This window comes from Magallana gigas, chromosome 10, assembly GCF_963853765.1.
Source record: "Magallana gigas chromosome 10, xbMagGiga1.1, whole genome shotgun sequence".
Taxonomy (NCBI): Eukaryota; Metazoa; Mollusca; class Bivalvia; order Ostreida; family Ostreidae; genus Magallana; species Magallana gigas.
The window spans coordinates 33,994,264-34,053,433 of record NC_088862.1 but is presented as its reverse complement, the minus strand read 5'-3'; the positions used below and the strand labels follow the sequence as shown (position 1 = coordinate 34,053,433).

The window sequence follows — 59,170 nt, the reverse complement described above, 5'->3', positions numbered from 1 at the left end:
GGAACTTTGTTGATTTTGATGAGGACTTTGTCTCCTAACTGAAAATCTGGAAGTTTCGTGTTGAGGTCGTGTCTTTCTTTGTTGCGAGCTTGATGCTTTTGGATGTTTGACTGGGCAATCTCATTGGTGACCTTCAGTTGTTGTAGTACCTCTTGAATATTCTCCTGGGCTTCTCTTGGTAGATTGTCTTTGGGCTGTAATGAGACATCAAAGGGTAGGCGCATCTCCTCACCAAACACTAACTGGTAAGATGAGTGTTCTGTCGAATGCATCGATGGAGACTTGCGGTAAGCCATTAACACTCCATGTAATGTTTTTGGCCATTCCTCTTGTGAAGTTCCTCCACAATAACTCCTGAGGGATGCGGCTATTGTACTATTTTGTCGTTCCACCATACTATCAAGAGCTTTGATTGATCTAGCAATCTAAGGGTTTACCCCACCTGTCAAAATATTGTCATTATATAGAGTTTGTTATCCTTATAAAATTGCAAAACTATGAAACAATTATATATGACAATATATATCTGTGAATACATGTATATTGTGTTCTAATGCCACAACACAGGGTGGTCATTTTACATTTCTTAAAAAAGCACATAATCCAGAACAAATGTAATCTTCTAAACAACTGCAGAATGAAAATAAAATTCACAACCAAAGTTCTGCGCATCCGACACAGGCAAAGTTCTGCCTTTTGTTTAAAGATAATGTATTAACATATACCAGGCTTACCTTTGCATACTTAGGCATATAATCTATAGTATCCATAATCAATGCATGACTTTTTACACATAAATTGTCAATGAAGAATACAAATACATGTACATGTACATGTATAATGACAAAGTTATAGATTATTAAATTCAAATACACATATGTCACAAAATGCAACTTTCCTTTGCATTGTATAAATTCTATTTGTATTGTATAATTTTCATTTGTCAAGTTCTTTAATTTTCTATTTGCATTCTATAAATTTTCATTTGCATGGTATAAATTTCTTTGCAATGTATAATTTTCCATTTGCATTGTATAAATTTCATTTGTATTGTTAAATGTTTTATTTTGTAAACTAATTCATTTGCAATTGTACTGCATAATTAGACGGAGGCTCTCTGAGCCTCCTCTATTGCTACCGGTCAGCTCACATGTGACGTCGATAGTGGATTTGACGGACACCACCTAGCGGCAAAAATTGCAATATTCGTTTGGGATTCACATTTCAATATTATTATTGAAATAAACATCTTATTTGCATTTACAACAAAAAGAACTATACATATTGCGATCAATAAACATAATTTCTCTCGAAAATTTTAGTTTACATGTCAAATTCCAAGTAAGTATGAATATGCATCAGTTTAAGAATAGCAATGGTGTGTAATCGTTTAGTGGCTATTTGTACTTTTTATACAGCTTCCTGTCCGTGACGTCAAATAATGAGGATTCCTCAAGAACCATCTTGTGTTGACCGAAATATTGAATAATTATGAGATTCAATGGATAAACACGGCGTGGTTCTTAGTCTGTATCGTATATTACTTGCGCACTATCAATTAATCTCCTGCGGAGATATATCTTTCTAAGTATTATAAAAGCTACACTCCCGCCCCCGGCATCGATCCAATAAAATGATTATTCAACAAGTTGAACCACTGCTATGCGATCTTGAGTATTCCCCCAATTAAGTACAGACAACCGTGATCGTAGCATGGCACATTTTAGTTTAGCTTTACTTGGCATGCATACTAAACCTACTATAAGGATAGTGAAACAAATAAATTAAACATCCAGATTACACCCTTTAACGCAACGCCACCCCCCCCCCCCCTACACACACACATTCAGTGTGTGCATAGGTATAGTACCCAGGCCACATGCTGTGAGTTTGATTAATCCTGCATTGTCTGGCCAGCGCTGTCCATTTCAAAGTAAGTTGGGAAGTCAGTGTGTTTTTGCAAGCTGATACGAGAATTTCGCTTGAAAAAAGTGTAAAAACATTTTACAGAATGTACATATTTTCTTTTAAAAGTGAAGTACGGGGTATTACAAGACCTACCGCGATATTTTATTTTAAATTTAGCTTTAAAAAGATATTACAGCGAATTCTCTTCATCTTGGATATTTCCCTTTTTTAACAATAGTTAGATAAAAGAATAAAGTCGTGCATATACTGAAAGATCTTTTTTACAGCAAAAAAGCTCGCAATTGCGTGTTAAATATTTTTCCGAAATTCTAAATTTATATCTCTTAAATTTTGTTTACCCCACAAGTAAAATCTGTATAAATTCGTAATATTTTCATCCCTTGCAGAAAGTCACGATGAAATGTTTACAGTTGATGCGCTAAGCTGTTGATCAAAAGGCTGAGCTAGCAATATTTTCTTTTTGGTCCGCCTGAAATGATTAAATTAACGCTTAGAAATATATATATCTGATCACTCTCTGCAATCGTATCGTTCATTCTGCAAAAGAAAAAGAACAACAGCTATGCGAGATTGAGATCATGCAAGTATTACCTACATGTTACATTAGGTGGTTAAGCATGAACGATTTTTTTTCATATATATAAAAAAAAATTCACTGTTCAGATGTTTTTATTGATTATTTATCATAAATTTTAGTATATATTGTGAATTATTAGGTTAAGTACTAACTAACAAAATATTTTTTGTTAGTAATTTGTTTTTGCATATTCCATAAAAGACCATGAATATATTAGCAAAGTAGTTTCTGTCCTGTAGTATTTAGAATTGCAAACTCTTAATTAATACCCTAAACCTTATATACCATAAAATTTGAAGAAGAAAAAACCATTATTATTTTTGGGAGTTGATTTTTATCAACTCTTCTATGCAGTTACTCTGGCAAACCGGAAGTGAAACTGTGTTTGGACCTAACCACAGATCATCGCCGCTGACAAGACCTTGTTCTCGAAAATAATCGATAAATTCGATGTAATGCATTCTGAAGCATTAAATATTATTATAGTTAAATATTGCTTGGATCCATATAATTTTCATGAAATATTTACGTTACTAATACATAGTTTGATGGAATTTATTCTATCTTAAAATATTACGCAACATGATTCATATTATGTTTTCCTAGAATTCTTAAAATTGTCGGAAAAGCCCGAAAATTCATTTTATGAAATTATGCGTTATTTGATTACGGATAAGAAACTACTTGGCATGCGAAATTACATATTGTTAATTTTAAGATAAATATCAATCGATGAAATCAACTCCCGTCGGTACTTCAATACTTCGAATTATTAGATTAATCTCCTCCGCAATGATGCCTCCGTCTCTCAGTACTTTGAGTACTTTGATTTTTCATTTGCTTTGCCCATATATCTTAAGGTACAATTAGAAAATTTTAGGATACAAATAAAGAATATTCAATGCAAATGGAAAATTATAGAATCCAATTGAAAGTCAACAATGCAAATTTAAAATCATGTAAGACAAATTAAAATTTATACAATACAAATGAAGAAGATCGAATATACATTGTACTGCGATGTTTGACATGCCATATTTTAAACTGTCATTTTATTCATATCTTTTATAATTATATAGCATATCTGGCGTTGATTGTGATTTCTTTTGGTGAAGTATTAGTTAATGATGTCTTGATGAAATTTTAAAAGTTTGTTTAATTTTTTTTTTACTCTTTATGAATCGAGATCGGTAGTTAAGAAATTATTTTTCGCGGGAAAACTTAGTTGGTTACGCAATAGTCGATTCTGCATGCTGTGATGTGATTTGAAGTATATATCGTAAACCGTTAAGTTTTGTTAAATATGGTGGAAGGACCAGGGTGTAAAATCAAAGGAGAGAAAATAAAATCCAAACTGATGAGACAGGCAGTAAAGTCGGTGTCAGGCAATGCTGTAGACAGGGTAAGAAAATTCGGACCAAAGGTTTGCCAGTACATCACTATATAGATTTAGCCACGTAGCTTGGTAAACCTACATAACTTTATTTACCTACCTAAAGTATATTTTTTGGGGTGTCTTTATGCAGTTTTGCATCTGTAAAACAGACAAAAAGTCGCAAGGAACTGTCAGCCTATTTTGTATTGAGGGACATCGCGTCGCTGCTCTTGAGTAGTTTCACTGTTTGAAGCAAAACATGCATTATTATTGTTTGAGTAACGGTGTGCGATGAGGCATCGATAAGCAGATACTGATAAGTGCGATTATTTCACATTTTGCTGAATTATTACCAATCAATCCACATGTTAATTATATAATTATAACCACTTACCCGAACTGTTCTTCTTTGTTATTCGGATTCCATTAAGAAGTGGATCTTTGGTAACACATCAACAGTGATACATACCGGTAGCCCCTTTGACTGCATGTTTGCTAAAAGAGCAACAGTGATTTTTTCTATGAATTGTTTTTAGATCAGTTCAAAGATCATGAAAATAATTGCTGCATCCGAGTGCGACTAAAATGCCCATTTAAGACAAAAGTATGATTGAGTAGCTAAATAGACCTATGAAGGTAAATCAAGCTACATAGCTTAATCTAGTGATTGTACGAATTTGATTTTATTGATATCAAAACATACATGAATAAAATAACATGCTAAAAAAAACCCTGATAATTGTATTTATACTAACTAGGTAATGTACACATCTTAATTATTTTTTCTAAATATGTCTAATTTGTTTTCATCATTATTTCATTCCCAAGTTAATTCCTCAAACACTTTTATTCAATAATGAGATGTTATATACCTATTTACTGGCTATGAGGACTATAGCAAGTTTATTGTTTCCCCCCCCCCCCCTAAGACAGCAACTACCGAAACATATATTTCACGAGGCAAAGCCAAGGGAAATAGTTGCTGTCGAGGGTAGCAATAGTGGTTAAAACTTGCTATCGTCTGAATAGTCAGTAAATAGGTATTTTAATATACCTGGAAAGTACTTTATCCTGCCATGGCTACATCAGTGTAGAGAAACACACGATACGTGGCATGTCTTAAAACCACAATAAACTGATATCAAGTGAATACATTAATAATATATTGGTTTAACTCTCTAAAATTGTCATATACAGTAAAACACTGCTATAGCAAACACACTTATATTGAATTGACACTTACAGTGAAGTGATTTTCATTCCCTGTGACTTTATTATATGTTGTAAATTTTTTTTTTTTTTTTAACCGGGTTTTCCAACGGAAAAATCCGGTTATTAAAATGGTGAAAATGGCGGGCGGGCGGGCGAGCGGATGGCGGGCGGGCGGGCGGCTGCCAAAAGGGTACCCTCATTGTACGGATAACTCCTCCTACAGTTTTCAAGATAGGAAGTTGTTCTTTTGCAGATCAATTGTACATATATCAGAGGTGTGCATATTGCTAGGATTTTGATTTCCGATAATTTATCGAAAAAATACCAGCTTTTGAACTTAGTCATTTTTTGGCAAAATATTGCATATAGGGTACCCTCATTGTACGGATAACTCCTCCTACAGTTCTCAAGATAGGAAGTTGTTCTTTTGCAGATCAATTGTACATATATCAGAGATGTGCATATTGGTAGAATTTTGATTTCCGATAATTTATCGAAAAAATACCAGCTTTTGAACTTAGTCATTTTTTGGCAAAATATTGCATATAGGGTACCCTCATTGTACGGATAACTCCTCCTACAGTTCTCAAGATAGGAAGTTGTTCTTTTGCAGATCAATTGTACATATATCAGAGGTGTGCATATTGCTAGGATTTTGATTTCCCATAATTTATCAAAAAAATACCAGCTTTTGAACTTAGTCATTTTTTGGCAAAATATTGCATATAGGGTACCCTCATTGTACGGATAACTCCTCCTACAGTTCTCAAGATAGGAAGTTGTTCTTTTGCAGATCAATTGTACATATATCAGAGGTGTGCATATTGCTAGAATTTTGATTTCCGATTATTTATCGAAAAAATACCAGCTTTTGAACTTAGTCATTTTTTGGCAAAATATTGCATATAGGGTACCCTCATTGTACGGATAACTCCTCCTACAGTTCTCAAGATAGGAAGTTGTTCTTTTGCAGATCAATTGTACATATATCAGAGATGTGCATATTGCTAGGATTTTGATTTCCGATAATTTATCGAAAAAATACCAGCTTTTGAACTTAGTCATTTTTTGGCAAAATATTGCATATACATGTAGGGTACTCCATTTCACTGGATAAGGGTTGACATGGATTATGGATACAGTTTACATAAAAGAAAACCCGGTTTGCTGTCACATTGACAGCTTTTCACTTGTTTTTAATTTAAATATTTTATTGTCCCAGACAACTTAAACATTTATTTGATGTCAGGGTTGGGAGGCCCTGAAGTCATCAAATTTACAATATCATTGTGAAAAAAGCATTACATAGGACATTTTTTGCATATACACACACATTCATCCAGTGTTTATGGTTGTGTACACAGAGTAACTATATATACTAGGATTGTTCAAATTTAAAAATAAGAAAAAAAGAAAGCGGAAGTTGGAAAAAATAGAGTATCCCAAGTGTAAATTAAAACAGAGGACACTTATTGAAGGGAAGAGAAAATATCCCATCGTTTATAAAAATTGTCTTCATTGTTATTTTTTTTATACATATAATGTTCTAAATTTCTATAATACAGTATTTCTCTCTTTAAGCCTTCGAAAGACGGTAACATTTTGTTATTTCTTTTCTTATAAATATGGCGTTTTACTAAGATGATCAAAAGATTGATTATATTTTTGTGCTTTGACAGTTTACCAAACAAAATATCAACAATATTGGCATCAATCATCATATTAGTTTGATCATTAATCCACTCAAAAAAAGAATTCCATAGTTCTTCAACATAAGTACACTCCCAGAATATATGGGACAAGTTTTCAGGATAAAGGTCACAAAAAGAGCATAAATCAGATTGCACAATTCCAATTCTTTTCAAAAATATATTTGTAGTTAAAATTCTGTGAACAATTCTGTATTGAAACCATTGAATTTGTACATCTGTGGATATCTTAAAAATTGCACGGTTATGTAATTTCCACCAAAATCTGTCTACATCAAGGTTAAGTTCATTTTCCCATTTAGTTTCATATTTTGGTTTTTCCCAGGATGTAGCTGTGATTATATCATATATCTCTTTTGAACCCTTTATGTTTTTGAGAATTGGCTTTAAGAAAACTGGATAATATGGATTGTTGAACATAATTGTATTTACATCGTAGGGCAGTTTTAACATTTTAATATTGTTGACAATACCATAATAGGTTGTAAATGGAATCAGTACATCAAATTTATCACAAAAATCTTCATATTGCAGTATTTGACCATTAGTACTAAAAAAATCATATACATACAGAACACCTTTTTGAGCCAAGCATTCATAAAAAAAAAAATTGTTATTAATTTTAAAATTTTCATTATACCAGATTGGCTGAACAACAGATTCAGTCATTTCGGTTTCAACAATTTTCCTAAATTTAAATAGAGCATCAAATACATCTCTCCAAAACAAGTTTGTACAGCAACTTGACAAAACTTTTGTAAACATATTTCCATACAAAAAAATGTTTTCAATTTTTGGCAACGTACTGAGTAATAGTGATTTCCAAGAGGAAGTATAATTTAGAAATCTACGAATCCATGTGATCTTTAAGCTTGTACATAAATTGTTTAGATCTATCATTCTAAGTCCACCATCTTCATTGTTTTGTGTGATACATTTTTTTGCCACTCTTGGAGGTTTATTATTCCATAGAAAATTGAAAAAAAGTTGTTCTAACTCCTTCATATAACAAGACGGAGGATTTGGAAGAGCAATAATTAAGTGGATAATTTTTGGCAAAATAATAGATTTTATTACAGTTATTTTTCCAGCTGGGCTTAACAGACGTTTCGACCAAGAAGCAACAAGTTTTTTCATTTCACATAGTTTAGGTAAAAAATTCAATTCATGCATGGCTATAGGGTTTAGGTCTATGCAGTAGGTTATACCAAGAACTGTAAACGGCTCCTGGGACCATCTTATATTAACCTCTGGGAGTACATTTTGCTTACAATTTGATAGTGAACCTATTTTAACACATAATGTTTTATCATAATTGGGTTTTAAACCTGAGTATTTTGCAAACTGATCAATAAGAGATAAGGCATTTTTTAATGATTTTTTTGAACCATCTAATAGTAAAACAGTATCATCTGCGTATTGTAGTAGTTTATATTCCTTCCCTGTTATAACTATACCTTTAATATTGAGATTATTTCGGATCAATATACCCATTATTTCGGCACATAGAATAAACAAGTATGGTGAAATTGGATCACCCTGCCTACATCCCCTTCCAATCTCAAAAAAGTCAGAAAAAAACCCATTTTGAATAACACAAAGACTTGCTTTTGAAAATAATATTTTGACCCATTTTATAAAGATTTCCCCAAAATGAAAAAAATGAAGTACTTTAAACATAAAACTCCATGAAACTGAATCAAAAGCTTTTTCAAAATCTATAAGAAGGACAAGTCCTGGGACCTTATTCTCGTTGCAATAATGAATAACATCATATAGGAGTCTTGAGTTTTCACCAATGTATCTCCCTTTCAAAAAACCTTTTTGATTTTCATGTATAAGAGAAGAAAGGAGAGGTTTCATTCTATTAGCTAGAACAGCAGATAAAATTTTATATGTTGTATTTAGTAGTGAAATTGGTCGCCAATTTTTTAATTGTTCTCTTGGTTTATTTCCTTTTGGAATAATAGAAATAATTCCTCGGGTTTGACTTATTGATAAATATCCTTTCTTAAAACTACATTGATAGGATTTTAATATATATTTATTCAGGTCTATCCAGAAGAATTTAAAAAATTCCGTCGTGAAACCATCAGTTCCAGGGGTTTTATCATTTTTCATGTTCTTAAGAGAACACAATATTTCAGATAAGGTAATGTTATTATCAAGGAGTTGTTGTTCCATTTCATTAACTTTTGGTATATGTATTTTATATTGTGTGAAAAGGTCATTAAGATCTATGTCTTCTATTTGATCATCATAGTTTTTGTATAGAACTTGATAGAACTTTTTAATTTCAGTCAAGATTTCATTTTGCTCAACAATACATTTTCCTTTACTATTGATTAATTTTGTAACATTTTTATTTACATAATTTCTTTTTTCAAGGGCACAAAAGTATTTTGTTGGCTTTTCACCATTCTCAATCCATTTACAATGAGTACGTAGTAAAAGTCCATCCAATTCATATTTTCTAATCTTTTCTAATTCATCTTGAAAATCAGAAAGGGCTTGGGCGTAGGAAATTAGGTGATATGTATTAAATAGATCCTGTGTAAATTTAATTTGTCTTTCAAGGAGCTCCTTTTGTTTTTTCCGTTCCTTATATGTTTTCCTTATATGTTGTAAATTTGATGGATATAATTAATTACCTTAAACTTTACAACAAAGCAAAATTGATCGTCCCTGTCGCTTCATTATAAGCGTGTTTTACTGTATACAATTTACAGGTAAATTTACATTCTCAGTAATAAATTAGTGCCCCCATAGAACAGAAAAGATAATTTAGTGCACTGAGATGATAGATGATAATATACAGTTATATCTTTTTATTATCAGAGGTCACTCTATATTTTGGAATAAACTCCAAATAGTTATTCTAAAAAGGATGAATTTTAGTAATTAGTAATTACTAAACACCAGCTTTATGAATAGGAAATCATCATTTTTTTTTTAAATGATAGAATTCAGTCTCCCCCCGACTGGTGACAGAATCTTTAAATATGTATAATCTAACAGTACAAAGTGTATATAGATGTTGTGTTCTAAATGTCTAAGTACTGTGTAGGAAATAAAGCCAAAGAAAGGACTGGTGACATCACAGTTTGACGTTCTGATTGGGCGACCGCTGACCGGCGTACAGACACTGGGAAAAGAGCTGTTTATGTATTTCGGAGATGTCTGTTTAAGGTACCGTGTAAGAAGATTCATTCTTTTAGCCAATGTTAAACACATATGATTCATAGGAAAGCGGAGAGATTCAAGATAGTACCTTAAGCCAATAATAAAATCACTATTAATATTAATCATGGAGGATAAAATGTACACTTATTGTGAGTAATCTCTGATTTCAACAATTAGTTTCTGCACGCTGCATGATATGCAATTTTATATAAATAAACCTGTTTGTCAGTGTTTAAATTCTTCATCAGTGCTCCAAGTCACAATTGCTATCAGGTCGCTAAATGGCGACCAACAATGTTTTTAGGTCGCCATTTCAGAATTTATGGTCGCCTTCAAAAAATAATTCACTCGCCATATTAAATTACTGATTATAATTTTATAAACAAGTTAAATATGAAACAAATAATAAAGAAGCCCTGGCTTTTGTTTTTCCGCCATCGTGGCCACGTGATTGACAATGTTAATCTACATTCCAGCGACGCTTGATTCAAGCTAACATTTATTCAAACATTACATTGACCGAGAGTTAATTTTTTGTTAATTTCGATCCTGATTACGATGAATTTCGATCCCAATCACAACAAATTGCGATCCCGAGACGATCGCATGTCCAAATTTTGTCGGTCGCGATAATGCGAGTTACTATGAAATTTGGTCGCAAAATTGAAATTTTAGGCGCAAATGCGACTGTTTTAGTCGCAACTTGGAGCACTGTTCATAGCTGCAATAATGTAGCCCTGTCTGATTTTTTACATGTGATATTTACTATGATGATATGTGATGTCATGTGCTAAAACTGCTTTCAGTTCTACATGCAGTGCAATGTAACTGCATCTAATTGATTTAACAGGGTTCATTTTTTGATGGCGGGGTCGTTCCGGGTCAACGGACAGGCCTTGGACAAGGACTATGGGAAACTGACGGAAACTCCCTCCCTCCAGGTCAACTTCAGTGCAGACGTACTCACATTCTACAAGTCTGCAGCACAGATCAGGTACGTGTAGTTTTCCGGTAGTATGCCTGCTTTTTCATCTTCTCCATGCATCATGTTGAGGTATCAGCGATGTTATTTTTTAGCCGATCCGCTGATTTCAGCTGATTTGCAAATTAAAATGTTCACTTTAGAGATCACTACAAACCCACATTTGAATGATTCTCTCCTTTTATTCTACCATTTGCACCCATTAGGTAGGTACCCTTTCTGTAGCTGTGTGTTATATCCCGCCACTCATCAAGTCGATGACCAGCAGTGAATCCATTATTTGTGTTCCTTCTGGAATAGCCTACAACCACCATGTGCATCTCGCAGACTTTGACTTAAAATGCTGTGTCAGCGAGAGTCTGGTTTCTACTCTTGAAAAACCTGCTGTTGGAATACTGTAGATTCCTTATTTTACACAAATACTTAATTCCACGATTCAGCCGTTTTCCATCAAATCGCGAGAACATGAAAGTAGTAGTTAACATATGTCCGAAATATAAAAGTACAATTTAAAAATTTGCGAAATATGTTTCTTGCTATTTTACGTGGATATTTAATTAGGAATCTACAGTATATATTTTGTATAAATAACAATTTTGAGAAAAACCAAATTTTTGTTAGGTCATGAATGTCAATAATGAGAATTTTATGCTCAATATGCTTTAAGATATTCATTTATGAAAAATATATTTTTTCCAATAATCATGCCCTAATAATACCCCCCCCCCCCCCCACACATTACAGGGAGTCTGTGTCGTGTAGCTCCAGGTATGACGCCCTCCACGACCTTGACATCTGCTCCCCAGTGTTCAACCACCAGAGGGCCGTTACCATGGTGATGGAACAGAGTGACCGACAGGTCTGTGATGTACTACTGGATCAGACCATACTGCCGGGAGTCGGAAATATCATCAAAAACGAGGTAGTCCTAACTACAAATGTTGTATGTGTATACATGCCCCCTACTTGAACCCCCCAGTTTTGTTATAGTAAAAGTCCTATTTAAGAACAGTTGCCAAGACAATTAAGTAAGATTGATTATGTACATGATGTATCTAATGTTGCAGGCTTTGTTTGACAGCGGGATAAAGCCGAGCTCTAAGGTGAGGACCATTGTTTTTACACTAGAATCTAAGGACCATTGTTTTTACACTAGAATCTAAGGACCATTGTTTTTACACAAGAATCTAAGGACCATTGTTTTTACACTAGAATATAAGGACCATTGTTTTTACACAAGAATCTAAGGACCATCGTTTTTACACTAGAATATAAGGACCATTGTTTTTACACAAGAATCTAAGGACCATTGTTTTTACACTAGAATATAAGGACCATTGTTTTTACATAAGAATCTAAGGACCATTGTTTATACACTAGAATATAAGGACCATTGTTTTTACACTAGAATATAAGGACCATTGTTTTTACACTAGAATCTAAGGACCATTGTTTTTACACTAGAATATAAGGACCATTGTTTTTACATAAGAATCTAAGGACCATTGTTTATACACTAGAATCTATGGACCATTGTTTTTACACTAGAATCTAAGGACCATTGTTTTTACACTAGAATATAAGGACCATTGTTTTTACACAAGAATCTAAGGACCATTGTTTTTACACTAGAATATAAGGACCATTGTTTTTACATAAGAATCTAAGGATCATTGTTTATACACTAGAATATAAGGACCATTGTTTTTACACTAGAATCTAAGGACCATTGTTTTTACACTAGAATATATGGACCATTGTTTTTACATAAGAATCTAAGGACCATTGTTTTTACACTAGAATCTAAGGACCATTGTTTTAACACTAGAATCTCTTTTTCTCGCATTATCACTGGTGTGAGATCAGTATGTCCAGTGTGAGACAGCAGTGTGAGATTTATCTGTCTTACGCTGTGTATTACTACTCCGCTTTAAAACGTAAACAAACATTGTCTACTGTAGGGAGATGCAAAATGATTGATTGAGATTATCCACTAAGTAATTGTTTTGCTTAATTAATTAAAATTTACCATACCGTATATCCGGTATCTAATTTTCGCTTTTTTCGCGATGTATTTTAAATCGCAAATTATTGAATGTGCAAAAATTACGTTCTGTATTATTTTCTATAAGAAACTTTTAAAATTGCAAAAAATGATTGGCGCAAAATAAAAATGCAACACATTTTTCCCATTTTCGCAAATTTTGTGACACACGGAAAAAAACCCTGACATACTGTCCTATGCTCTCATTTTGACTTACATTATTTGAAGCACGGGAAAGGATAAACTGAGTTATCTTGTTATGTCATAACAGAAAGTTGTCAGATATTGTTTTTTAATGTAAAGTAATGCGAGAAAAAATAATCATTCATTATATACCTCGTCCCAGACAGTGAATCTTGTCCCCGCGGTGGAATTTCACTATCCCACTCTCGTAATATGAATGATTCTATTAGTACTGCATTAATTTAAGACCTTTGGTTGTCCATCAGAAACCATTCTTTATGCATCAACTACAATCTAGAACCATAAATGCACTTCCTTTTGTAAGTACAAAGACTTGACAGTTAGTCTGTTTGTTCATGTATAGACTACCAATAGCTATAGCCAACCAGTAGTCATTATAGACTATCAATAGTCAATTGGACAACCAGTAGTCATTATAGACAACCAGTAGTCATTATAGACAACCGATAGTCATTATAGACAACTGATAGTCATTATAGACAACTGATAGTCATTATAGACAACTGATAGTCATTATAGACAACCAGTAGTCATTATAGACAACCGATAGTCATTATAGACAACCGATAGTCATTATAGACAACCGATAGTCATTATAGACAACCGATAATCATTATAGACAACCGATAGTCATTATAGACAACCAATAGTCATTATAGACAATCGATAGTCATTATAGAAAACCGATAGTCATTATAGACAACGGATAGTCATTATAGACAACCAATGGACTACCAATACAGTTTTAAATAAGTGCTTTGTTATTCTATTTCAGGTTCAGCAGCTGTCCAAAGAACTAGTGTCTCACCTGGTGAGAATGACCAGGGACTTCTCTCTCATCTTCTACAAGGTAATGGTGTTACCTGTTAAAGACATGAACAGATGTATTACATGAACACTTAGCTGCTATTATATTACCGTGTGGATTCTATGGTGACGTCCCAAATATTGTTTTCTGTTGAATACGTGAACAGAAGTTTCACATGAAGATATTGCTGCCATTACAAAGCTTGTTGCACTTTTCTGTGAGGTCCACGATTTCTGTCCCTAATGTGTTTATGTCATTACACAGCTGTGATTCTTATATCACAGACTTTATCAGCTTAACATATTTCTGTAGACAGTCAGTTACAAAATAATAAAGTTAAAATTACAATGGTAAATTTTCTAAGCACTAGGAACAATAACTCTGACGGAACTCGGAATAAGTGAAAACTATTGAAGTACAATTATTGTTGAAAATATCTAAATAAGCTTAAATAAACAGGCATAATATTATATGTTGTACTTTTTTATTCCAATGAAAAAACGTACATGTTAACATTAATTGTAAGAAGCAATATAAATATGAATCTTAATTAGAATGGATGGTATATACTATGAGGAAGGTGATATTTGAATTATGTTGTTAAAATTTTACTGAGAATTTCATTGATTTTGACCAGTGTAGGAAGACTGGGACCAACTTGAATCAGTATATGAAGATTTATAACAAGAGGAAATGTGGGCAGTGTGAAGGAAAAGTTACAATAACAAGAATAGGTGACGACAGTGAGAGAGTGACTTATTACTGTCCAAACTGTCAGACCAATACACTCAAGTCTCAAGTCAAGTAAGTTACTGTAAGAGAGTGACTTATCACTGTCCAAACTGTCAGACTAACACACTCAAGTCTCAAGTCAAGTAAGTTACAGTGAGAGATTGACTTATTACTGTCCAAACTGTCAGACCAACACACTCAGGTCTCAAGTCAAGTAAGTTACAGAGAGAGAGTGACTTATCACTGTCCAAACTGTCAGAACAACTCACTCAAGTCTCAAGTCAAGTAAGTTACAGTGAGAGAGTGACTTATTACTGTCCAAACTGTCAGACCAACACACTCAAGTCTCAAGTCAAGTAAGTTACAGTGAGAGAGTGACTTATTACTGTCCAAACTGTCAGACCAACACACTCAAGTCTCAAGTCAAGTAAGTTACAGTGAGAGAGTGACTTATCACTGTCCAAACTGTCAGACCAACACACTCAAGTCTCAAGTCAAGTAAGTTACAGTGAGAGTTTGACTTATTGCTGTCCAAACTGTCAGACCAACACACTCAAGTCACAAGTCAAGTAAGTTACAGTGAGAGAGTGACTTATTGCTGTCCAAACTGTCAGACCAACACACTCAAGTCACAAGTCAAGTAAGTTACAGTGAGAGAGTGACTTATCACTGTCCAAACTGTCAGACCAACACACTCAAGTCACAAGTCAAGTAAGTTACAGTGAGAGAGTGACTTATTGCTGTCCAAACTGTCAGACCAACGCACTCAAGTCACAAGTCAAGTAAGTTACAGTGAGAGAGTGACTTATTACTGTCCAAACTGTCAGACCAACACACTCAAGTCACAAGTCAAGTAAGTTACAGTGAGAGTGTGACTTATCACTGTCCAAACTGTCAGACCAACACACTCAGGTCTCAAGTCAAGTAAGTTACAGTGAGAGAGTGACTTATCACTGTCCAAACTGTCAGACTAACACACTCAAGTCTCAAGTCAAGTAAGTTACAGTGAGAGAGTGACTTATTACTGTCCAAACTTTCAGACCAACACACTCAAGTCACAAGTCAAGTAAGTTACAGTGAGAGAGTGACTTATTGCTGTCCAAACTGTCAGACCAACACACTCAGGTCTCAAGTCAAGTAAGTTACAGTTAGAGGGTGACTTTTTACTGTCCAAACTGTCAGACTAACACACTCAGGTCTCAAGTCAAGTAAGTTACAGTGAGAGGGTGACTTTTTACTGTCCAAACTGTCAGACCAACACACTCAGGTCTCAAGTCAAGTCAGTTACAGCGAGAGAGTGACTTATTGCTGTCCAAACTGTCAGACTAACACACTCAAGTCTCAAGTCAAGTAAGTTACAGCGAGAGGGTGACTTTTTACTGTCCAAACTGTCAGACCAACACACTCAGGTCTCAAGTCAAGTAAGTTACAGTAAGAGAGTGACTTATCACTGTCCAAACTGTCAGACTAACACACTCAAGTCTCAAGTCAAGTAAGTTACAGTGAGAGATTGACTTATCACTGTCCAAACTGTCAGACCAACACACTCAAGTCTCAAGTCAAGTAAGTTACAGTGAGAGAGTGACTTATCACTGTCCAAACTGTCAGAACAACTCACTCAAGTCTCAAGTCAAGTAAGTTACAGTGAGAGAGTGACTTATTACTGTCCAAACTGTCAGACCAACACACTCAAGTCACAAGTCAAGTAAGTTACAGTGAGAGAGTGACTTTTTGCTGTCCAAACTGTCAGACTAACACATTCAGGTCTCAAGTCAAGTAAGTTACAGTGAGAGAGTGACTTATCACTGTCCAAACTGTCAGACCAACACACTCAAGTCACAAGTCAAGTAAGTTACAGTGAGAGAGTGACTTATTGCTGTCCAAACTGTCAGACCAACACACTCAAGTCACAAGTCAAGTAAGTTACGGTGAGAGAGTGACTTATTACTGTCCAAACTGTCAGACCAACACACTCAAGTCACAAGTCAAGTAAGTTACAGTGAGAGTGTGACTTATCACTGTCAAAACTGTCAGACTAACACACTCAGGTCTCAAGTCAAGTAAGTTACAGTGAGAGAGTGACTTATCACTGTCCAAACTGTCAGACTAACACACTCAAGTCTCAAGTCAAGTAAGTTACAGTGAGAGAGTGACTTATCACTGTCCAAACTGTCAGACTAACACACTCAAGTCTCAAGTCAAGTAAGTTACAGTGAGAGAGTGACTTATTGCTGTCGAAACTTTCAGACCAACACACTCAGGTCTCAAGTCAAGTAAGTTACAGTGAGAGAGTGACTTATCACTGTCCAAACTGTCAGACTAACACACTCAAGTCAAGTAAGTTACAGTGAGAGAGTGACTTATCACTGTCCAAACTGTCAGACTAACACACTCAAGTCTCAAGTCAAGTAAGTTACAGTGAGAGAGTGACTTATTGCTGTCGAAACTTTCAGACCAACACACTCAGGTCTCAAGTCAAGTAAGTTACAGTGAGAGAGTGACTTATTGCTGTCCAAACTGTCAGACCAACACACTCAGGTCTCAAGTCAAGTAAGTTACAGTGAGAGGGTGACTTTTTACTGTCCAAACTGTCAGACTAACACACTCAGGTCTCAAGTAAAGTAAGTTACAGTGAGAGGGTGACTTTTTACTGTCCAAACTGTCAGACCAACACACTCAGGTCTCAAGTCAAGTAAGTTACAGTGAGAGGGTGACTTTTTACTGTCCAAACTGTCAGACCAACACACTCAGGTCTCAAGTCAAGTCAGTTACAGTGAGAGGGTGACTTATTACTGTCCAAACTGTCAGACCAACACACTCAAGTCACAAGTCAAGTAAGTTACAGTGAGAGGGTGACTTATTACTGTCCAAACTGTCAGACCAACACACTCAAGTCACAAGTCAAGTAAGTTACAGTGAGAGAGTGACTTATTGTCAGACCAACACACTCAAGTCTCAAGTCAAGTAGGTTACAGTGAGAGGGTGACTTATTACTGTCCAAACTGTCAGACCAACACACTCAAGTCACAAGTCAAGTAAGTTACAGTAAGAGAGTGACTTATCACTGTCCAAACTGTCAGACTAACACACTCAGGTCTCAAGTCAAGTAAGTTACAGTGAGAGGGTGACTTATCACTGTCCAAACTGTCAGACCAACACACTCAAGTCAAAAGTCAAGTAAGTTACAGTAAGAGAGTGACTTATCACTGTCCAAACTGTCAGACTAACACACTCAGGTCTCAAGTCAAGTAAGTTACAGTGAGAGGGTGACTTATTACTGTCCAAACTGTCAGACCACCACACTCAAGTCTCAAGTCAAGTAAGTTACAGTGAGAGGGTGACTTATTACTGTCCAAACTGTCAGACTAACACACTCAAGTCTCAAGTCAAGTAAGTTACAGTGAGAGGGTGACTTATTACTGTCCAAACTGTCAGACCAACACACTCAAGTCACAAGTCAAGTAAGTTACAGTGATAGAGTGACTTATTACTGTCCAAACTGTCAGACCAACACACTCAAGTCACAAGTCAAGTAAGTTACAGTGAGAGAGTGACTTATCACTGTCCAAACTGTCAGACCAACACACTCAGGTCTCAAGTCAAGTAAGTTACCGTGAGAGGGTGACTTATCACTGTCCAAACTGTCAGACTAACACACTCAAGTCTCAAGTCAAGTAAGTTACAGTGAGAGAGTGACTTATTACTGTCGAAACTTTCAGACCAACACACTCAGGTCTCAAGTCAAGTAAGTTACAGTGAGAGAGTGACTTATTGCTGTCCAAACTGTCAGACCAACACACTCAGGTCTCAAGTCAAGTAAGTTACAGTAAGAGAGGGTGACTTTTTACTGTCCAAACTGTCAGACTAACACACTCAGGTCTCAAGTCAAGTAAGTTACAGTGAGAGGGTGACTTTTTACTGTCCAAACTGTCAGACCAACACACTCAGGTCTCAAGTCAAGTCAGTTACAGTGAGAGAGTGACTTATTACTGTCCAAACTGTCAGACCAACACACTCAAGTCTCAAGTCAAGTAAGTTACAGTGAGAGGGTGACTTATTACTGTCCAAACTGTCAGACCAACACACTCAAGTCACAAGTCAAGTAAGTTACAGTGAGAGAGTGACTTATTACTGTCCAAACTGTCAGACCAACACACTCAAGTCTCAAGTCAAGTAGGTTACAGTGAGAGGGTGACTTATTACTGTCCAAACTGTCAGACCAACACACTCAAGTCACAAGTCAAGTAAGTTACAGTAAGAGAGTGACTTATCACTGTCCAAACTGTCAGACTAACACACTCAGGTCTCAAGTCAAGTAAGTTACAGTGAGAGGGTGACTTATCACTGTCCAAACTGTCAGACCAACACACTCAAGTCACAAGTCAAGTAAGTTACAGTAAGAGAGTGACTTATCACTGTCCAAACTGTCAGACTAACACACTCAGGTCTCAAGTCAAGTAAGTTACAGTGAGAGGGTGACTTATTACTGTCCAAACTGTCAGACCACCACACTCAAGTCTCAAGTCAAGTAAGTTACAGTGAGAGGGTGACTTATTACTGTCCAAACTGTCAGACTAACACACTCAAGTCTCAAGTCAAGTAAGTTACAGTGAGAGGGTGACTTATTACTGTCCAAACTGTCAGACCAACACACACAAGTCAAGTAAGTTACAGTGATAGAGTGACTTATTACTGTCCAAACTGTCAGACCAACACACTCAAGTCACAAGTCAAGTAAGTTACAGTGAGAGAGTGACTTATCACTGTCCAAACTGTCAGACCAACACACTCAAGTCTCAAGTCAAGTAAGTTACAGTGAGAGGGTGACTTATTACTGTCCAAACTGTCAGACCAACACACTCAAGTCACAAGTCAAGTAAGTTACAGTGAGAGAGTGACTTATTACTGTCCAAACTGTCAGACCAACTCACTCAAGTCTCAAGTCAAGTACATGTAAGTTACAGAGAGAGTGACTTATTGTTGTCCAAACTGTCAGACCAACACACTCAAGTCACAAGTCAAGTAAGTTACAGTGAGAGAGTGACTTATTAGTCCAAACTCAGATCAACTCACTCAAGCCTCATGTCAAGTAAGTTACAGTAAGAGTGTGTCTTTTTACTGTCCAAACTGTCAGACCAACGCACTCAAGTCTCATGTTATGTAAGTTACAGTGAGAGAGTGACTTATTACTGTAAAAGCTGTCAAACAGACCAAATTTGAATACATCAAGTATTATGACTTTTTGAAACTGTCAAAGTAACACTTGTTCTCAAAGTTAAGTATACTTGTCTTACCTGCCTAATTAATGCATTAATATAACAAGGAAAATCAAGTTCATATACTTCGATGCAAAGTTATTAAGTAATTAGAACTAGCACTTGTTTTTCACATTCATTAAGATAAAAAAAATTGTCTTGAAAAAAGAGTAATGAATTATTTTAGAGTTCATCCATGCAAGAACAGTCTATTGGGATGGGTACAATCAGCCAATCAGAAACCTGAAATAAATTCAGCCAATCAGAGCAGTGAAGTAAATTCAGCCAATCAGAACAATGAGGAGGATTGGAGCTGTCAGATATGTACGTTGATAAACAGTGGGACAAAACTCAGATGTGAAGCCTGCATGACAGAAAGGGAGGCAACTCATACAGGTAACCAAAACAAGGGTTGATTAATGAGTCTTGCTGGTCAGCAGGTACTACATGTAAAAAAGGAAGTGTGTATGGAAGAATTATTAGTCAATGATTGTTTTTAGGTACTATATTTACGTTAACTTTCCACCTGAGTACCTTACCAAATAAAATCCAGTGTTAAACCTTATATTAATGATTAATTTTCATATTTTCATGTATTACTTTTTGAAGTTAAAATAATCACACAGCAGTTTAGCTTTGTTAAAAGCATTAGTTTTGAGACTTTTCAAACAGACATTTTTAAAACCAACAAATCTTTTATGATGATTGTATGTTTTGATGAATTTTATGAGAACTTCGCTATTAAATGATTTATAAAAGATCTTTTATTTGTACCAAATTGAAATAGAAGAAAACTTTTTGGTATTTATGTTTGGTGACCCTCGCAAACTTACCTGATATCTGATATGTCAAAATGATTTCCTGTTTGTGATGCATGTACGATGAATGTTTGTTTTGATGTCAGGGTTTGTATTGTGCATGTGTCAGTAGTTTGGTGATTTTTTTGTGCGTTTGGTTTTTTTTTTAGACAAAAGTAAAACGGGTTTGAAAAGGAAGTCATCAACAGATTTTTCAGAGCAGTCTGTTAAGAAAGTGAAGGAAAGCAATGATGGTCCGCCAGTCAGAAACCTTGACAAAATGGAATCCGTGTTAAGTCCCAGGCTTCCTTTAGGAAACATCCCGCGTCTTCCTACTTTGACACACTCAGGAAACACAGACTCTCAAAAAGCACGTCAAACAAATGGAAACATTGTTGGGAAAACATTGTCTAAAAATTCAAGTACTGGGATTAAAAAGCCACAGACAGGCATTGGAGGACATCAAAACAAAGATGTTAAGATGAATGTAAAAGCTGGTGCTCCAACAGTTTCAAAAAAGATGTCACAAGATTCCAAGGGACAAGGAGCTAGCAAAGTTCCCTTGTGTCCAGGCCACAGTAAACCTTGCTCCATGACGCAAACCCGGAAAAAGGGAGACAATTTTCTTCGCTGGTTCTTCTCCTGTGGTGTTTATCCACGATCGAAGCAATGCAAGTTTTTCCAGGTAATCATTTCTAACAGACGGATTATTTTGAGGTTGCGTGATGCTCCAAATATATTAATAGCAGATGGTTTATTTTAAGGTTCCTTGATCCTCCATATGTATGTTAAGATGGATTTTAAAAGAATTTTTTTTTTAGGAGGCTGATTTGGTTATTTTTGTAGAAAAACTACAATTATCAAAACTCTTAATTTTTTAACCATATGTCATTTAACTAATTCTAGTTTATTTGCAAAGTTTAGAGCAAATCAACTGTCTAGTTCTTTTTAAGGACCATCATAAAATAGAGGTACATTTATTATAGGAATATATAGGAATCTGTCATTTTCCGCACTTCGAAGCAGATTAAAAAATACTATAATAGCTTTTTTTCTCAAATTGTTATATATGATTAGTCATATCATTTCCTACCTTGCGCATTGAAAACTAAAGTCGGCCTCCTTAAAAGATTATTTAAAAAATACATTACTCTACACATGTATTAGTCGGTCATATTATGCATTTATTGAAACCAAATTCAAAACTTTATTATATAACATCTTGTTAGCTGTTAAAAAGTTTTTCTATTATCTTTGAAAAAATGCATTTGAATTTTTTCAAAATCCACACAATTTATATTAGAACAAAAATAGGTCTGAGGTCTCTTATTTATGTACAGATAATCAGATTTCAGAAAATATACTTTTGAGAGCTGACAAATAAAAGTTTGTAAGCTGGGCTACTGTAATAGATATTAAGAATATCTACAAGATATTTAGATTGTTGTGACATTTATTTCATACATTCTCTTATATATATCTTAAGGAATTATACCGAATACATCAAATCTTGCTTTTTGGTGTATTTCAGTGGGCGGATGAGAAATTTCCAATTTGTCCAAACCATGGCAAACCAGCGGCATTCAGGACCGTGATGAAGGAGGGACCCAACAATGGCAGAAAGTTCTTTGCTTGTCCACTACCTAAACAGAAACAGTGCGGATTCTTTGAGTGGGCGGAAGGTTTTGAGGTTTGAACCCAGATATAATAGTACTGTTTGATTCAAAGACTGACTCTGATGTGGACATTGTATGGTTTGTCATGTACCGGTATTTCATTGATCGTGGAAGGATTTATGGCTTTAATACAAGAAGTCGCATATAATTTTCCAAAAATAAATTGAGATTCTGTATGATTTTATTTTTCTATGTAACACAGATAATTAATCTGTAGGGTAATTAAGGTCTTCCGTTTCCAACGGAAGACCTTTCTATTATTGTGCGGGTTAAGATTATTAGGGTTTTCCGTTTTTCAACGGAAAACCCTTCTGTTATTCTACTGTTTCTTATTATTATTTTTTTTTTTTTCCCGCAAATTTTGTGCACGAGATTTCTCGAAGATTTTTTGTCTGATTGCTATGAAACTTTCAGGGTATGTAGATAATATTAATATCTCTAGACGTTTTTTTCAAATTTTTAAAATTCACTTCCGGTTATGAGTTATTGCCCTTTAATTGAAAATTGGGGGGTCTTTTGTCCAGAGTTGATCTCGGGAACTACAGATGATAGATGCATGAAATTTGGCGAAATTGTCGGTAAAATTTTATAATTTTGCTGGCATGAAAATTTTGATAATTTCTTTGTTAGTTTTTTAGCTATTTGTCGCCAAAGTTTAAGATTTTTTCGCGGCTGAAATTTTGTTGCTTTTTGTATTATAACCTTTAAACTAAAAATATTTTGTTAATACATATAGAACAAAAGTTGTTTAGAATAACGAGAGCTTTCATTTAAAATTAAGAAAAAAGGGCTGGCCCCTATAATTAGGGGTCAGCAGCTCATACACGTATTTTTCTGATAGCAAAAATCGTTATCATTTTATGAAAAAAAATTAATTTAGTTATTGTTAATATATTAAATAATGTCATTTGGTATCAAATTAAACAAGTTCTGTCCTATATTTTTTTTCAAATTTCATAAAACAAATATGTGAGAATCGTACATGAACGAGTTAATATGTCTACATAGACACACAAGCGAACAAATGCCACATTAAGGCCCAGGCATTTACTGCATTACGTTGTGTTGCGTCTTAGATAAATTGTTGTGATTCAATTTCATTTTTTTCATCTATATCATTTATGAATTCAATGAACACACATTATTTAAACGTTCTATGTGCAACAATTTGTCGGGGCGCCCCTGTTTGTGACCCCCGCGCGCGCGCCGAATGTAAACAGTAACGAACGGCATTGTAGAAAAGAGAGAGCCGTAATGCAGAAGAGAAGTTGTGTATTCTTTCGGTGTACACATGCATTTTCAATTTGCTGTGAAACATATGAACATGCACAGGGAACAATACTACATATTTGTTTAAGGAGGATATTTTTCTCGTGTGAATCGTTTACGAGGAAATTCTGACAGCCACACTTCTGTCGACGATCAGCCGTTGATAAGCTACGAGTAATAAAGGAGAAAAGATGGACATTAAAGTGTGTGATTTATGTGGATGTTACTAAAGAAGGTGAGGCTTTTACTCCTTTTAAATTTTCTTGTTAACTGGTTAAAATTTAGTATATAGTATAGATGTACATGTAAGTACGTGCACACTGTTAGATGTTTTTGTTATGGTGTGGGTGTTTGTTTACTAACATGTTTTTTTTACATGTTTCATGGGTGTTTAGACTCGCTCGAGGTTCATGGGGGACTGGAAAGGGTAACTGAATTTATCTATTTAAAAAAATAACAGATTGTGAATTTTCAACTCAAAATTCAAAGCAGGGTCTAATTAGAAACATATCATATATTCTTGTGCAGAGGACTCCAAATGTAGTCATGAATACCCTGTAGACATAACTTCAAGTAAATAAAATTGTATACTTCAGACTTCAGAGTTAAAACATGACTTTAATATCTTTATGATGCCGATCATTGTATCATAAAAGAGGTATAGCAGACCAACGGGTACCCGGTACATGTACTTGTACATGTAGGTTACAAGTTAGAACTATGCCTACCATTCTACCAGTTCACATAATTTTTCTTGTTTAGCAGTTATGATGTGTACTTAAATTGTCCTTGTTAATGTTTTAAATGTAATTTTTTATTCTCTTTTTTTAATCTGACTACTGGCAGTACTGGCGTGCGAGCAGTTCTCGCCGAGGACCATTTCTCGCTGGTGCACTGTTACATCATATTTTCGTATATAATTTTATGTGTTGATAAAATGACGTAACAATGCACTGGTGAGAAATGGTACTCGGCGAGAACTGATCGCACGCCAATATTGATTAATAATTAAAATAATTCTTTATATATGTGATGATCAGACCGGTTTGAATACCAGTGCCAGATAGCTCAGTTGGTAGAGCACCTGACTAGAGATTCAGGGGGCCCAGGTTCAAATCCCTTCATTATTTCTCCCATCCTGTTACAATATTGGTGTTGTGACCAACCCCTGGAACTAACAGGTTAACTCGATCCTGCCAGGGATGATCTTCGAGGGTGAAGATCATTTAAGGGGGAGGAATGTGACGGTCAGACTGGTTTGAATACCGGTGCCAGATACATGTAGCTCAGTTGGTAGAGCACTTGACTAGAGATTCAGAGGGCCAGGTTCGAATCCCACTTTGTTCCGTTGTTATTTCTCCCATCTTTTACATATACATGTATATCAGATATATGACAGATGATTAAGGTCATCACATGTTTTGCAAGATGCAATAAGTGTTAAAAACCTTTACTTTACAACACAATACATTTAAGTGAATATTTATGTTTCTTGTTATTATTTGGTGTGGTTTTCTTGACAGTGTTGCATAAACAATTTACCCGCTCCTAAAACAGAAACTTTCTTTTTGTGGATTCAGCTTACCGCTGATTGGCTGCTGTTGCAGCAGACAAATAAGATATGCACGCACAAAACACAATGAACTTTTCAGAGAATGAGTTGAGTTTATTTAAACTGTTGGAATTTGGGTATTTTTTTTAAAAATGTATACTTGTGACAAAACATATATGTGGTACATACAGCTGTAGCTTTATGAAGAAAATTTTGGTTAGACCATATATACCTATCATGCAAGTAAATGATATTTACAAAAAACTTGCAATTTATGGCGCACGAAATATACGCTAGTTTTATAAAGATTGACATACATGTAATGTACCACATTCTTTGAAAAATAATCTATTAAAAATTCTTCATTAAGTTTACTCATACATGTTTTATGCTTATTACACGTAGTATTGTTTTTAAAACATGTAATTTATAAGAAAATAAACAAAAACCCTCGCTAAATTTATTTGCAAACAAAAAATACACAGTAGAATTGACAAAAAATGGTATACCAGAAGCTAATACCAGTACATGTACTTTGACGCTGTTCGGTGGGTAATATTCGTTTGTAATTTACGAATTGAAATATTGACTGTTGCACTACAAGTATGGTAATAAACTCTCTCTCTCTCAAACTCTCTCTCTTTCTCAATTTGATAAGTATTTATACCTATGAAAATTTTTTAATATTATATTATGACTTGATATGCAAATTTTTGATCTTGTACTGCCTAAATGTTATGTCATGTATTGGGATATGTCATACTTATTACACTGCATGGTCAGTGTATTTTTTACAGAAATACTATGCATATGTTAATGTAAACACAGCTATTACTAGTACATGTATGTAAACACAGCTAATTATTTTTTTTATTTATTTCAGCTCAAAACAGACTCTTGTTACCACATGGCTTTTACCGGTACCTGTTGATTCTTGTGGGTCAGCTCCTGAGATTATCCTGTCACCTCTATCCACATGCATATTCCTTGTGTTCTACAGACTATTTACCGGTAATTCAAATTAAATCCGATAATGCATGAACAATAAATGAACTTGAAGAAAGCATCATGCCATGTTGTGGTTTGTGTTTGATAAGAAATTATGAAAACAAAATTAAGGCTGTTTAAAGAAATTCATAATTGCTGTGAAAATTTGTTTTTCAATAAAAGTATACAATTATGTTTCCTTTATTTTTTATTTCATAAAGATATTTAGATGTGTTTACATAATTGAACCCCCCCCCCCTCTATTTAATTGTCTGCATTAAGATTACATGTAGGATATGTAAATGTACATTTGACTTTGAAATAACATATGCTATGATAATTACTTTTGAAATGAACAAGAAACAACCTATTTCTACCTTTCTAAGGTATATATGCATAAAAAAGTAGAAAAACATGTCAAATTTGAACATTTTTCATTGAAATCAACTCTGTCTCCAGCTACCTGGGTGTGTTTGAATTTAATTCTAATTTAAGGCAGATGTCTAACTTGTAGGTTGTAACTTACTGTTTTAGCCTGGTTAGAAGAAGACTAGAAATCAAAATAGATTAGATATTCACTAAATATGATTGTTAGCTAAATTACTTTTTTCATGAAAACAAGAAATCACAAGCAGGACAGCTGTCTATTTGTTAATTAAAATGGTACAAATCATACAATAAACAAATAAAGATCACATTTTAGAATCATTGATGATTGTTTTCAAATATGTGTGAGAAATGACTCAAGGAAATTGCCACATGTTTCATAAAATTAGGTAAAACATTTCATTTTTAACCATGACTTTTTATGAAAATCAAAAGATTGGGGGGTGGGGGGTATACATGTAAGGGTATTTCTAAGTGATGTGAAGCTTTTATCATGATTATATCATGTAGGCATATGTTGTATTGAATAAGGTTTCTTTTTAAAGGTGGTTGAACAAAAGTTGACCTCTAAAAGGTCAGATAAAGATGTTTTACTATGGAGAACCCTGTAAATCTGTGTTTACTAAAGGAAATTGGAAATGGTGGGTTCACTTAAATGGCCATATTTTTATTAAACCTCAATGGAATTGGCAATATGTGGTATTCTTTTTCTCAGAATTGCATTAGCTTTCTTATTCTAAGACAAACCGTCTTTTCATAAAAATGTTAGTGTACTAAGTTAAAGATACAAGGAACAGTTTCGGATAAAGTACCGTCAATATTTTTGTAAAATTGAGAGTGACTGTACTTGAAGGTTTATCATTGTTGCGTAGATTCATGAAATGAATTTTAATGATTACCAATAGTTAGAGGGATGTCTCTTGTTGGAATTGGTAAGCAATATTAAGGCCCCTAATTTTAAGTACATGAGAAGCAGAAATAAATTGTGAAACTTGCGGCTATGACAGATATGTTGACTTTACAGTGAAATTGAAGGTTACAAATGGGAGGTTATATAACATGAAATGTAGGTGGATGGGATATTATATGCCTATTTAGTATTTACTGGGTATGAGGACAATAGCAAGTTTATTGTCCCCCAAGACAGCAAATATTTAATGAGGCAAAGCCAAGGGAAATAGTAGCTGTTGAATGGGACAATAAACTTGCTATTGTCCGAATAGTCAGTTAATTGGTATTTCATTATACAGAAGAAAACTTCATTTGTCAGCGATGCAGAATTTCTTGATGATAAACAAATTAGAGTTAAATCAAACTTTGTATTTAATGCGGCGATCTTATTAGGTCAGAGGTGTTCCGAGTTTAAGGTGATATGGGACACTTCCATGTTGTGACGTATTGTTTATCGAAATAAACAATAAAATAAAGTGTAATTATATAAGTACATGTAGTTTCTTCTCAAAAATGGTCACCTAACTCCTTAGCACAGTGGGCTAGAGGGTTTACTAGGAACCTGTAAGTCATGAGTTCGAATCCTGCTGGGGTTTTTACAATTTTTACCTTTTCAAATATTTTTAAAAGCTATTTGGTTAAATATTGTAAAATTTGAAAATTCTAAACCGGTGAAAATTTTTCAATTATATAGTACTTTAATCCACATTAATATCGACAGATGTCCCATACCACCTTAAAAAGGAGGGAAATCAAATTCTGCTAATGAATGGTTTTGATGACTATTCACCATGGGCAGATAGCATGGATACTATTTTAGATAAAAAGGCATGTTTATGCGGGCGCCTTCTAGTGATCAATTTGTCGGTCTGTCCATCCGAGATGGCTTGACAGGAGCATAGCTTCTCTCCCCTTGGCCCAATCTGGCTCATACCTCATCCACAGGGTTCCTTTGGTTGAAGGATGTGCAGTGACCTTGAACCATGTTTTCAGGTATAAGGTTAAGGTCATAGCAGAATTATATATATAAAATCCTTGTCTGGGGCATATCTTTTTTCCCTTTGGTCCAATCTGGCTAATACTCACAGAGTGTCTCTATGGTTAAACGATGTGCAAAAATCCTTTTTTGAGAGCATATATAATTTCTACTACCCCCTATTTGGCTCAGACTTCACATAAGCAGAGCTTTTGAGTAAAGGGTGAAAGGGTGTGTAGTGACCTTGAACCTATTTTCAGTGAAAAGAAACTGTGAAGGTCATATCAGAATTATATTTTTAAAAATCCTTGTCCGGAGTATATCTTCTCTCCCTTTGCTCCATTCAGCCTCATACTTTACCCACATGATGCCTTTGTTCAAAATATATGCAATGACCTCGAATGATATTTGTAGATGAAGAGTCAAGGTCATATCAGATCACACAAAAATCCATATTTTAAGAGCATAGATATACTCTCCTTTTAGCCCCTATTTGGCTAATATCTTACCTTTACAGAGTTTATTGGTTAATGACGTGCAGTGACCTTGAACCAAGTCTGTCAATGTGAAGGTCATAGCAGATCTTTTTAAAATTAGTTTTAAATAGTAGTAGTAGATTATTTTCCAAATATGCTTAATCTTGGTCAGATTGAACAAAAATGCATGTATGTTAGGGGGAATGAAATTGAATTAAAAGTTCTATGCCAGCTGGAAAAATGTCAAGTTATAGGTCAAGGTCAAAGCAGAATTCTCTGAAATAACATAAGCGGGGCCCTTTGAAATGTTCACCATTTCAATGTTGTCTGGTTCATAGTAATTTTACATAGAAAATATTCACAGAAGTACAGTAAAGTAAACTTAACATCGATAAGTTTCTGACAATTAATGACGCAACGAGCACACAGTACGAAAGGTCAACCTTTTGAAAAGCAGTGAAGAGGAAAAGTTGCTCAGAATTATGTTTTAAACAAAATTGATTTTTTACATAAATTTTAATTTTGCATTCTGGGTTAAGAAAAAAGATGTTAGTTCAAGGTAAAGTAAACTTGTACCTAAAATAAAGTCAAATTTGTTAAGTCGTACTTAAACACATTGGTTTTTTTTGTTAAGTCGTTCTTGAAATGGTTAAGGGTTTTTGGTTAAGTCGTACTTAAAAACATTCGGATCATGTTAAGTTGTACCAAGAATCATTCGATTTTTTTTATCTTTTTGTACTTAGGTTTCTTTGTTACTAGATTAAGAACTCTGCTTCTTAGACGTACTTCTAGCGTTGCTTTCGACATTAGCGGAAAACCCACTCGTTGCTTTGCAACGAGCTTTGCTCTAGTTCTTATTTTTCTTTTTTTCTTTTTTCTTCCTAGACGCGAACTTTGAGGCTTCATATCGTGCTCATTTCTGAACGGTTTTTGCTCAAATTTTCAGGGCTAATGGACTTTACAAAACACTACCTTCATCAGTTTATAAAAGTTAGAATTCCCTTTCCGTTAACGAGTTATTCCCCTTTTAAAAAAATTTTGGGGCCTTTGGTTTCCAGACAAAGGCTCCGAGACTATGATAGCAGGGAATGGGAATCCAACGAATTTGAATAACAAAGACATTGAAGTTGTATACATCGGTTTTTGTTTTTTGATTACGTTCCTTATTTAGGAAAAGGTAGGGGGTTAAAAAACAGGATTCGGAAGAGTGCGAAAATTTAGTCATATTTTCCTTTGTATCTTTTAAACAAAAAATAATTTGTTAAAACATGTAGAATAAAAGTTGTGCAGAATATCAAGGGCTCTCATTTGACACCAATAAAAAAGGGCTGGCCCCTTTAATTAAGGACCAATGGCCCCTAAAAGTTTTTGCTTAATAACTCAAAAACGGTTAGGATTTTGATATGGCTGTCGCTGGAAAAGTTGTTTGTTGGGATCTCATAAAGGTCGTTACAATGTTATTTTGTAAGTGATTTGTGTAGTATGAGTGTAACAAGCTTTACATGTTAACATGTACCTGTTTTCATTTGACAAGTTAACGAAAGTCTTTGCGCGTACAACTGGCATAAAGTTACTGCAAAAAGTATGCTGGTTTATACAAACGGCATTAATTCATAAGAATTTTTTTTTTTTAGAATACGTGCTTTTTTTTTTTAGGAGTTTAAGTCATTGTTGTTAAGTTTTTATAATGCACAATCCTTAAAAACGGGATTTGGAAAACAAATCATTGTTAACTTTTTCTTTTCTAGTAAACCACAAAATATGGAATTAAAAACATCTATATATGCATTACATTTTAGTTATAAACTCCATGCATTTAAAATCTACCTTGAATCAGAGCTGTGTGTGTGTACCATTACGTAAGCTCTCCCTCGCCAGCGGCCGAGAAAATCGGTCACCATGGTCGCGGCTGGACTACCTAGCGGTCAGCGGTTATCTAATACACGAGAGTTGCGTCTCTCATATATGAGTTTATTTAGCCGCGAACTCAAGAATTGTTTTAGTTTTGATTACACAAAATCCTTTGTGGATTAAACGAGTGGATGTCAAGTAAGAAATAGTTCATTTAATTAATAAAAGCAATGTCATTCTCTAAAGCAATAATAGACAGAGATCAATTGTGGGGTTTAAGTTTAAAATATATAACTTCTATTTGATAGAGTAAGGTCATTATACTGCAAACTTTTCAAATCTTTCTTGGTTCTGAGCTGTGCGTTTCTGTGCGTTGTACCTTTACGTAATCTATCGTTCGCCCACGGCCGAGGATCTCAGCCACGGCTGCACTACATAGCGGTTATTTAATACACAAGATTCGCACACCGAGACGCACACTTCCATGCATATGAACGTGTTTGAGTAAATATAGCCGTAAATACAAGAACTGTTTTAATTTTATGTTATAAAAGTTTGTCCATTTTGTATTTAATTAAATTTGTGTGTAAATGAATATTAATGAACGATATTACTCCAAATCGGAAACATCGGCAGACATAAATTATTGGTTGGTTTGTTTATGTAAAATATTTTATAAACTGTTCAAATAATGTTTTATATCAACAACAACAACAACAACCCCCCCCCCCCCCCCAATATTAAACATTTAAATGATGATCATCCATCGCACATGGCTGAGGAGATCCGGCGCGAGTGGACAAGTGATCCGCGGTCGGTTCGTGATCTTCTACATGTACCTTATCACGCGTGCATGTTTCATATTTTGCACGGATTATTATGTTTTCAACTATTATATTGGTTTAAGATGAAAAGATAAATTTATTTTACTTGTACAGTTGATTAAGCATTGATGTATACGAGAGCGTACAAGGTGGTTTAAAAATCAAATCAAATTATAATCAATGTTTGCGGTATGTGCTAGCACGATAAAAGAATGTCCAGAGTTGAGGCATTCGATGAATATTTAAAAGAATATTCACATGAGTTTTAAACAACTTTGGATTAGATTCTATCGGTCACATATTAATCACTTCTGTAGTTTTTCTACATGTATACGTTTCATTGTGGAAGCGAACTCATTGCTGCCCCCCCCCCCCCCTCCTCCCGGCCCGCTGACAGGAGCTCGCGCTGGTATTTTTTTTTTTTTTTGATTGGCGAAACGATATCAAGATCTGTCGAAAATCATTTTTAGTGGCTTCTTCTTATGTGTAACATTTTGTTTCACTTTCCCACCCGTTTGTTCATTCGGTCAGTCTGTGTTTAAAATTGAATCGCCACGTGCGACCGAGAATCTTGTGTCGCTACAGCTCAGAACATATATAGCCCCGGGTCATCAATTCTTATGTAATTGAGTAACAGTTGGCATGGTGCTTTTACTACATAAAATAATAAATAAAAAAAATCATCCACAAAAAATGTTACCGTAACTCAATAGTCAATACCAAAAATAAAATCCGTGTGATTACAAACTGAAATCGGTTTTTCAGTATTCGGCGGGATTTGATTTTTCTTCTAACATTAGTATTTTTATTGGTTTTAGAGGTAACGATGTAAAAATACAAACAGTAAATAAATCTGATATTATTAACATTCATAACGTTGAAAAATATTTAAAATTAAATTAGTCACATTCGTTAGGAAACAATGTTATACAAACATCCGATAATTTTTTTTCTATGTCGTATCATTCGCGTAAATAAATATGTCCTTTACATACTCATGTACCTCAGAAAAAATTCAAATGATTAAACAAAAAAGAAAGTTGTAATTACTATTTCGGATTTTTTTTCAAAGTAATTTAACATTGTATTGAAAAGAACAAGAAATAAAAATGATTTAAATTTTTGACTCAATCTTCGTATTTATTACCGGCGCTCCTTACATGTATAACGGCGTACAGTGTATAGATTATCATGATCTATTTGAATTAAGTACCATACGTAAAGATTCCCATAATAATTAATTGCATGACTGTGTACATTGTAGGCAAATCCCTGTGCGTTAATTACTTTTAAGACCTCGTGTTTTCCGTCAACAGTGGTTTAAATAATTAAAATGATTACTTGTAAAAATATCTATAATCGGGATTCCAAAGAACTTACTTCCCGCAATTCATAGAAATGATCAGTATGTTAATTCTATGTTTACATTTAATTTTGTTCAAATAATTAATAAATTTACTATCATTTAAATTGTGTGCTTCATCAAATGCTGATTCCGAATACCTTGAAGTCATAAATTTTCCATTGGCTATTGACAAAAAAAGAGACGCTTGACCATCCAATGAAAACAAATACACAGAGTTTGATTGACAGGTTCAGCCAGGTGCAGGTCTCACCCGATGTCCGAGGTTATGTGTGCCGCTTGCGCAAAGCCGAATGGTCTCAGTAAGAGTTATCGATGTCAATAAATAAAAAAAAAATACATGCTTATCAAACCATGCTCGTGTAAGTTAAAGTTGATTACGGCTTGTTCCAACAGAAATCATGTTTTGCTAACCGTATTTAATATTTTTTAATATAGCGAATTTTAATATTGTACAGTCATTTTACCGGTAACGAATCAGCATGCGGTTTCGTCGTGCATGCAACTATTATTATCGGAATTACAAATGTTTTTATTTTTTGTTTAAATCGCGTTTCTTTGTCCTTCTAAATTGTAGTATAAAACTTCCGAAAATATAAAGGATGAATTACGGAGACAGTAATTTCAACACCCCCTCCATTTTTCTAGTTTCGAATTCGTTTCCCAGTATCGAATTAAGCGCCCTTTATCACTTCTGGCCGAATATTTTGAGGCGAATTAATTTCCAAAATATATTAGAGGTACATGTTAATGGACTTATAAATGAAGAAGGAAAACAATTGTGGGAATATGTCATTTAAACAAATAACATGATCGTTATTTTCATCATACCGTTTTCCCGTCAAATTAAAACCGGACTTGAACAGTTTTCATTTGCGTTACTTTACAATATTGAATTTTCATAAAAACACTTTATAATAGTAATTGATGATAAGTAGTTGCCATTTTCCTTTGTTTTTCCCGTATATCTATCAATATATGCAGCCAAATAATACTTCTGTCGCAAAGAACCGAAACTATATAGGAAAACTACACGTGGTTCTATTTGAAGTCGTAATTTCATTCAAAGCTCCATTATAATTTCATATGATGCATTATCTTTTTAAATGAATTATATTTACTAATTATCCACTTAATAGGGATCAATAACAAACTTATTTTCATAGTAAGGCTTAATTGTTTTCACACTTTCGTTTTTTCTGCTTTGAACTTCCGGCAGCTCATATGTGGGTCACATTTTTAATTTGTTAACAATTCGGTAAATAATCGTACAAATGGCAAACAACTTCACGCACTGATAGAATATTTATTTCTGTTTTATAATTACCTAGCTAGGATTTTTTAAAACCTCAACTTCGTCTTCAACCAATAATTTTTCTAAAAATTATTCGATATTGGCAAATATTCGTTACCGGTAAAACGACTGTACATGTACCAGTACTGAAACATCGTATAAAAACGTTATATATACATGTACTCTGTAACTAGTCGTCTTTTAATACATATACCTTTCTTTTGTTTGTTAAAAATAAATTAAATTTTGTAAAATGATAAGTATATCATTTCTTCTAGATTTTTTTTCATGAAAATACCTACAAAAGAGTTTTGCCAATCACAAACAGTTTAAAGTACATGTAATGTAAAACACGGGCGCCATTTTGAAACAAATTGTCAGAGAGTTCCGAATAAAATGTGATGAACGTTTCACATGGTTCTCGCACGCTTTGTCCGAAACGCTAAACGGTTTACACGAAACGCTTCACGATTCACACGAAACGCTAAACGGTTAACACGAAACGTTTCTCGCACGTAAGTCGCACGCTTTTTTGGTGTAGTAGTACGTTTCAGGGTCTGTAAATTTTGTCAGCACGCAACAATTCTAAATTGCACATTGTCTTCATAAATTTAGAAATATTTAAATAAAGAAGTTATCTTAGAGTAAAGGTTACGTGTTTTGTAAACGGGCTCGGTTTAAAAAAAACCCACAATTCCTGACATGACACATGAGTACATACTGTTTATAACAATGCTTGCTATTCTCTGAAAATGTAACTCGCCATTAAATATCTCATTTTTTAAATAATGTTTGTTACGATTACATAAACTGTGTGCGACAAATAGTTTTCCTAAAACATTTTCTTTTTCAAAACACGTTTTATATGCAGGCTTTCAATCACAACGCGTTTTTATAACAAAAGCAGAACTGAAAGTTAAGTAATTATAATCGTTTGACACCATATCACATATATTTTCAACTCACAGCAACAACGGAAGACCTACTCGTGGCTTTGCCACGAGCTCTGCTCTAGTTTCTATATTAATATTATGTAGGTTCAGGATAACTTAAAGTCAAGGCCACATAGTCCCTTCATGAACAGCGCTAATATTTTTGTTCTTTAGAAGAAATTTGTTTTCACTTCTGCAAATCCTCATAAATACCCCGGTGCATGAAAAAAATACATGTTTTTGAAGGGGGCTGGATGGTTGTAGACATTTTTTTTACAACATTAATAGAGCTCAGTTTAACGTTGTAAAAAAAAAATCAATTTATAAATCTAAAATATTTGGCTCTTTCTTCACTAAATAACAAAACATACCTTTTTAATTGTTCAGTTACATTATGATATTCTATACCTGAAAGCATAACGAGAATAATGCAGAATTAAGGTTCAGAACAGACCTCGAGATCACAGTCAACTATTTGCACTTGGAGTAATCTCTCTTTCGAACTAATGCGCCATCAATGTCATGAAAAACTGTTTTTAAATATTAATTTACTAGAAAGTCGCAGCAAGAGATAAACCGATGGAAAATACCTGGCTTATCTATCCACATAAATGGGTTATCACTGCACGTATGATAACTAAAATGTTTATTCATCCTCTTTTTTTCATCAGACAAAAACTGTTATCTCGCGTCTGAGTATAGCCGAAGGTTTTGCAAAACAATAAACATCGACTAGGATATCATAATCTAGCTGAAGAGGAATTTCAAAAGAGGGATAAAATGCCACGATTTGACCTCATTTTGAAATTTTGATATTAGCCTTGATTTCAGTATGATCAAATAGTACCCAAAATTTAAACAAATACAGTTTTGTCCTATGCTACTTGATAGCAACGATTTTTGTTTAAATTTATGATTTTTTTTTGGAGGGGGTGTCTTTATATGTAATTTTGTGCTTAAAAATAAACTTTAGACCAATTTACATATCAGTGTCAACGTGCTTAACACATAGGCGATAACACTGCTAATCCCTCGCACAAAGATATTGAACTATCCTGAATCCAATGACATTGTTCATTAAACTCAAAATGATATTAACAATTATTTCATCCATTATGCACAAGAAGTGTTCTAACTCAGTTATGAGAATAAAGTTCATTGTCATTAAATCCTTTAACTTATGCCTGTAAATGAACCGTGTAACAGCCCATTGGTCCCCTCCTGGTGAAACTGGCTGTCCACCCGATCCTTACAGTTATCATCTTTTCCTAAAAGAAATCTATCAAGTTTTTTCATCTTTTAGTAGGAGACAACGGAATTCCGTGGTTCCGTACAGATTGACAAGAGACTTTTAGTAAAAGAACTCTGTCTCCGTATATAGGCCTTATGCGAAGAGCAAGACTTGATAAAGCGCTGTTAGAAAAAGAATCCGTGACGGATTGAAAACAACTGTTAGAAGAAGACAATGTTCTGCAAGCCGCAATTTATGGACGAACCCGATTTAAAAATAATTCAATATGTGCTTTTGTACAGAACAATGAAATGATTTAAAAAATTATCATTCGTAAATAAATTTCTCTATAATACCGAATACAAACTGTACCGCAACCCATGGTACATATATACAGGAGAACTTGATAGGCTAATATGACATTGTACAACATTTACGTTTTTTATAGAGTACACGATGAGTTAAATAAAACTTTCTTAATGCAAATAAAATCATTAAAAATGTAAAAAAAAAAAAAACATTTGACAAGTTGAATGATTAATTAAAAATAAGACACCCCCCCCCCCCCCCCGCCCGTTGTTAACAATTTGACTTTTCACTTTTAATATTCTACCCGTACAATGTAGTCGGGATCGTCTTCCTCCATTTTGACCTTCGGATTCAGCAACGTTCCTAGAAAAGGTGATGCATAAAATAGTTGTTTTCATATATTTTCATGGATATAAAACATCTTTAACAAACTAATATCGTATTTATATACTTCTGTACCATATCGTTCACAAATCTGGGGAGGTTTAACGTTGGCATTTCTGTTTCAAGGTGGTTCAAACACATTGTTTTGGGAAATAGATCTATTTGTACACATTGTAACCTACATGTCATTCATTTATCAGATGAATGGAATCTACGAGGCTATATTGGGCATTGACCGGATATAACTTTGGTCTAATGGGTTACCTTTATTCAGACAATCCGAGGGTGACTGCAGAATACAAAAAAATATTGTCCGGGGGGGGGGGGGGCATGAAATACATTAGCTCTGCATTTAGCTCTCCTGAGCTTAAGGATGACGTTTACTCAGAATGAAAAAAAATTCCACTGATGATAATGAAAAACTAACTATTGTGTGTTATAGACCTTTTATTGTAGTGTTATTTTTCATTTTCCAAAAAGTAGGTCAATGACCTACTTTTTGAGTTAATGGCCATTGTATATTTTTGGAAAATTAAAGGAAATCACTTAAAATATTACACTATGATTGAGATTTTCTTAATTGTGAAAATAATACAAATTGCTCAACACTTTTGAAAATGAAATACAATTTATGAATGGCAGTAACACTAAATACATACAAAGCATTAAGTTTTCCTTCACAATTTTTATAAATATTCCAGTCCGAATTTCCTCTATCACTTTTCAAATTACTACCCATTTTTGATCCAATTTTACAAAAAATTGAATGATGATAATACAAAAACATTTATAGTATTAAACTACTTATATTGATCTTATTCTGTTGGCATATAATTTATATGAGGTCAATGATCAAAATTTTGAGATATGGTGTCTTTTCTCGTTTTTAAGCATATCTCAATATTTTTCAAATTCATGCCATACGGTTATTATAATGAATAAATGAGGTAATATTACCAGAAAATATGCAAAATTATATAGACTAAAATATAAAATCTTAACTTTTAATATTAGAGTACTTCCAAAAATGTTTTAGCAGAAAACAAAATCTGCAAAATTTAGTCCGAGTTTCCTCTGTTTGACTAAAAGTCTAGTTTTGTTTTGGCATAATTCCATAATATAGAAGAAATATCGAATGTTATGTCAATAATAATTCATTTCACAGATACTTTTTGTGTTTATAACAAATTTTACTCATGACATTGAACTTTATATCAATCCGAATTCGAGAACTCAAACCCTGAGTAAACAACACCCTTAAGGCTCAAATGAGCTTTTTCTTTATCTGTTGTCTTTTGTCGTCATCTTTGTTGTTGTAAACTCTTCACATTTTCATCTTTTTCTCCAGAACCACTGGGCCAATTTCAACTTATACTTGGTACAAAGAATTATTAGGTGAGGGGGTTTATTAAAATAAATGGTTACATCCTCTTTCAGGAGAAGAAAAATCAAGAATTTTTGACATTTTGGTATTAAAAAAATTCCCATGAAGTTGAACCACTGAGCCAGAAAAAATGAAACTTGGTTGGAAGCCAGGTAGCGTAGATTCAAGTTTGTTGAAATCATGATCCCCAGGGTTCAATAGAGGTTAATTTTTTTTTTACATAGAAATACTGTATAAAAATCTTTAGACATATTTTTCTTTAAAACCAATAGGCCAAGAATGCTTTTACTTGTCAGACAAATGGTGTTAATTTCAAAGAGCGATGGCTGAATGGCCTACAATGAAATAGACAGGCCTACGTCACATTGTAGTTTGATGTTTGACACCAACTACCCAAAGTCCAAGCTCTTGTTAAAATGGTTTTAACTTGTGTTGAACCAGTCCCAGGTAGTGTAAATTTAAGTTTGTTCAAAATTCCTTGGGTAGGCTTGGGCCAAAATGGGGTGAGGGTCAAATTTTTACATAGGAATATATAGAAAATAGTCTTTAAAAATCTTCTTCAAAAGCACCATTTGGCCAGGAATGCTGTAACTTGTGTGAAAGTATTCCAAGGTAGTTGTTTTTCAAATTCCCCAGGTGTTGGTTTGGGCCACAATGAGGGGGTCCAATTTTTACATAGGAATACATAGAGAAAAAAATTCATTTAAAATGTTCAATCCCAAAACCGAGAGACCAGGTATGCTGTTACTTTTTGGAAAGCATCAACAGATAGTGATGATTCAATGATCCCTGGGGGTGAAAGTGGGCCACAATGGAGAATCAAATTTTTATATAGGAATGAATATAAAAAAATCTTTCATATCTTTTTTAGCCAATATGATATGATTAAAAATCATCTTGTTTCCATAGCGGCTTTATGTTTCACATATGAATATCTTAAGAAAAATTATAAAACTTTGTCAAAATACAAGCATCTTTCCTACTACATTGTCCAAAATTTTTGTATGACTCCATACAGCTGATTGTTGCCCAGGTGATCAATGTGCCCCATGGGCTCTTGTTTTTTATTTTGATTTTATTCATTAGGATATTCAGTGTTTTGTGGTTGGATAGAAAATTAGTTCATGAGTGAGATAGGATTTTTTAAAAATATTTTCACGAGTTCTTTGGGCACCATTGTGTAATTTTTCATATATTCCACATCAATCATTATAAAACATATTTTATTGTTTATACCGTACATGAATTTACATATTGATAAATTTATCATACAGAGTAAGTAAAATCACCTAAATTATTGTTGATGCACGTCAGTGCGTTAAAAATGAAATAACCAAATCGTCTTAAGGTAGTGATCCATTTACATAAATACAATGTGTACAGATTTTTTTCACATTTCTTTAACATGTATCGCTATCGGATGATAGGTCCTTATAAAATTTTACCCAGTTCGCTTGTCCTGACCTACTTGTCCATTAGTTTTATAAAAGATAAGGCCATTGCTACATGGTGCTTTTTCATAGATTAAATATATCAGCCTTAGCCTGGAATTCGACTTTCAGAAAATCATTTTTTGACTGATATCCTATGTAAAATTAATGAATTTTTTTTTCTCAAAAGAAATGATTTCATCAGTTTAACTGTCTTATTTAATAATAAATAGATAATTTTGGTTACCATTGACCTAAAATGAAATAAATCAATCTGTTGATCATCTTGTACATGTATTATGTAAATCACATAAAATGGTTTCTTTGGTTACAGGAAAGTATTATGGATCGAGATCAGTATTTAGAAATTTATTAAGCAACATAATACTGATAACTCTATTTATGTCATATGCTTTCAAAAGAAAATCCTAGCTATTAACCAGGTAACTCTCGTTATTTTTTTAAAGACTTCAAAATTATAATGAAATATGATTCTAACAACAATATTTAGGTAAAATATATATATTTATGTTCGTTTCTAAGCATATAATGTAGAATAAAAACAAAATAGCTTTAAGGTGGATCACTATACACCCTGAAATATTTTCTCAGATCAGCAGATAATTACTTGATTACGATAGATATCATAATGGATAACAGGATAAGAAGTGTTTGAGTCAAATAGGGGGAAAAATGTGCGATTTTGGATGAAAAATTACATTTTCAAAAATTTAATTCAGTCAACATGAACTAAAGCTCCAGGTGGATTCGAACTCATGATATGTGGCCCAGAAGCCCAATATTAATACTTTAACCACTGAGCTACGACGATATACAAACCACTTGAGCAATATAAACAGTTTTTAAAAAATTAAAACGCCATCTTGTGACGTAGTGTCTTAAAAAGTATGTGTAGGTGTAGTGGGGTACCTTAACAAGTATGCCTAGATCAAATTATTTCCCTTTTTGTGTTAATATCCCTTATTTCACTGGAATTGATCACAGGCAGTATGGACCTCCAGTGATAAATGTTCAAAAAATTTAGAACAATAATTCAGGTTTTATTTAACCTTGCAAGCATTGAACGCAATGATGTATATATATACAGGAAAAAGTAAGCAATCTATATTTTCAAATAGATTATGCAATCAACACAGCCCAGTCATTATTTAATGTTAATTAGGATATGTGATTGCAGACATAGTATTTTTAACAATAACAGATGTGTTCTAAATGAATTTCCGCTTGGTTTCTTTGTAATAAATACATTTTTAAGGTCTCAATTAAAACAGGAAGAGACATACCAGTAATAGCGTGTGAATTATGCCAGACGTTTCATGCATATGGATGATTACTTTTACATTGGAATTTGAGTCTGACATCATTATGGTCATTTCTTGCAGTCCATGATTTTTCTTATGATTGAAAGGTTTAGACCAATCGATTTCAGTCCTGTCAGTTTTACAGAGTTATATGATTTACAGTCAGTTTTCGTAAGAAATAGATGAAATTATACTTGGTGGATGTAAATATTTTATAGATTGATATTAACCACATTAATTGATTTAATTATTTTAGGCAATAATGTATACTTTAAGTTAGTTTGACCTCAGCCATATCATAAAGGTAATACATGTATTTTAAAGCTTTAAACACGTCATGTCATGTTCTCTATAAGAGCACAATTGATCATAACAATTAACCTAAATATACACCATGGTCTCGTTATACCATACTTAAGACCGAGGACCATTGCAACCTTTATACTGCAAACCAATTTTTTTCTTCACGTCTAAGAAATTTTTACAAGGTTAGCAAGAACTTCGTCGTTGCAAATATTTCATGCCGCAAACCAGTCCTTGTTGTATGGTGGTTATAACACCATGAATATGGATAAGGCTCGGTTGCAAACATAATAGTTGTCGTGAACCAGTTTATCAAAAGTTAATCACAAAATAAATTCACTGCGAAAAAAAGTGGATTTACAATACAGTTTTATTTAAGAAGGTATCAATCACAAGACGTAATATTAGAATTATTTTAACACACAAATTGTATTGGTATATCAAGAACTTTGAACACACACATCATTTATCATATATGTTAAAGAAGAGATCAATTAAAACATCTAAGTAACAGCATCATTTAAAGGTAACTCAGGTGATCTATTGCAATCTGTGTTTGACCATTAAGGTCAAGGTTTCTAATTAATACACTGTATGTAATTGATATGATGTCCTTGATCCCTGGAGGAGAGGGAGAGGGTAGCATGAATCAGAAGGTCTTTTACTTTTAAAATGTAAATGCTCTCAAACTTTTGAAATTGGTTTTATATGTTAGAGGAATCTTTTATTGCTCATGTCAGTAAATTGCGGGAAGGAAATGATGAAAATCCTTATTCTTAACCCATATTTTCTATTTTATATGTATTCAGATGGAGGGGCGATGGATTAAATTAGGACCAGCAGATATCAAGCAAAGACGAATGCAGGTTATGGGACATGCTGGATAGAGAGCCTGACGGGGAGCTCAAAGTGGATCTTGATGGGAAGTTAGTTGTCCCCAACATCATTGAATTAACCTGTATAAAACCAGACACAGTACTAGTGTTCCAGCAGTCAAAGACATTGGTTGCAATATAGCTGAAAGTGTCATTGTAAGAAAAATTGTGAGGAGACATATGAAACAGACCCTGAAGCTTAAGTATGCAGACCTGATGGCATACTGCAAAGATGGTGCTCTTGGCTGTTTTTAATAGAGGTTGGTTGCAGAGGGTTCCCTGCGCAATCTATGGGGAACTCCAAAGCTGCTCTTAAGATAAGAACAGTTGGGAAGAGCATGTAAAAAAGTAATAAGAGGACTGGAAGAAACAGCAGAGAGGTCATCTTGCTGGTTAATTATGGCACCCTCCAGATCTAGCTTTGCTGGATGTCGTGTCCATCAAGTGGTAGATTGGAGAATGTCATTGCCCAGCAGGGTCAAAACATTTTGAGATGGTTAGAGACAATAGTTGGCGATATGAAACAAGCACAAGAAGCGGAACATATTTATAGAGATTGGCATACAATGTACATCAGAGTGCCAAGCTGACAGAGAGATAAAAGAAATCCATCTTTTGTAAGTGTATACCACCTATCCCTTGTGACTCAATCCAACCATATTTAAAGTCATTAATTGTATACATATTGATGTTAATCAAATTGTACCAGGTAATTTTTTTCTTGCAGATCCTATATAATGCCATTTTGATGATCATTCATCATAACTGCCTAAACAGCTACTAGAGACCCATTTGTTTTCAAGCAGAGAGAAATTCTTTGTTGATAGTATTTTATGGAAAACAATACCAGTAAGTTGTTTGTCAATGTAAATGTTATCCTAAGGATAGGTAACAGTGAATGTTTTTTAATATATTGTCCAATGCAAAAATTTATGATGAATTTTACATTCATTAATAAATGATAAGAGATTTACCTGACATAGTAACAATAACACACTATTCATTTAAACGGACTTGGACACGATTTAAGATCAAAAATTTATTTTTATTTTTTTATGTATAAAATGCTTTACTGGTGCATTTTAAATGATTGACCAAAATATTGAATGCTAAAGTCAAGTTACAAGCGAGATACAGAAGTAAGAAATGGTTGTTATGTAAACAAAGCTCGAGTCTTATAGTTGTTTACAAAAAATGTAATGTAGAGAATTACCATTTCTTGGATAAAATGACAAGTAAAAACTAAAAAAAACTAATTCAGTATCTTCATAAATACTATTATCAACAAAAGAAAGATACATGTGATTGAAACTTACACTAATACAACACATATGTAAAAAATGACAATATTCGAGTTTGTTTACAAAACAAAGAATTATGAACTCTGTATCTTGCTTATAACTTGATATTTGACTTTCAAATTTTGACATAGCATTATAAACTTCTATATTTATCAGTATAAACATTCAAAATGGAAAAATAAAATTTTAAGTAAAATCGTGTCCAAGTCCCTTTAAGGTGTGATGCTAATGTTCTAACTTTTATGAAATCATAATCTATAAACCATTTATTTGCATATGAACTTTTCTATAATTTTTTAATTAAAGCCCCTCTATGCGGGCTTCTTATAGTGATCAGTCGGTCCATTCTTTGGTCTGTCTGTCCATCTAATATCTTCTCTCCCCTTGGTTTAGTCTGGCTCATACTTCACTCACAGAGTGCCAATGGTCAAAGGATTAACAGTGACCTTGATTACAGTCCCTTAAACGTTTTTCTTTCCCACGTGAACATTGAATGTATGCTGAGCAAACAGTGAGCTCACGCTTAACGGAATTTGGTGAGCGCTTATGAACGGTGAACGATGAATGAACGCAGAGTGCAAACACAAGAGAAAAGTGAAGGGTAACAGTATGTGAAAGCAAGATGAACGATTTATTTGGACTGCCTTGGGAGTTATAATCCTTACATTGGGTTTCGTCATTAATCAGGAAAAAATAGCAAGTAAACTACATGTATCTATTGTTATCAGCCTCAATATAATATACTCTGACTGAACGATGAGTGAACATAGAATGCAAGGCGAACAAATGTGAAAACATGATGAGCTAACAGTGAGCGCTTTGTGAATGGTGAGTGCTAACGGAACGAAGCGGAGAGTACAAGTGAATGCACAAAAAAATTAGAAAGTAGAATGTTTCAGAGACTGTAAATCTAGCCTCAAGCTCAAATGTGAAGGTCATAGCAGAATGATATGACTCCAGAATTGTCTGGTGCATATTTTCTCTCCTCTCCACATAAAGAGCTTTTAGATTAATGGTGTGCAGTGACTAAACCAAATTAATGGGAAGGTCATAACTTAATTATCTCATTATAATCAGTTGTTTAATCTTGCTCAGATTGAGCAAAAATGCCTGAATGTATGGTAAGAGGTAATAAGATTGAATTAAAAGTTCTATGCCAGCTGGAAAATTTCTTAAGTAAGTTACAGTATAGGTCAAGTTTCAGCAAAATTCTCTGAAATACTTTTCATCCTAATGTCCATTATTTGAGCAGGGCCCTTTGGGATGGTCACCATTTCAATGATGTCTAGTTAATATATAGTTAACATGCCTATAGTTCAGTATTGAAGATACATTGTATCTAAATTTTGTATCTGTACCTTATTCATTGATGGTTTGAATAATATATTTCAGGTTGAAGTGTTTTGTATGACATCTCCTAATATCTACAGCTTAGTAGGATCAACAGTAAGAGAAATGGTGAACAAACAAGCCAGTGCGGAACTCCCTTTCATCTAATTTTTGTGAAAAGTGGTTTAAGCGCACAGAAGATCATTTGGTGTTAAACAAAGGACATGAAATTTACCAATCTGTATACAGAGTCAATCATAAATTCACAGAAACAGCTATCCTAAAGGTGCATCTTGACGTCGTGTCATTGATTCCAACTCGTGTGCAGTACTCTTAATGTTGGAATTCCCAGCAAACATTGACTTGATCGACCATTCTATCATCATTGATTGCCTTAAATATTTTTACGGCATCCCTGGCGATGCTTTTTGGTGGATAAAAATCTTACCTTAACAACAGATATCAAATACATGTGGCTGCAGTTATCTCACCTGTGTCATCTGATTATGAGCTAATATTTGATGTTCCATAAGGATCTGTCTTAGCTTCTAAATTCTACCACGTTCTCGAAAACTATGAGCAATGGCACCCTATCAAGACTTCAGAGAATTTAGAATACTGCAGCTAGCGTAATAATGAGGACTGTGAAGCAGGATCATTATACACCAACCCTCATTTCTCTGCACTGGTTGCCAGTGGAGTTCCAGTCCCAGTAAAACATTATTATAACTGTATTCAAAGCCTCTATGGATGTCTCCTTTTTATATTCAAGGCCTTGTCAATTTTTATATCTTAGCGAGATCATTGTGATCTGAGAATTCCATGTTTCAAAGTTATCTAAAGACTCACTGTTTTAGGATGGCCTTTTACTGTTAAGAAAATTAAGGGTTTTTTTTTTCTTCTGAGCTGTATTTTGACTCCATTGTTTTAATTCTTTGTTAAGCCAGTAGAAGCCTTAAAGTATTCAGTACTTTTACTATTTTTTTTTTACTATTTATAGATTAATTTTTAAATCTTAAGATAAATATCATTTATTTGTACATGCATTTTAATGTTTAAGCGCTTATAGAATAATTTTCATTATCTTTAGTGTTATACAAATTTTATAATAATGATTTTAAAAAAGATCAGTTGCCATGTTTTATGTTACAATCTTATATTACAATCAACAATTTCATCATTTTTTGCTTTTTTATTTATGGTAGAAAAAACCAATATAATAAAATTTGATACAGTGTAAAATAAATTTCAAATGACTTTTTTTTAAATAGTAGTGACATTTTTCAGATATTGTTCACAAGTGCTCTCTGTCTTTTTTATGTATTAAAAATTATGTTAATGGATCCAGAAATTCTTCCTGGGGCATCTGGTTTGTTTCAAAGGACAACATTATCTGAATTTATCTGAAATTATCTGTATATTTAAACTTTGATGCTGTTTTATATATTATCTTAAGAACATTCATAATGATTATAATAAAGTGTAACATTATTAGATTCAGTTACTTTATAATAAAAATTTAAATTGCATTGAATTTTTTTTATCTGCATGCATTCCTGCACAATTATATATATAATTTTTCATATACATGTATTTACACAATAATGTAATCATTTTAAAATTAATCAGCACAACAACATGTTTATAATCTACAAAAAAATGAACCTAATATTTAATATGGTATAACATAATGCCAGGTTAATGGTCTAGTGTGTCAAAAGTCTCTTATTGTAACTGCAGTGGAAAAACATGTCATACTGTGGTATCTTGCATTTACATCGTGAGGGATGACAGCATGGTTGGAATTTCACAGTGATTGGCCTTTTACACTAAACACACAATCTCATTCTCTCTCTCTCTCTCTCTCTCTCTCTCTCTCTCCGTTTAGTATGCTTACCAGTTATATATACCAATGATAATACCAATTTTTCCATTATTTCACACCTACATAAAATCAATCGTATAGGGAGTTCTTTCTCTCTCTCTCTCTCTCTCTCTCTCTCTCTCTCTCTCTCTCTCTCTCTCTCTCTCTCTCTCTCTCTCTCTCTCTCTCTGTTTAGTATGCTTACGTGTTCAGTTATATAGAAATATAAAGATTAAATATGCTTATTTTAGATTATATGTGCAAAACTATGCACCTTTTGAAATACCAAATAATCATTTGCCTTCTTTAAAAATTAAAGCATCATTTGCATTCAACTTTGAAGTACAGAGCAATTTGTAATAAAATATTCCATCAAAAAAAAATTTTGTACACTGTAACTCTGTAAGAACCTTTACATCTAGAAAGATTGTACAATTAGTCGTATATACATGTATTACCATTTGAGTCTTATGAGACACCCCCATATTATGACGCACTACCGATTGAAATGAACAATAAAATCAAGTAGGATTTTATAAGAAATTTTCTTGGGTGAGAGGTGTACCAAGACTATGGAATTCATGAGTTTGAATCCGCTCGGGCTTTATAATTTTTGCTTTTCCAGAAATTTTAAAAGACATACTTATAATGTTCATTTATCTACATTATATCGGCAGGTGTCCCATACTACTTTAATTTAAATAATTTACAGTAAACATACTCTGATAATACAGTCACATTAGTTGTATCTTTAAAGACAAAGCACGTTTTTAAATTCTTCAGGATTATATACACAACACCTACCATAACAGTGCTAGCTCCACTCCAAAAAGCAGCTTTAATTGGTCAAACTCTTAGTAAAAGCCCCTTTTGTGACTATTTCAGAATAAATGCAAAACCCTTATTCACCGAAGCAAGTATCATTGGTTTCACCTTAGTTAATTTTTAATTACATGTATTACATTTTACTTACTCGTCAGAAATAAATACTTAACATTTACTCCACCAAAACTTAACCGTAGTCAAACTTAAAACCTAAGCCTATAACTTTAACCACCCCCCCCCCCCCTTAGCCCTAACAGCTCCAATTCCTCCCCACCTCAACTCTAACCCTAACATCAATCCTCACAGCAACCCTAAGCCTAACTTCAACCCTAATTCAATCCTAACCCTAGTTCAACCCTAACCCTACTTCAACCCTAACCTTAACTTCAATCCTCATCATAACCCTAATCCTAACTTCAACCCTCACCATAACCCTAAGTTAACCTCAACCTTAACCCAAACCCCAACTTCAACTCACAATAAGCCTAACCCTCATCTCAACCCTAACCCTAACATCAATCCCCACAGCAACCCTAAGCCTAACTTCAACCCTAATTCAACCCTAACCCTAATTCAACCCTAACCCTACTTCAACCCTAACCATAACTTCAATCCTCATCATAACCCTAATCCTAACTTTAACCCTCACTATAACCCTAAGTTAACTCCAACCTTTAACCAAACCCCAACTTCAACTCACCGTAACCCTAACCCTCATTTCAACCCTAACCCTAACTTCAACCCTTACCATAACCCTAACCCTAACTTTAACTCTCACCATAACCCTCACCCTCACTTAAACCCTAACTCTTTCTTCAACCTACCATAACCCTAACTTCAACCCCCACCTTAACCCTAACTGCAATACCAACCTTAACCCTAAATTTAGCTTCACCCCCATCAACCCTAATTTCAATCTCCATCTCAACCCTATAGTTAAGCCTAACTTTAATCCCCCACGTACCTTACACCTAACCTAACTCCACCCCAGCCTCCACCCTAACCCCTATCTCAACCCTAATCGTAACCGCTATCTTAACCCCAACACTAAACCATTTACGGGTCCAACACACAAGAATGGAGATTGCACGACTGTTGAAACTTAGTTTAGCGAGAGACACCTTTCTGGTATTTTATATAAATTCATATGAAAAGAAGTTTTTCATATTAGACAAACGGCGGCACCCATAGTAATACTATCATATCATCATGATCAGTTTTAGTAAATGAATTACCAAATGAAACAGGAATTTAGGTGGAAGATGTAATTAGAAATAAAGGAATTTGTAATAACATATGGAATTCATATAAGAGACGAGTGTCATATTATTCTGTGTCCAGTTTTAAATGAAAATGTTAGTAGTATATTGTACCATTCCAATCTGTTAAATATATGTTCTGTGTTTGACATTGTACATGTACATGTATCTATGGATACAATTGTTTTATTCAATTTGGAATGGTAAATAATATGTTATAATAACATGTACTTCGAAACCAAACGAAATAAAATGAGATTGTGTCAGCTACATGTAGTAATGTCGAAACATTTTTAAAATTTTGAACGTTGTAGAAATTAGCCCCTTTTATCTGTTCTGCTCTTCAGATTTCAATTTTCTATAAAATATAATTAAATTTCCTATACGCGATATAAACAACAATGGCATATATTAATACACATCGCGTACCATCTCTACTACGGTGTGAATAAATAAAGTAAAATTAACAATTAAAAAAAATGTTCCAGAATAAATGAATCGGAAAAATGAAAAACGTGCACGTATATTTCATTCAATGATAAGCGTATTCAACACACAAAACACATTCATTTCGTTCTTGTATAGCATTTCACTTGAAGCAAATGACTTCCACTCTAACGCAAAATTGTTGTGATATTTATGGGGAGTACGAAAAACATCACACTATCAATATAATTATCAAATAAAAAGTCTTCTACTTGTACAAATTGACAAAAAGAAACATTTGCAATTAGAGAAGACACCAGCTAGCCCTAAAGACACACGAGAGTCTATAAGTTGTTTTTATTTGTAGTTTAGACAAATATGAATAATAATTATTAATAAGGTCAACAATTAACACATACATAAATTCCCACACCACATTTTGTTAAACCTTTCCTTGGCAACGTGACCGGTCGAGAATAATCTGAAACAACTTTTTTTTAAAATCCGATAACTCTGACGATACCTTGTGTCCTGTATCAGTCAAAATCGAATAAATGTGATCACCGTCTCTGGGATAATGCAGTGACCTAACTTTGAACAAAATGTACTTTATAAGTAAATTTAGATGAATATTTGGTGTTTTTAGTAAGGAGACCGTTACAACTGACGTATTGTGCTATTCGAACACCATCATTGACTCTTCCTCAAGTGATTTAACATTTTTACTTTCGTATCGGTAAATATTTGACCACTTAGCAATTTCCCACGTATCGTTTGCCCTGAAAATAATTTATTTAGATATCCGGAATGTGAAAAGCCAGCTCTTTGGATAAAATCCCCTGAATAAACAATACAATTATTTCCTGCTAACCTCCGTATCCTGGAAAATTTTAATTCGTAATTGTTGTGCCTAAAACATTTTCAAGAACAAATGAATATGTCTCGAGATCAAGGCAGCATTTTGCCAGCACTGCTCACTTCAATATTGACATTTATTACTATCGGGAATACTTCATTTAACTTACCAGTAAAATAAAGGATTGGATATTTTTCAGACATTAATAAATGTTCTCTTTAAGAAAAGTGTAGAATGGAGTGCAATTGAAGATGCATCATAAATTACAAGAATGCATGCAATTTCCACATTTGGTAATGCTCCCAAGGAAGAATTCCACATACATATCTTATTAATACAAACAAACACAGAACATCATTCTGATTAAACTCTTGCTGATTTATTAATGTTTATGATACATATTTCATAGTTCTTATAAGCACAGTCAATGTAAACTAATTAATTCTTTATATTAGGAAGTTATGTTAGGCCACACCAATATAATTTTTTGTTCGTCTGACCCGCACGATCGTATTCAAATAAAAACTAATTTAAAAATAATATCATTATGATTTCCCGCATCCAGGAAATTCTGCACTGTTTTCTGTTTTTAATCTGCTTTATTTTTTGGTATTTTAAATCATATTTACTCATATATTAGAAACAAGCAGAAAAATATAATCACCAGCACAAATTTATTTATGTACTGCCCAAAAATGTTGCATACAAAAAATTATTATTTTATCAAGCAATCGCTAACCAGTTTGTACCTCTTTTTATTGGATGTCTGATGAACAAGAAATTACCGGGTATATTGGTGTGGCCTTAGTAATACATACAAAACTTTCAATATTAGTTATAAATCTAAAGCCAAAAGTTATAATAAATCAAAAAATAATTCCATTCAGCTTTGTTAATATAGTAACACACTAACACATGTAATTCATAACTTATCAATATAATGGTTGGCTAAAAAAAGCACAGCAATACAGCCCATCAATATAAAAATCATATCTTTCACATTTTCAAGTGTTGTATAGTCCATGTAAAAGATCAGAATATAACACATTACATGCAGGTAACACAAGCAAGATGATTGTAAGATATGAAGAAATACAACAAAGGAGGACTTATCTCTAACACATAAATTACATGCACAACTCCAAGATTCAATAATCAAAAAGGGTGAACTAGTAAATAAATAATTTTCTCTAAGTAACTCTGGAAATTTTTTGTAAGTACAGTGTATAACAGATTTTTAAAGAAGCTGTGATACATAAAAGACAATATAAAAACAGCTTTTCATAAACTCCTGTTAATTAAAATTATGATTTTTCTTTGTAAAATAGATGTATCATACATGAAAAGAAGCTATATATACAGAACTTCTTGTCTGATTTCACATGTAATTTTCTCATTAGGGCTTTTATAAAATTACTTTGAGAAATAGGCAAAATTAGAATTCGCAAATAAATAGTACAAATGATTAGCATACTAAACAGAAATTTTCCAAACATTGCCATTAAACATGTTAAAGATACCTTATATACAGTCCTTCGTATTGAACTCAATAAGTAAAAGCATGTCATAAAAAATATAAACAGCACAGATAATGCATTAAGTTTAAACATATTATAAATGACATGTACATGTATTTTCACAAGAAAGAAAAAATGCAGACCTATCGTATAGAGTTACAATATTCAGATCATAATACAATTACCAACCTGAACATGAAAAATACAAACGTTGCTTTCTATAACTGACTGTGTTGAATGCATATATGGACAAGTCATTGCAGAAAAAGTATATCCTGTCAGTTGAAAATTAAAAAAAAAAACCCAAAAAACTTTAAATTTCAGATCAAAGTATGCATTTACATCCACTTTTAAGCTTTCTACTAATTTGTTAATGCTAGATAATTAACTAATAAATATCTTTAAGAAAATATCAAAATCTTGCATTTTACACTCTATTAATAATTGAATAGTCTATAAATCAATAAGATATGTATCATACATCTTGCACAATCTGATGGACAATGAACTCTGAGATCATAAGAAATAGCATATTTTTAGTGTGATCAACAAAATTTATACTTATTTTTTTATACATTGTATTATACATTGTATTATCTAAACACATTTGAAACTGCAAACACGACAGGTATACTCTTGCTTAGGAAGGTTCCTCAAATGTCAAGGATCAGCGTACCAAGAAGCTCATCCGAGTTGGATCCCTGTGATCGACAGTGGCTGTGTGTGAAAGGGTATCGTAGTCATTCACTTGAACATGTGGATTTTCTTCAGGCTTTCCAGCTTCCTCCAGCATCATTGATGACCTTGCGCTATCAACCCTGCCAACAAAAGTTATATAATATTAATTGTTATCACTTGTTTACAAATTAGTGTAAAATAAATGAAGCTAGTTCATTTTACCTGATTGGCTCTTCATTCAACTAAAAGGACCCCAAGATATACTGTGTCCAAAGGAGAGAGTGGAACAGGATCTTGTTCTGAAATATAAGTTCAATGATTAATTTTCTGTAAATCCTTCTGTTTTTAATTTTTGTGCGGTTAGGTGCTGACTAAATTTTTTTTATCATATTCTTCTCAAAGTTTTTTTATCCAACTTTTCATTTTTCCAAATACTTTTGTATGTGCTTGCATGCTTAAATCATCTGATAGTGCAGAGTGAGGTATGGCTCCTCTATTTTCATATGACCCAAAGTATAGTACAGTTGAACTTTGATTTCTCAAACACTGATATCTCAAACACAATGGATATGACGAAGTGATTTGAAAGTCCAAAGTACTTATTTAAGTATTTTAGCCAAGATATCTCAAATACTTGCCAATGGATATCTTGAAGTTCTTTAACAGTCCAATCTAGTTCAATATAAAGAAGTTTGACGGTATGTCATGTTGTAGTACGGAAGGATATAAAATATTCCTTAAGTTTACATTCCTTACATCTGAAATATACATAACAGTGATTAATCCTGAGGAAATGCTCAGAGAGGTACCTAGCTAAAAATCTTCCTTTAAAGTTTGACAAAAACAATGCTTACTTGGACCTTTGGACACTGCAAAAAGAGGCATGGTATCTTCTTTTGATGTGAAGCATGGCAGAATATCCTTATCCACATCTACAATAAACCAGCAGACAATTGATGAATTCCAATGAAATTGAAGTTTAATTGAACAAAAGAACAAATCAAGGCTATCTTGGACCATCTGATGTTGCATGATTCAAAAAGCTATTTTATCTTACCAAAAAACCCTTTCGCATTTGGCGCACTATACATTACTTTGTGATCAGAATGTTTTGGCTCTTGCATAGGTTGCATGATGTCTCACCTTCGTTGCATGCATTTTAGTAATTGCGTCCAGTCTCATCAAAAGAGTGGACATGCACACATTCAGACATGACCGAATGCAGTCCAAATAATCGTAATGCAATGCACAAACAGTAATACAAATGTCTTGAGATGTTTTGTCTTTTCACACTTTTTAACACTCAAAAGAGGGATCGCAGCTGCCCATATCTATGCGTAATTGCGACCATGTTTTTCAAATGATCACTAAAATCTGTGTGATTTTAAGGGTTTATTAAATGACAAAGATTCACATTTGAAATTTTGAAAATGTCAAAAATTCATAATTTACCATATATATTTTGGGAAGCTTAAATCATATTTTCCTAATGTTTGTAAAGGGCAGACAACTTTATAAAAATAGTTTTAGAGCAAAAAGTTCATTAAATTTATTGCATAATACATATTCCTGAGTTTGATTAATGTCAGCTTCATAATGATTTTAAAATTTGTATCTAATGTAGTTTAGATCTTTTCTGGCATCATAATCTCATTTGCAGATGCAAACTATATAACATGTTCTTTAGTTCGCTTCCACAACTGAAAATATACTGCCAGAAATTAGTCAGGAATTTATTTTTTAATGATTAGATATGATTAAACGATTATTTTTCATAAGTACATATCAAATTGGTTATGTAAGTTTGAACGTTTCATTTAATCTTCCAATGATAAATAAATTCAAAACCTGTGATGACAATACTTAATTTGTGCTCATGTGCTCTGAAAAGGCTAAGTCTGTTTGCAGAAAATTAAACGTAATGCTGGCTTCCAATGCAAACATAAGGGGAAATTGTACTAAATGTGAATATTTGACCATGGATGCTGCAGCAGCAATACCTCCTTGCCATCTGCTAAATCTCCAAGCACAGCGTTGGAAACAAGCGGTATACATACCCAATATGACTCACATGAGCGTTCGTACATGTACCATGTAACACACGATAGCATAAGCGCCACACATCCAATAGCATTTGCGCACATTTAAATGTCCAATTACCTGATCAATAGAGAGGTCCTACTGCATTATCTTACAACACTTGTTTTCATTTAACGACAGTTGCATATGGTGCAATACCGTATATATTGCAATATTTAATTTATGTGTTTTCCTCACATGACAGTTGCTTTAGATAGTGCAAATTTGGTATGAAAATTTCTTTTTAATATGTGATTATTTCAGCAACAGTTTACAATCCAAATCTAAATTTTATTTTATCACTTCTGCTCATGCATCAATTGTAAAAAGGTCTTTACAACTCTCTGAATTTAGGGAAAAAAATTATAATACAGTACTTCATGTAGTCTTACAAAATGGACAAAGTCGTATGGTATCAAACAATATTATGGTAAATAACCCTCCTTTTTTTCATTACCTGATAAGCAAAACCCATCTGAACCTCCTCACTCTGTAAAGTTGGGCCCAACTTTTTCCTGTTTGTCACCAAGACCATTTTCTTTTTCTCAGCCAATGTTACACTGCAAATTCAAAATATTTTTTGGATTATCTAGCTAATTTGTGTAACACATCTAGGTGTTTTCCAAGTATATGTACAATATAATTAAGGTTACTAACTCAATACTATGTCATTGTGAACACTTGTAGATGTTTTGTGCACATTTTCTGCATCTGGGATTCCAACCCTGACCCCCTGAATCTCTTGTCTGATGCTCTATCAACTGAGCCATCAAGTGCCCGGCCGGCCGTATTCAAACCAGTCTGACTGTCACATTTCTTGCCCCTTAAATGATCTTCACCCTCCAAAATCACCCAAGTCTCAACCCCTGGCAGAAGTTCACCTGTCAGTTCCAGGGGGCTGGTCAAGCCACCAAATGTAATGGGATGGGAGAAATAATGAAGGACCAGACTGGGCATCAAATTGGTACTCCCCAAACTCTAGTCTGGTGTCTACAAAAGATATTCAAACAGGCCTGACCATCACAGATAGAAACCACTAAATATTATTGAATTGTTGACCATCTAAAAGGGACCTACTCAAGTAATAGACAAAAGGATGGTTTGTAGTCTCATGTATGGATTAAGCTGATATAATGAGACCATGACATGTATGCACTGTAGGTTGTAATGGTCCCGAGTCTCGTACATGTAGTTAGTATAATGAGACCATGACACATATTTAGGTTGTAATGACCCATGGTCTTTTCGTAGAGACTATGTTTTCAAAGCCTAAAAATATTACCTAAATATGGGTTAAGTATGAGACAGATTGGGCAAAGGGGAGAGAAGATATACTCCGGACAAGAGATATTGGATAGACGAATGGACGGAAAGATGGATGGACAGACAATATGGTGTCTGTAGAGCTTAATTGTCTCTAATAAGGTTTCCCTTTTTTAAATGTACTATTCTGTACCGACAAACAGATCGTTAATCAATAACATAGTTTAACCATCCTGGATATGTTTTTTGGAAGGATTTTACGAACAAAAAGTTACCGTCCAACCAGGTTTGTTAATGCAAAAGACGCTGATATTTGTCTTGCATGATATACCGGTAGATGTCTTACAATATAGTTAAGGTTCATGGTGTCCAATATTAGGTTGTTATGCAGAGAACATGACGTGTGTTGGATGTGATTATTCATAATGTCTTTAATGTGGCTGGTATTAATAAACCATGCATGACATGTATGTAGAATGCTACCGTATGGGTCTCATAAATGTAGTTTTTATAAAGATACTTTGAATGGTCCATGGTCTCAGTAATGAAACCATGTCATGTGTGTAGGTTATATAAGGGTCAAGTGTCTCATGTATTACGGGGTAGGTTATTTTAATGGGACCATGATAGGTTTATATGGTTGTAATGGTCTGTGGACTCTGACATGTGGTTGTTATGTGGTAGAGTCAGGTATATGGCATTCCTACTAGTTCTGGCTAGTGGGTTAACCCTTTAGCTCGATAGGTAGAGTGCTGGACTGGCATGCCAGAGGACATGGGTTCAAAACCCAGCAGAGGCAATAAGTGTTTCTGTTACAATTGGCGCCCACGTTGGGACCTGGGTATTCTCTGGCGGGTGAGAGAGATTGTCTCTAGTACTTCGCACTATAGGTGTTGGCACTCTATGAGAGTAGGGATGCCTCTTTCCTTGGAGAGGGACAATGTGGTAAGGTCAGGTATATGGCATTCCTACTAGCTCTGGCTAGTGGGTTAACCCTTTAGCTCGATTGGTAGAGTACAGTGCTGGACTGGCGTGCCAGAGAACCCGGGTTCAAAACCCCAGCAGAGGCATTAAAGTGTCTCTGTTACAGTTATAATAAGACCATTACATGTATAGAGGTTGTCATGGTCCCTGGCCTCATTTATATACCGGTAGTTGTATAATAAGACCATGACATGTTATACATGGTTGTTATGGTACATGGTCGCATGTATGTGGTTCTTATAAAACCACGACATGTATACGTAGTAAGTTGTAATGGTCCACTGTCTTATGTAGAGACCATGTATTATGTTATTATTTAATATTATTTTAAAATATTATTTATTGTTTTATTATACCAATACAAACAATCAAATTCAAATAATTATAATTCTTGTGTATCCAACAAGTTATAACATCAAAATATTTAAAATATAATTAAATTGCACGCATGATGTTCTGTGACAAAGACAACTATATGAAAAAGATGAAGACTTATAGCCAATGAAAAAGGACATTGCAACTAGAATTAAATGTTATGGTTATGAATACTGGTATTCATTGTTTTATTCGGAATATTTCGGAACTTTTCCTTTGGTTAAAAGAAATTATTAAGTGTTCGGAATAGGGGTGTATCAGTTCCTCAAACCGACACATCTTTTTGCAGGGAATCAGTCTGTTTACAGTGATTTTCAGGGAATCAGCAAAAATCTTATACAGTGAAAAATGAAAAGAGGTATAATAATGTTGAATGACAAAGTAAGAAAACTCTAAACTAAAAGGGTACAATGAGAATTATATGGGTTTCCCTAAAGATGGCAGCCAAGGACATAACTTTTGTAAGTGTTGATTGAGCTACTAGTATGTATCAGACGTACCTCTTACATATGTACGCTATCTGTGATAAGAACTGACTGTAAAAGTGAGGTGTGACTGCACTGGCGAGAAATGGTACTCAGCCAGTACCACCAGTGTAGTACTGAGTAGGCTCATTAGTTTTTCAACTTTTGGTAAAGTTGGACCTCCAAATGCAGGAAGGATTTTTTTATCTATAGCTTAGACAGGGTCCATTTAAACATTATATTGACACATGTAATCAGCCTTAAAACACATACAGTGAAGTCGCCAATTCCGGGTTACGTCAGATTGTTTCTTTCATTTTTTGTAAAGCTGTTCTATTTAAATTTTATACTTTATGTATATTGAAAGTACATTTTGTGAGTTATTAGGCATTCATTTTGTTTTTTAAAAATAAATTCCTGGAAACAATATTTACAAAGGCATTTCAACAAGGCATGGTTTCCCCACTTTCGAATCATTTTCTCCATTTTCGTGTAATGTGACTTCAAAGAGTCAGTAATGTCATGTAATCATCTCAGAACACAATTAATTTATATAAATTTGCAGCATATGAAAAATAATGCCAATCAGAAAATACGTTTACAACAACTGATACTCAAGTAAATAATGAAAATAGCATGTCAAAGATGTGTGAAAATCTCAATCTCGAAAGCGCTTGATTTCTAAATTCATTTCTCGGAGTGTCTGTAAATGTTAATTTTCGAATATCATTTAATGATCAAAGACAGAAAGGCCTATAGTTTGTGATCATTGTATTTATTAAGTTTTTTATGCTTCAATTTAAACAAGGTGACATGAAATACACACGAGTGACTCGGAATTGGAGACGACCCGGAATTGGCGACTTCACTGTACTAATATTTTCATTTTCGATATGCCTGGTAAGTAAATGATATATCGGTTCATTCAGATTACCCATACTTTTTCGATTCCATGCCATGTTTCTGATTGTGACGTCACTTTTGACACATTGTACCATGTACGGTACCAAGTGTGGTTGAAATAGACCCAGTGGTTTTGGAGAAGATGAAATGTGAAGAGTTCATATGACAACAATTACAACGACAACAATGACAAAAGACTTAATTATGATCAGAAAAGATCATTTGAGCCTTTAGCTCAGGTGAGCTAAAAAAACAAATATATAGTTCATGTTGCGTTTCCTGCACCCCCCCCCCCCCAAAAGAAAAGACAAGACACCTGACCATTTTTGTATCCTGCAACCACCCTCTGTTTGTCTTAATAAAGGTAACCCATTAAACCAAAGCTATACCCGGTCAATGCCCCAATATAGGCTCGTGGATTCCAATGAATGAATGAAATGTACAATGTTTACAAGAAATATTTC

The 59,170-nt window shown here is 33.8% G+C and overlaps 1 protein-coding gene and 2 long non-coding RNA genes across 4 annotated transcripts; 2 read left to right on the top strand and 1 right to left on the bottom strand.

Annotated features, from left to right (window-relative positions):
• The first annotated feature begins 3,717 nt into the window (after window positions 1–3,717).
• On the top strand, window positions 3,718–22,657 carry LOC105329222 (endonuclease 8-like 3). Of its 2 annotated transcripts, none has more exons than XM_066073189.1 (10): window positions 3,718–3,908; window positions 9,870–9,991; window positions 10,836–10,979; window positions 11,712–11,889; window positions 12,035–12,070; window positions 13,991–14,065; window positions 14,661–14,827; window positions 20,198–20,406; window positions 20,978–21,492; window positions 22,339–22,657. In XM_066073189.1, the coding sequence occupies exons 1-10, from the start codon at window positions 3,810–3,812 to the stop codon at window positions 22,501–22,503; spliced, it is 1,710 nt and encodes a 569-aa protein (XP_065929261.1). In that variant the 5' UTR covers window positions 3,718–3,809; the 3' UTR covers window positions 22,504–22,657. The 2 variants fall into 2 exon arrangements, with proteins under 2 accessions (XP_065929261.1, XP_065929262.1); XM_066073190.1 differs by lacking the exon at window positions 3,718–3,908 and adding an exon at window positions 4,937–5,026.
• Window positions 22,658–37,172: 14,515 nt separating this feature from the next.
• LOC136272483 (uncharacterized) lies at window positions 37,173–46,687 on the top strand. Its single transcript, XR_010710493.1, has 4 exons — window positions 37,173–37,257; window positions 42,518–43,200; window positions 43,311–43,432; window positions 45,277–46,687. It is a non-coding gene; the product is annotated as an uncharacterized lncRNA (long non-coding RNA).
• Window positions 46,688–50,773: 4,086 nt separating this feature from the next.
• LOC136272190 (uncharacterized) lies at window positions 50,774–58,848 on the bottom strand. The gene is made up of 4 exons (XR_010710149.1): window positions 58,738–58,848; window positions 55,175–55,277; window positions 53,493–53,570; window positions 50,774–52,778 (listed from the first exon to the last, which is right to left on the bottom strand). It is a non-coding gene; the product is annotated as an uncharacterized lncRNA (long non-coding RNA).
• Window positions 58,849–59,170: the final 322 nt, after the last annotated feature.

Coding starts and splice junctions, on each gene's coding strand:
- LOC105329222 (XM_066073189.1), top strand. CDS start 3,810: ATGGTGGAAGGACCAGGGTGTAAAATCAAAGGAGAGAAAATAAAATCC. Junction 9,992..10,835: donor TTCGGAGATGTCTGTTTAAG/GTACCGTGTAAG, acceptor TTGATTTAACAG/GGTTCATTTTTTGATGGCGG. Junction 10,980..11,711: donor AAGTCTGCAGCACAGATCAG/GTACGTGTAGTT, acceptor CACACATTACAG/GGAGTCTGTGTCGTGTAGCT.